The sequence below is a fragment of the Nicotiana tomentosiformis genome, chromosome 8 (assembly GCF_000390325.3).
Source record: "Nicotiana tomentosiformis chromosome 8, ASM39032v3, whole genome shotgun sequence".
Lineage (NCBI taxonomy): Eukaryota > Viridiplantae > Streptophyta > Magnoliopsida > Solanales > Solanaceae > Nicotiana > Nicotiana tomentosiformis.
The window spans coordinates 35,682,651-35,754,739 of NC_090819.1; the positions used below are offsets into that span (position 1 = coordinate 35,682,651).

Consider the following 72,089-nt stretch of genomic DNA (forward strand, 5'->3'; position numbering starts at 1 on the left):
CTTCTTTCCGAACCTCATAGGGAGTAACACTCTCTCTCCGACCATGAATGCAACATCACGAACTCTACGGTCGGCATAACTCTTCTGCCTGGACTGAGTTGTGCGAAGTCGATCCTGAATAATCTTGACCTTATCCAAGGCATCCTGTACTATGTCTGGGCCCAACAACCGAGCCTCTCCCGGCTCAAACCACCCAACTGGCGACCGACACCGCCTACCATATAATGCCTCATAGGGAGCCATCTGAATGCTAGACTGGTAGTTGTTGTTGTAGGCGAACTCTGTAAAGGGCAAGAACTGGTCCCAAGAACCTCCAAAGTCTATGACACAAGCGCGGAGCATATCCTCCATGATCTGAATTGTACGCTCGGACTGCCCGTCCGTCTGAGGATAGAATGTTGTACCCAACTCAACCCACGTACCCAACTCACGCTATACTGCCCTCCAAAAATACGAGGTAAACTGCGTACCTAGATCAGAAATGATAGACACGGGCACACCGTGAAGACGGACGATCTCACGAATGTAAATCTCTACCAACCGCTCCGAGGAATAGGTAACTGCCACAGGAATGAAATGCGCTGACTTAGTGAGCCTGTCCACAATAACCCAAACTGCATCGAACTTTCTCTGAGTCCGTGGGTGTCCAACAACAAAATCTATAGTGATACGCTCCCACTTCCACTCAGGAATATCTAAACCTCTGAAGTAAACCACCAGGTCTATGATGCTCACACTTTACCTGTTGACAATTTAGGCACCGAGCTACATAGGCAACTATGTCCTTCTTCATTCGCCTCCACCAATAATGCTGCCTCAAGTCCTGATACATCTTGGCGGTACCCGGATGAATAAAATATCGGGAACTGTGGGACTCCTCAAGGATCAACTCACGAAGTCCATCCACATTAGGCACACAAATACGACCCTGCATCCTCAAAACTCTGTCATCTCCAATAGTAACCTGCTTGGCACCACGGTTCCGCACTGTGTCTCTAAGGACAAGAAAATGAGGATCGTCATCATGCCGATCTCTGATGCGCTCAAACAAAGAACACCGAGCAACTGTACAAGCTAGAACATGGCTGGGTCAGAAACATTTAACCTCATGAACTGGTTGGCCAAGGCATGAACATCCAATGCAAATGGACTCTCACAAACTAGAATATATGCAAGGCTACCCATACTGACTGACTTTCTACTCAAAGCATCGGCCACCACATTGGCCTTTCCGGGATGATAGAATATGGTGATATCATAGTCTTTCAATAGCTCCAACCATCTTCTCTGCCTCAAATTGAGTTCCTTCTGCTTGAACAAATACTGCAAGCTCCGATGATCAGTGAATACCTCACATGGCACGCCGTAAAGATAGTTCCTCCAAATCTTCAGCGCGTGAACAATGGCTGCCAGTTCTAGATCATGAACATGGTAATTCTTCTCATGAACCTTCAGCTGCCATGAAGCATATGCAATAACCTTTCCACACTGCATCAATACCGCACCCAGACCAATACGAGATGCATCATAATATACTGTATAAGATCCTGAACCTATGGGTAACACCAATACCGGTGCCGTAGTCAAAGATGTCTTGAGCTTCTGAAAGCTCGCTTCATACTCGTCTAACCACCTGAACGGGGCACACTTCTGGGTCAATTTGGTCAACTGGGCTGCTATGGATGAAAACCCCTCCACAAATCGACGGTAATAGCCCGCCAAACCTAGGAAACTACGGATCTTTGTAGCTGATGTGGGTCTGGGCCAGTTCTGAACTGCCTCAACCTTCTTAAGATCCAGCTGAATACCCTCTGCTGATACAACGTGACCAAAGAAAGTAACTGAACTCAACCAAAACTTGCATTTTGAGAACTTAGCATATAACTGGCTGTCTTTCAGAGTCTGAAGAATGATCCGAAGGTGCTGCTCATACTCCTCTCGACTGTGGGAGTAGATCAAGATATCATCAATAAAAACAATCACAAAGGAATCCAAGTAGGGTTTGAACACCCGGTTCATCAAATCCATGAATGCTGCTGGGGAATTTGCTAGCCCAAATGACATCACTAGAAACTTATAATGCCCATACCGAGTCTGAAAAGCTGTCTTAGGAACATCGGAGGCCCTAATCCTCAACTGATTGTAACCAGATCTCAAATCAATATTTGAAAACACCTTGGCACCTGAAGCTGATCAAATAAATCATCAATCCTTGGCAATGGATACTTGTTCTTGATGGTGGCTCTGTTCAACTGTCGATAATCTTTACACATCCTCGTCGATCCATCTTTCTTTTTCACAAACAACACAGGTGCACCCTAGGGCGAGACACTAGGTCTAATGAAGCCCTTATCAAGCAAATCTTGTAACTTCTCCATCAATTCTTTCAACTCTGGCGGGGCCATGCGATATGGGGAAAATAGAAATAGGCTGAGTGCCCGGAGCCAAATCAATGCAGAAATGAATATCCCTGTCGGGTGGCATCCCCGGCAAGTCTGCAGGAAATACCTCTGGAAACTCACGAACAACTGGCACCGAATCTATGGAAGGAACCTCTGTACTAGAATCGCGGACATAAGCCAAATAAGCTAGACACCCCTTCTCGACCATATGCCGAGTCTTCACATAAGAGATAACCATGTTGGCAGAATGGCCAAGATTTCCTCTCCACTCTAATCGAGGCAACCCCTGCAAGGCTAAGGTCACTGTCTTGGCGTGTCAATCTAATATAGCATGATAAGGTGACAGCCAATCCATACCCAATGTGACATCAAAATCAACTATGTGAAGAAGTAAAAGATCTACACGAGTCTCAAGACTCCTAATGGTGACCACACACGAATGATAACACGGTCTACAACAATAGCATCTCCCACTAGTGTGGACACATACACAGGAGCACTCAAAGAATCACGGGGCACAACCAAATAAGAAGCAAAATAGGATGACACATAGGAGTAAGTAGATCCCGGATCAAATAGAACTGAAGCATCTCTAGTACAAACTGAAACAGTACATGTGATAACAGCGTCAGATGACTTAGCCTCAGGTCTGGTTGGGAAAGCATAACACCGGGGCTGGGCCCCACCACCCTGAACTATGTCCCTGGGACGGCCTTTAATTGTCTGGTCTCCACCTCTACCGGCCTGACCTCTACCTCTAACAGTCTGGCCCTACCTCTGGCTGCCTGACCCCTGCCTCTGGCTTGCTGGGCAGGTGGTGCAGAAACTGGTGCCGGAACCATGGCACGAGAACTCTGATGCTGTGAGCTGCCCGTCGCCCGAGGGCAAAATCTAGCAATGTGCCTCGGATCACCACAAGTATAACATAACTTTGGCTGCTGTGACTCCTGACCCTAAAACGGACCCTGTCGACATCGGATCACCACAAGTATAACATAACTTTGGCTGATGACTCTGGAGTGGAGGTGCACTAATAGGAGATGGTAGTGCATTGTAGGCTAGCTGGTTGGAATAATGCATCTGAGGGCCACGACCACCTGAGGCACCGTGGGATGCCTGGAGTGCTGGATGAAACGTCCTGGGAGGATGGCCTCTACCAAAAGTACTCTTGCCTCTATGTGAGGCACCGATAAACTCACCGGAATGACGAGGTCTCTTGTCATACCCCTAACCTCCCTGAGTAAGAACCAGTTTGACTCGTCTAGCGACATTAGCAGCCGCCTGAAAAAAAATCTCACTCCCAGTCTCTTTAGCCATCTGCAATCTGATAGGCTGAGCAAGTCCATCAATAAACCTCCTCACCATCTCTCTCTCGGTGGGAAGCAGGAGAATAGCATGACAGGCCAAATTCACAAAACGGGTCTCATACTGAGTAACAGTCATACTGCCCTGCTGGAGACGCTCGAACTGACGGCGACACTCCTCTCTCAATGTGATAGGCAGAAACTTTTCTATGAAGAGCTGAGAGAACTGGTTCCAAGTAAGAGCAGGCGACCCAGCTGGTCTGGTCAACAAGTAATCTTTCCACCATTTCTTGGCGGAACCAGTCATCTAAAATGCAGCAAAATCGACCACATTGGTCTCCACTATACCCATGTTCCGTAAAACCTCGTAACAGCTGTCAAGATACTCCTGGGGATCCTCTGAAAGGGAACCACTGAAGTGAGCAGGAAAGAGCTTGATAAACCTGTCCAATCTCCATAAAGCCTCAGAAGACATAGCTGGTCCAGAACCTGTGCCGCAATAACCGGCTGAACTAATCTGACTGGCTGAGCTGCTGGAGCCTGATACTGGGGAGCTATCTGCTCTGGAGCGGGAGTGGTAGGAGTGTGGGCTCCTCCTCCAGCCTGAGAGACTGCTAGTGCTATGGGAAATGCGCCAGTTTGGGCCACACTTTGCATAAGGCCCACCAAACGGACCAAAGCGTCCTGAAGTACTGGGGTAGCAATGAACCCCTCCGGAACCTGATTTGGTCCGGCAGGAACAGTCTGGGCTAGAACCTCCTCGTCAATCTCTATCTGAGGCTCCACTGCTGGGGCTGCTGCTCGGGCTCTAGGTTGAGCCCAGTCCCTGCCTCGGCCTTTGGCACGGCCTCGGCCTCGACCTCTGCCCCGCGTAGGAGCTGTCACTAGAGGCTTTGGCTGCTGCTCAGCTGAGGAAGCCGTACGTGTTCTCGCCATCTGCGTGAGGAGAAGAGTTCAATCAGTATTGAGAAAGCAAAATCGCACGACAGAGAAGAATAGAAGTGAAACTTGTTCCTAAACTTCATAGCCTCTGAAAGATAAGTACAGACGTCTCCGTACCGATCCTCCAGACTCTACTAAGCTTGCTCATGAATCGTGAGACGTAGGCAACCTTGTGCTCTAATACCAACTGTCACGACCCGGAATTTCCCACCGACGGGACCGTGATGGAGCCTAACATTTCACTTGTTAGGCAAGCCAACTTTAGAGAATCTTTAAATCAATTCCTTATTTTCATTCAGTAAATAACAATAATTAACTAAGATGAAATATAATACGTGCAAAATATTATAAAAGTGTATTAATTACTACCACCCGGATTTGGAGTTACAATTCACGAGCATTCTAGAATTTACTACAAGTTGTAGTATGAAAGAAATACAACTGTTTGAATGAAAGAAAACAGTACGACATAAAAGATAGACAGGGACTTCAAGGTCTGTGAACGCCGACAGATATACCTTGAGTCTCCGGACAGCGGACCAATAGAAAAATCTCGATCAACCTGAGCCAGTACCAAAATCTGCACAGAAAGTGTAGAGTGCAGCATCAGTATAACCGACCCCATATAATGGTAAGTGTCGAGTCTAACCTTGACGAAGTAGTGACGAGGCTAGGACAAGACACCCACATATAACATGAACAGTATAATCATGCTAGTGGCAACAATAGTAAATAAAGAAATAACGCAGAAATAATGGGAAGGGGACATACAGTGAGGGAATACAATATAAAGAGTGAGAATAATGAAAAGACAGAATTCAACCAAAAATCCTTAAACCAATTGAGAAAATAAAATAGGAAAGTAAAACTGCACGGCATCACCCTTCGTGCTTTTACTCTCAACCTCACCAAATAAATAAATAGAATGGCACGACATCACCCTTCGTGCATTAAACCTCTCATAATATACACGGCATCACCCTTCGTGCTTTACACTCTACCTCACAATATAAATAATGCATGCACGGCATCACCCTTCGTGTTTTACCCTCCTCCTCACAAATCACATAATCAATAACAACGGTTAGATAGGAGTATCACAAAAAAACCAGTATTTTACCCATAATCAATAGCACAATGTAACCTCAACCTTGAATAAATATTCGAAAGTTACCAAATCTCAGTGAAACTAGATATAAGTCACCCAACATTTCAAATAACCCGCTAAGCATGGATAGTAGAATTTAAGACTACAAAATAGACAAGAATAGAATTTCACTCGCATGCTATAACTCTACAGTGACGAATAGATGCTCGTCACCTCACGTATACATCGTATTTAATAATCAAACACGTAGCAAATAAACACATAATATCTATTCCCTCAAGCCAAAGTTAGACACGACACTTACCTCGCTCTGAAGGCCACTTAATTCTCAATCACAGCTTTTCCTTTGGAATTCACCTCCAAACCACTCGTATCTATTCAAAAATGACTCAATAATATAAAACATTGCTAAAGGAATCAACTTTAATGAATAATTACAGATTTCCCAAATTTTCCTCTAAAAAGTCAAAAATTGACCCCGGGCCCGCTTGGTCAAAACCCGAGGTGCGGACTAAAATCTATTTACCCATTCACCCCCGAGCCCGAATATTTAATTAATTTTGTAATTCGACCTTAAATCGAGGTCTAAATCCCCAAATTCCCGAAATCTCTAGTTTCTACCCTAACCCCTAATTCGACCATGAAAACTCTAGATTTTAGGTTGATAATTCAAGAAATGTAATGGGTAATTGAAAGAAAATGGTTTAGAATCACTTACCAACACTTTGGGGAAAGAATGACACTTGAAACATCGCCTCACACCGTTTGGTTTTTGAGAAAAATAATTTTTTGGCAAAATCCCGTGTTTGGATTTTGTTAAGTGCTGGGCGATAGTGTTCATCGCATTCGCGAGAGCACTGTCGCGTTCGCGAAGAGTATAGGCTGCCAAAACTTCGCATTCACGAGACAGTGCTCGTGTTCGCGTAGGCTACCCTTCCCTGGTCTTCGCGTTCTCGAGTCATTGTTCGCATTCGCGATGAAAAAAAGGCTGACTTGACTCCCCCTCCCCAGTTCCTAACACTACGCGTTCGCGATGGTCTTGTCGCGTTCGCGAAGGGTAATGCCCCCATCGCTTCGCGTTCGCGAAGAAGAAATCCATGCCTCAGCAGTTTACTCTTCGCGTTCGCGAGAGGACCTTCGCGAATGCGAAGAAGGACATGCCAGAACCCACACTCTGCAGAAAAAAACCAGATTTCATAAGTCCAAAACATCTCGTGTCCTATCCGAAACTCACCCGAGCCTTCGGGGCTCCAAACCAAACATGCACGTAAGTCTAAAAATATCATACGAACTTGCTCGCACGATCAAATTGCCAAAATAACACCTAGAACTATGAATTTAGCACCAAATCAAATGAAATTCTCAAGAACACTTTAAAATTCATATCTTCTAAACTAGACCTGGACGTCCGAATCATGTCAAATCAACTCCGTTTCTCATCAAATTTCACAGACAAGTCTTAAATATCATAATGAACCTGTACCGGGCTCCGAAACCAGGATACGAACCCGGCACTAACAATGCCAAACATCAAACAATTCTTAAAAATAATTAATTTCCAGACTTTTAATTTTCATTAAAAAAATTCATAACTTGAGTTAGGGACCTCCGAATGTGATTCTGGGCATACGCTCAGGTCCCATAATTCGATACGGGCCCACCGGGACCGTCAAAATACAGATCTGGGCCCGTTTACCAAAAATATTGACCGAAGTCATCTAAAATCAACATTTAAGGCATAAATTCTCATTTTCATCAATTTTCAACATAAAAGCTTTCCGAAAACCTGCTCGGACTGCGCACACAAATCGAGGAGGGTAAAAATGAGGAGGGTAAAAATGAGATTTTTAAGTCTTAAGAGCGCATATTCAAGTTTTAAATTATAAGATGACCTTTTGGGTCATTACACTCCCCATGGTGGGTCATCCACCCCCCAAATAATAGCTGTAAAAACTTAAGAACTTCAACGAATAAAATCTTATGTACCCAAGATAAAAAGTTACTCTTTTAGTGAATATTCAAAACAACTAGAAAATGCATAACCGGAGATAGAACAAAGAGTATTTGAACTCCAAAAAGTTTCAATATATGAGAATCATCTTTCAAGGATTTCAATAAATAAAATTTTTACCATATTCCACCACTAACAAAATTATTCTCCAACAACCAATTGTTAACTGAACCAAATTTTGCACCCAAGAAGACAAGGTGAAAAGCAAGCCCCTCTCAATCTTTGTCTCTGGTTTTGAGCTTCGAAGGTTTAACGTTCCAATGTCATATGCTTGTAACTTCAAAAGTTTCCTTATTTCAACATATAAAGGTTCTAATGACCGCTAACAATTCCCTTCTAGCTTGGAAAAAGAATAGAAATTTGCTACGGCAAAGAAAGAGAATGGATTATACATGGGAGAATTATTTAACAAGCTTACATGTACATATTTCAAAAGCTTTTTATCACTCAAGAGCAGGCATCTTGTGGAAATAAATTTGTTGTGTCCCTCACAAATCTTTTCTTTTTATACTCCTAATATAAGAAGCTATACGTAATGAATAGAAACAGAGAAAAACAAATGCCAGCAGCCCAATTAAAGTCGTCATTTTCCTTCTCTTAAAAACGTAAATATAACCATAAACAGTATAATTTTACACCTGAATCAAGAAAACAACTGTAACACCATGAGAAAGAACCTGTCATGGAGTGTGGAAGACCACCAGATTTTCTTGGCAAATCTAATCCTCCATCACGTTTCCGTAAATTCATAATTTTTGTAATAGCTAAATCTAGTGTTGAATAGGACATCAATCTCATTATGCTGCAGTCACCATTTAAACCACTGAACCAACAAAATGCAAATCACACAACAAGTTTAAGTACAAAACAACAAAACTGCTAAGGTTCTCAATCCACTGCCACAAAAAGGTATGTATCATTTTTCTTTTCTTTTTGAGGATGAATTAAGTACATGAATATTTTTTGATAGAGAATCATTCTGCCTAGCCAAGCCATAGCTAGAAGGAGCCACAAGCAGATGAACTAATTTCATAAAGCAGTCTTGTATCGCTCAAACAAACATAGAGTTTTGCAAGAGTTACCAGATACAGTTTACCTCCTAAACGCTTTGAATCTTAACTCATTATAAGTTCACAAAAAGGGTGGAATCCAAACATTAAAAAAAACTTCAAAAGACCACAACAGAAGAACCAGATCTGGAAAAGTAAGGAAAACACTAGCTTCTATTCGTCGACCCAATATTGGAAGCAAACGATGACAGTTAAACTAAAAACCTATTTCGAATCAAATTGAAAATACTTTATAGATATCCTAAGCCACAAAATGGAGAATTTCACAAAATAAATAAGAACCACTTGAAGCTTCAGTGTAAAATAAAAAAAAAAAAAAGAAAAATAAGTAGATTGAAAGATGATAAAGAACAAAACCTGAGATTTAAGGTTGAGAGAAAATTTCAGAGGGCGAGAGTCATTCTTTTGGAGTTGAATTTGAGAGATTGAGGAGTCACGAGGGTTTTGACCCTTTAGGGATTTCAGAGAGATGAGAAGAGTTTCAGTCAGAGTGTTCTAATAAGTATACTCCATCTCTTATTTAATACAAACTCCGTTCCAGTTTATGTGAACTTATTTTCTTTTTGGTCCGTTCCAAAAAGAATAATCCCTTTCTAAATTTAGAAATAATTTAGCTTAAACTTATAATTTTACCCTTAATGAAAAGCTTTTATAACCACACAAATACTCTAGGGCCCTTTTTGACTTGTTTAGGACCACAAATTCCAAAAGTCTTCATTTTGTTTCTTAAACTCCGTGCCCAGAGAAACAGATTCACATAAATTGGAATGGAAGTAGTATTTTATTTGCATATTTAATTTTTATTAGTAGTTAAATTTTCACAATATGTTTAATGCTGCAAAAAGAGTTTGTAATAAGGTTGCTAATCGGGGTAATCGGAGAAATAGAAAAGGAGGTACTACTTCGACTTCTGGTAGTAATTTAAATGACTTTACACATATTTCTGAAACATCACCTGATAATAATAAAGATTATGAATAATTACAGGAAGATTTCGGTATAGAAGATAATGAATTAGAAATTGAAGATGAGACACCATTTACACCTAGTAGTGTTGGAGTTTGTAGCATGGGTCGTGGTCATGGTACTAGTAGTAGACCACATGTGGCCCCGACTAGTAATCAGAGAAGGAAAAGTAAAGTTTGGAAATATTTTGAGGAAATAGAGACTTCTGATAGAGTTAGATGCAAAATTTGTAAAGAAAATTTTAAACATAAGACTCGAGGAAGTTTAGGGGCGACTGGGACACTTAGTAGACATATGAGAATTACTCACCTTATAGAATGAGGTCCTGAATTAGATGAAAATCAAGGAACTCTAAACCCTAATACTGAAAAACTTATGAACTTGTTCGGTCCGTTTGGTCGGTTTAATTGAGATTTGAGTAGAGTTGATGACTCTCGAGAATGGTTCTGATGGATTCAAGATTAATATGTAGCGATTTGGAATTTTCAAGATTTGTATATGGCTAGAAACTGAGAGTTATATTGGATAATATCGAGACTTGTGGCATTTTTATACCATTGTGGATTATGCATTTCAGCATCAAGAAGGTGAAAGAAACAGTTTGAGGTTCACATAAGGTCTCCTTAGAGTGGGTGTCACAGTTGTGGTGCGTTGGGGTGCTTAAGAGGGAAGTCAGTGGCTTGTGGGCCTTAGGGCGTTGTGATTTTATACTAGGGTCTCTTGTGTGGTGAATTTTGTTTAAGGATCGTGGTGTTCCAGCAAGAAGAAGTATCAATTTGAAGGTAATTTGGAAGGGACTTGGAAAAATAGAACAGCGTGGTAGTTGGTTGGATCAGCACAATAATTGATATAATCGTTCTTTAGGTACCTGCGATGTGGCTAGTCTCCACAGGTGTTTCGTGGAAATGCTCTTGTTTGTTGGCGACCTGCGTGACTGGGTTGAGTTAGAGAGATTCGGTTCTGATAGCTTGGTTATGTACAAATAGATTTCAAAGAGTTCTCAATGGTTTTTACCACGGTTTGAGAAGTATATTTCCTACCGGCGTGAGAAATATGTTGCGGATTGGGATTTTCTCCGGGATGAGATCAAATGGAAGGTTTATGACTGATCGGGTATGTATTATGCGTGGGAATCAGAGTTGATTATCAGATTCTTGTACACTTCACAAGATGGCATGGTAGATGCGGTGTTGTGTGGGATTGAGATTTTCATGTGCAAGGACACGAGTTAGTTTGGAAGGGAAGGGCATAGATTCGTAAGCAACATGGACGGTTTTAGATGACTAGGTAACTGATATTACTAATCGGTATGGCTTGATGAGAGTATACATTTCAGAAGGGGTAATGTGTTTTGATTTATGGTTACTTCACGGGTACTGCGGCACTCTCCTGGTTGATCGACTACTGATATTCAAATTTTTCTAGGTAGCACGGAAGAATTTTAGAAGTATTCCTCTTGGGATGATCGTGTATGAGAGATGTGTTAGACATTCGGGCGGTGGAGATGGAATCATATATGGTGATTCGTGTGTTTTATGGATTTGGAGGCTGGGAGTTCTCAGGAGCAGATTGTTTCATGGTTGTGGACTGTGAAGTCGTGGCCGAAGCTAGCCAAATGATAGTATATGTTATGATTCAGTCATTATGGACATTCGGAGGGTTATTTATCTATTTGTGATTGACCATAGTCTATTTGGGGGTCCATTGGTAGGCCCAATTAGGATGTGTATTCTACACCGAGCCGGATTGGTTGGTTCCATACTGCTATTTGTTGAGGGATGTGCCATTCGGTTGTTGTTGAGCTTATTCGTGTTCTGGAATGATCTGTGAGTTACTCTTCTATGCTACGAGGGGTTGTTATTTGTTGGTTATAAGCACACCCGGTGTTGTTCTATTTGGGCTTTATAGAGGAATTTGAGCAAGATGAGTATTTGAGTATTGCATGAGTGTTTGCGCGTTGGCTATGTTCTTTCTAAATTGTGGTATTGTGTTATTTGCTCTCCGGGGTTACAATAATGTACTTTGGGTACTTGATGTAGAATTTCGCGTGGTTATTAATTTTGAGCATGGTGGCTGAGGTATTTCATATGCACCAGTGTTTGGATGGGGTCACGCATTGCAGCTGAGTTATGTTGAGATATGATCCCTTGTGTTAGATTCGTATGTTTTGGTTCTAAAGTGTGTGATAGGTTCTTAGCATTGCATTGTGGTGGTACTTGTTGAGCTTACGGGACAATTCTCTCGTCTAAGTCATTTTTTCTAGGATTGAGTATCTTTGGAATGTTGCTTATTGGTACACGGATTGCACGGGTTATGGCTTTAGATTGTATTGATGTGTCATGTTATTAGAGTGGTCGTGTTGGATAAGATGAGTTCATTGGACCTAGAATGGATACTATCAGAATAGATTACAGCATGGTTGGAAGGATAATATCAAAATACGGCTTAGAAATTTGTTATAGTTCTTGTCGAAGGAGAGGGAGTTCCATGACTGGTTGATATGATGAATGGTTATGAGTTTCTGCATGTTCCTTTCATCATCGGTAGTGTACAAAGGTTTCAGAATAGAGTCTTGTTTGATACGAGGTTTATTACTGGCATTAGGTTATTTTGAGCAGCTACTATGATTAGAAATCATAGCTTCGAGTATCTGTGTTATGTGATATGTCATGCGATTGTATCTTGGGTTATGGTTGCGGCTTGGTACAACTTGTTCAAACTTATACAGGGTGTAGGTTGCGAGACTCAGATCTTATAAGAAATTCTGGATGTTAGAAGTTAGATTCTAAGGCTTGTGAGCTAGGTTGAATTGAGAAATATAAGTTATGTTGTGTTATCGGACCTGTATAGGATAGGGTGATGTGGTATCACCCCCGAGTATGTGCATGGTTAGGTTATACGGCGGTTTGATGGCTTTGAGAACAATTCTGGACATGTTCGAATATAAATGTATGTTTAAGTAGGGGAGGATGTAATGACCCAACCAGTCGTTTTGAGCATTTGCACTTCGTTCAGTAGTTTACGGGCATAATTAGCTCCGTATGATGTATTTTGATTTGTGTTAATCGTCGATTTTGATTTTCAGGTTATTCGGGACTGATTTGGAAGAATGATTCTCAACTAGGGAGCTTTAAATTTGAAAGAGTTGACCAAGTTTGACTTTTTAGCATTTGACGTCGGATTGGAATTTGGATGGTTCTGTTAGCTCCGTTGGATGATTTTGGACTTAGGAGCGCATTCGGATTGTGATATGGAGGTCTGTGGTTGAATTTGACTCGAAATGGCTAAAGTTAAAATTTTGGAAAGTTTGACCGGGAGTGAACTATTTGATATCGGGGTCGGATTCGGAATTCGAAAGTTGGAGCAGGTCCGTAATGTCGAATGTGACCTGTGTGCAAAATTTGAGGTCAATCGGACGTGATTTGATATGTTTCGGCATCAGTTGTGGAAGTTTGAAGTTTCAAAGTTATTTGATTTCGAGTTGAGGTGTGATTCATTGTTTTGATGTTGTTATGTGTGATTTGAGGCCTCGAGTAGGTCCATATTATGTTATGGGACTTGTTGGTACATTTGGACGGGGTCCCGAGGGGCTCGGGTGAGTTTCGGGCGTAGTTTAGATCATTTCAAATGGTTTTGCATTGCTGGTTTTTCTGCTGTTACCTGTTGCTTCTGACGTTCTTCGCGATCGCGAAAGCATGGCCGTGATCGCGAAGGGTGTTTGGTTAATAGAGCTATTTGTTCTTCGCGTTCGCACTTCTAAGTTCGTGTTTGCACTTGATTGAAGATTGTAGTCTTCGCGTCTGCGTCCATGGCTATGCATTCACGTAGTGTTGAGCGAGGTGGTCAGTCTATATGGATTCTTCATCGCGTTCGCAGTGAGTTGTTTGCGATCACAGAAGCCTGGTAGTGTGTTTCATCGCGTTCGCGAGGGTTTTTCCGCGAACGCATAGTGCAAAGTGAGGCAGTGTGGGTTTGTGCTTCGCAAACGCGAGGCTTCTACCGCGTTCGCGTAAGAGGATGTCTGGGCAAAAGTAAAAAGTACTCTATTTCGAGGGTTTCGGCCATTTATATATTTTGGGAGCTATGGAGCTCGGATTGAGGCGATTCTTGAAGCAATTTTTACCATATGAATAGGGGTAAGTGTTCTCTACTCGGGTTTGGTTATATTTCATGAATCTATCTTCGTTTTAGGTTTGGATTATGAATTTTAAATAGGAAATTGGGGGTTTTGGCCTAAGGTTTCATAATGTGAATTTTTGAGTTTTGAACATCGATTCGAAGTCAAATTTGAGTGAAACTAGTATGGTTGGACTCGTAACTGAATGGGTTGTTGGATTTTGTAAATTTTATTGGGTTCCGAGGTACGGGTCCGGATTGGGCTTTTGGCCGGTTTTGGGCTTTTGATTAAAGATTCGACCTTTTTCATTTGGATTTGTTTCCTTGGGATTTATTTGATGTATTTGAGGTGCTTTTGGATAGTTTTGAGCCGTTCGGAGGTTGGAACGCGCGTGATGGCATCTTTGGAGCATCGCTTGGCTTGCTCGGCATTGGTATTGGCTTGTTCGAGGTAAGTAAGTCTTCTAAACTTAGTGTTGAGGGTATGAAACTCCGAAATACGTGTTATGTGATTGGTATTGAGGTGACGCATATGCTAGGTGACAGGTGTGTGGGCGTGCACCAAGTGAATTGGGACTCTGTTATTTTCATGGCACCGTATAGTAGTCCTATTTTGTTAATATTCATGTTTTCACCATGCGATAAAGTAAATGAGCTGTCAATCATGCTAGATATCATGTTTAGGCTTTATGCCGATACTGTTGGGACCCATAGTGGTCATTTCTTGTTGTCATTTCACTTATTTCATTGATATTTCATACTCAGTCATATTCATGTATTCATATCATATCTCAGTGTCAGTTGTTATTTATTGATACATCATATCAGTATTACCGGGCTAGTTTCATGAAATTGTGAGCCCGTGAATGAGACTGGAGAGATTGATGACTGAGTGAGGCCGAGGGCTTGTTTGTGAGGATATTGATATTATAGCACGTGAGTTATCTATGCGTATCTAAATATTGATATTATAGTACGTGAGTTGTCAGTGCGGATTATAGCGTTTGTGTTGTAGGAGCTACTCCGGAGTCTGTATACCCCCAGTGAGCGTGCTTGATTATATTGATGGATGGATCTTCCCTGGACATGGATCTTGTTCGAAGCATTTATATACCTGGAGATGGACCTTCTCCATGGGGCCGGATTGGCCTTCCTCGGTACTGAGTGACTGATGGTCAGTGATATATATATTCCGGGATGGATCTTCCCTGGGCCGTATGGGCCATATAGAGTACCGGGTGGTTGAGCATGATGAGTGAAAGGTATGATACAATGAGATTGAGTACTCTAAGAGTGTGAGTACATGATTCATGTCTGAGATACATGGCATTGGCATGCACACATGACATACAGGCACAGAGATGCATTTTTCCTCATGTTGTACTGTATCACGTCATTCATGACTTTTTACACACATTGATATGTGGGCATATAGAGGTACTTCACACTTGCTATCTAGAAAGAAAATGAAACATTTTATTTATTGTGGAAAGGATATTTGGAAAAATTACAGTTTTCAAACTTACTCGTATATTTGGGATTTTCAGTAAAAGATTTGGGTTTTCACTAAGATACTGGAAAAACATGACTATTTTCTGGAACTGTGAATGAGCTGAGCATTTTACTTCTGAGATACATCTTTTATTACTTGTATTATGTTGTTATGAACTGTTGTAGGATATTGGTATTGGATCCGACCCTGTGTTAGCTCGTCACTACTTTCAACCTAAGGATAGGTTTGTTACTTACTGAGTACATTGGTCGGTTGTACTCATACTAAACTTCTGCACCTTGCGTGCAGATGTTGGTTGCTGATATTGCTGTGTTCGATGGGAGCTGGATTGAAGATGTACCTGCGTCCTGGTTGTAGCTGCCCCTTGTTCGTGGTAGCTTTAGATCTATAAAACTATATTTATGTACTTTTCAAACAGACGATGTATTTATTTCATTTCAGCTTTGTAAATTCTATTCTTAGAAGCTCATGATTTATACTACCAATCCTTGGGGAATGTATAAGATTCAGATATTTCTTTATTTAATCGCTTTATTAATTGTTATTGGAATTGGTTAGAGGTTAATTGGCTTACCTAACGGGTTAGGTTAGGTGCCATCACGACTAGTGGATTTGGGGTCGTGACAGTCGCGCTCCCCGATTTTGGGGCGTGACATAGATGAGAAGTGATGAGTGAAGGAATGAAGATTGTCAAAAATAAGAAACGAGTAACAAAATTAGGTTGCTACTATGGCTAGCCTAATGTGTTTTGGAGAAGAAGAAAAATGGTGTAGATAAGGTATTTAAGGAGAGTGTTCTTGGTGTTCTCTGGTGGCCAAGATGACAGTGATGGAGAATGTGATGGTAGAGAAGAAAGAAAAATAAAGAAAAAGTTAGAAAAAGAAAAAAGATAGAAGTATTATTTCTTTTTTCATGTAAAATTAAAAAGAAAAGGTGATGTGGCATATTTTATATGACGTGGACTCTAGCATCATGTGATTCAGAAACACGCGACGTCAAAGGGGTTTAAAATACTGACTTTGAACGATTATAAGTATCCGGATAAAACTTTATTGAATATAGGGACCGGGATAATAAATGCAAATAAGTAGAAGTGTCTATTAGGCTATTCTTCCAAAAATAACGGCCTGGACCGGAACCGTCCCGGTTCACATTTTCACCGGCGAGGCACATAACCGGTAAAATCAGTATTTTGAAACTAGTAACCAGACCGATACGGAGATCGGCTGGTCTCCTTTTCTAGTAGCCCGGCCCGGTCCGGCCCCTTGACACCCATAGTTGGCGATGGCCACATGCGAGTTTGCATCAACTGGATCTACAACTGGGACTCCGTTGGGATCAGCAGGGGGCACTTCATTGCTAGACACCATATTGTTGTTTTCGCCATGATGGCTAGACTCACATCAACGTTCATGTGAGCAGATTGAGAGTTTGGCATTTTAAGTTGTCCTGAAATTAAGATCTTAAAGAACAAGTGTAAAATATAGTGTGTTATGAAAATATGTATCAAACCACCACTATTATTCTTAGCCCCATGATGGGCACCAAACTGTTTACCCTTGAAACGGATAATAATTAAATTTATACGCAGTTTTTCAAGGATATGTGAATTGAGTCAATACAAATAATCAAGAAAGTTATATAAACAAATTAAGGATAAAATAGATAACCAAACCAATTGTGACGTTAAGTCCGGACTCAGATTCAAGATGAACAATAGTTTTGCTCCCGACTAGACCCTCGATTCGAAGCCAAATATGTATGAAGAACTATGGTTACGAATATTACGGCCCTCTGTTAGTCGTATGCAATCGTTTTGTAGTGCTTTTCGAGGTCATGAAGTTCGTACCGTTCGCGAGGTGATGTCTTATCGGGCTCGATGGCGAGTACTCCGTTTGGACCTTAGTACGAGAAGTTTCTAGCTTCGATTCCGATCCCATGTAGTCATGTCTTTGCTTCGTTTGCCCCACCGGAAAATCAGTGTGCTCTTTAGCCCCTATTTTACATGCTTATATATATATATATATTTGTTTTTTCTATATATAAATGTCTGAGGGTGTACGAACACAACATCCCACTATTGTACAAAAGGATATATGAATTGTACGGTGAAGTTGACCCAATCTCATTCGTAATCCTTTTATAGTTTACACGCGCCTTATAGTACATTTTCAATCATACCACGTGTGCTCTCACCTACTTCGATCTCTTCCACTTCCTCTCCAGTTTCATTTCAATCTATTTCCCACACGCTTTATTAATTCATGTACCCAGATAGTAAAGTCCAAAATCAACACTCCCTGATTATCATACCTAACATCCTATTCATTTCTTTTGTTCCTCTTTGCGGCTTATCGTGGTTTTTTTTATTTTGTTTTGTTTTCGAGTTGTCTATGGGTTGTGCTTTTTCATTCTTGTGAGTATTCCTCTATTCGTATTTTCGAGTTAGCTTTTTTTGTTGTTTTTTTGGTAGTTTTTATTGTAATTTCTTCGTGCATGTTGGTAATTTTGTCTGATTTACTCATGTGTTTTTTTATCACTCACAATTGAGCAATTTTACTTGCATCCCCCCTGGTATTCTTGAACTGGGTTTTGCTCTTCTTCAAAGTTATTATTTTTTCTTTGTTATTAGTTTTTTTTTTTTTTGGTTGTGATTTTGATTAATTTGAATAGTTTGTTATTGAATTTTATGTTTTCGCACAAATTTTGATTCTAATGAACAGATTTGCTTGAAATTAATTGCTTCTTAAATGAATTCTCAGTTTCGCTCAAGATTTTTATCAGTAAATCTGATATTTTCTTTTAAAAGAACAATATAAATTAATTTCTCGAAACTTAGTTCATTGGAGTTGAACAATTTCGAAGAAATTTTGATTATACGAACAAATTGTTGCTTGAGTTCAATTTTTTCGTTAAATTATTTTGTTTGCACTTGGAGGTGAAAATTCTGCTTTTTGAGTCAATCATTTCTTGTTTCTTAGGAGTGTTCGTGCTATTGAATATTGTTGTTCGTTAAGTTGTTTTTCCTATTCCTTTGTTCCTGTGTATATCAGAAGTATCATACTTTAAGAATATTGATAAGAGTATTGTGAAATTTTAGTCTCATAAGTGCATTTTGGGGATTATATTGAGCTGTAAGGTATAGTTAACCGTGATTGGTTATATAGACTTGCATAGTAGATTGTCTGAAAATACATTTGTCACGAAACAAAACTAAACATGTTGTGATGGCGCCTATCACAGAATTAGGCAAGCCGACAATCATATAACTACGCTTGCGAATTTGAAAACATGATGAAATAAGTTTAACAATGAAATTCTCATAAATAACCGATAAGAAATATCGCGACTCAATACAAAATTCCCAAAATTCGGGTGTCATTGAATACATGAGCTACAAAAATGTCTAACACAGCGAAATAGCTAATACAACTGTCTAGAAAGATAGAACAATGCTAAATAACTGAAAAGAAAGAGAGTCGAGGTCTACGGACGCCAAAAAAGTTACCTCAAAAGTATCCAAGCAGATGAAACTCCAAATCTAGCAACCGCCCTGCCCAAAAGTACCTATATCTGCACACGAAGTGCAGAGTGTAGTATAAGTACAATCGACCCAATGTACTCAATAAGTTATAGGACTAACCTTGGGTTGAAAGTAGTAACGAGCTCAAAAAGGTACAGTTCAAATTTAGATAATAACAACGCAGATATGACAAGAAAATGACAGTAATAACTCAGGAAAAATCTCATAATCAGTTTATAGACAGTTTGAAGATGTAGACATGCTTTACGGTATTTAACAGTTTAAACTCAATACGGATAAAATATGCCAAGTATGACTAATATGAGTATGTTACATCTCGATATCTACTTGTCAAATATGCACGTCAACTGTAATGCAACATAGTGATAAAGCCATATACTCATACTCTCGGAGTATTCAACTTTACTCAGCACGCTCAATCACTCAGTACTCCAAATCACTCAACACTCTAAATTACTCAGCAATCTCAATCACTTGGCACTCACACTTATTGGTACCTGCACTCACAGTTGGTATGTCAGACTCCGGAGGGGGCGGATCTTGCCCAAACGCTAATATAAGCCAATCATGGCATGAATCAATAAAGTTTGCTGCTGCGTGCAACATGATCCCGTAAATATCACTCACAATCAGGCTCTCGGCCTCACTTAGTCATCAGTCTCTCTACTCTCTCGGGCTGACAAAACTCATGCCAATCAGCCCGAACGATGATACATGATGTAACAATAAATGATAACAGAGATAGAGATATGATATACAAGTGATGAATGCGACTGAGTATATAACTGCAATTTAAGAAAATAACTCAACAACAGAAAATGACGGTTGTGGGTCCCAACAATACCAGCATATAGCCTAAACATGATTTCTAACATGAATCACAACTCAATTTCCCTAACACTAACACATGGAGATTACACGAAAATAACAAGATTAGATAACTACATAACTCCTTGGAATCAACCGAGTCGCAATTACTACGATGCACGCCTACACGCTTATACGCCCATCACCTAGCATGTGTGTCACCTCAACACCAACCACATAATACGTAGTTTAAGGATTCATACCCTCAGTACCAAGTTTAGAAGTGTTACTTACCTCAAACCGTGTAAATCTCTACTCCAACAAGCCGTTGCCTTGCGAATCGTCCTCCGAACGACTCGAATCTAGCCACAAACAACTTAATACAATCAACACAAGCTATAGGGATCGATTTCATACGATAGGATAGAGTTAAGTTCTTTAACCAAAGTCAAAATATCATCCCAAAAAGTCAACCACTTGCCCACGTCTCGAAATCTGACAAAATTAACAAAATTCGAACACCTATTCAACAACGAGTCCAACCATACCAAAATTACTCAATTACGATCTCAACTCAACCTTAAAACCCTCAAATTATAGTCTATGAAGTTTCACAATTGTTTTTCAATCTTTTCAACTCAAAACACTAATTAAATGGTAAGAACAATGATTGATTCATGTATAACAACCAAATCTAAGTTAGAACCACTTGCCCTAATCAACTACCGGAAAATCTCTTCAAGTATCGCCCAAATCCGAGGTTTCTAACACAAAATATGAAAAATAGGTCCAAACCCTCGATTTGATATTTAACACTGCTGCCCAGTTGTTCCTCTTCGTGATCACGAAGAACAAAATATGCTGCCCTTAAAATTTATCTTCATGAACACAAACAGACCATCGCGAACGCAGACACATTCATGCGATCGCGTACTCTTCCTTTATCGCGTACGCGATACCTACCATGCGTTCGTGTAGCACTGACTCCCCAAGCTTCACTATCATAGACCTATTCTCGCGAATGCGTAGAATAATTTCACACAACCCTTCGCGATCGCGGACCTCCACTCGCAATCGCGTATGAGGAAACCTGCAACAGACATAACAACAGTCCAACAAGTTCAAAAATGAGCCGAACATGATCTGAATCACACATGAGGCCCCCGGGATCCCATCCAAACATACCAACAAGTCCTAAAACATGATACAAACTTAGTCGAGTCTTCAAATCATATCAAACAACATCAAAAACATGAATACCACCCCAATTCAAGCCTAATGCAACTAATGAATTTCCAACTTCTACAATCGACGCCGAAGCCTATCAAACCAAATCTAATTAACCTCAAATTTTGCACACAAGTCATAAATGACACAACAAACCAATTCCAACTTTTGGAACCAAACATTCGAGCCCGGTAACCATAAAGTCAACTCTCGGCCAAACCCTTCAACTCTCCAAACTTTAAGTTTTCCAACTTTCGCCAATTCAAGTAAACATCACCTACGAACCTCCAAATCAATATCCCGACACACTTCTTAGTCCAAAATCACCGTACGGAGCTATCAGAATCATCAAAACTCAATTCCAGAGTCATTTACATACAAGTTAATATCCGATCAATTCTTTTAACTTAGGCTTCCAACCTTGGGACTAAGTATCCCAACTCAATCTGAAACATCTCGGAACCAAACCAATCACCCCAGCAATTCACGTAACAGAAAATGAGCACAAAATAAGCTATAAATGGGGAAACATGGCTATAATACTCAAAACGACTGGCCGGGTCGTTACATTGTTCCCCTCTTAAACAAAGGTTCGTCCTCGAACGGGTCTAGAATCATATCTGTGGTCTCAAATAGGTGTGGATATCTGCTCCGCATATCCCGCTTGGTCTCCCAAGTAGCCTCCTCGACTAGCTGACCTCTCAACTTTACTTTTACTGAAGTTATATTCTTTGACCTCAACTTCCGATCATGCCGATCAATAATAGCCACCGACTCCACATCATAAGTCAAATCCCTATCTAACTGAACCGTGCTGAAGTCCAAAATATGAGATGGATCACCGAAATACTTCCGAAATATGGAAACATGAAATACTGGATTAACACTCAATAGACTAGGTGGCAATGCAATCTTGTAAGACACCACTCTAATCCTCTCAAGTATCTCAAAAGGGCCAATACACCGAGGGCTCAACTTTCCTTTCTTCCCAAACCTCATAACATCCTTCATGGGTGAAACTTTGATCAATACCTTATCTCCCACCATGTAAGAAACATCACGAACCTTCCGATCGGCGTAACTCTTCTGTCTAGACTGTGCCATGCGAAACTGATCCTGAATCGACTTAACCTTTTCCAAAGCATACTGAACCAAGTCAGTACCCAATAGCCTAGCCTCACCCAACTCAAACCAACCAACTGGAGACCAATATCGCCTCCCATATAAGGCCTTATACGGAGCCATCTGAATACTCGATTGGTAAATGTTGTTGTAGGCAAACTCTACAAGCGGCAGAAACTGATCCCAAGAACCACCGAAATCCATGATGCAAATGCGTAGTATATCTTCCAATATCTTAATAGTGCGCTCGGACTGTCCATTTGTCTGAGGGTGGAATGTTATACTCAACTCAACCCGTGTGCCTAACTCTCGCTACACTGCTCTCCAAAACTGCGATGTGAACTACCTGCCCCGATCTGAAATAATGGACACCGGCACACCGTGAAGGTGAACAATCTCGCGGATATAGATCTTAGCCAACCGCTCCGAAGAATAGATAGTCCCAACTAAAATGAAATGCGCGAACTTAGTCAACCGGTCCACAATCACCCAAATAGCATCAAACTTCCTCAAAGTCCGTGGGAGCCTAACTATGAAATCTATGGTGATACGCTCCCATTTCCACTAAGGAATCTCAAGCCTCTGAATTAGACCGCCCGACCTCTGGTGCTCGTACTTCACCTGCTGACAATTTAAGCACCGAGCTATAAACCCCAATATATCTTTCTTCACCCTCCTCCACCAATAATGCTGAATCAAGTCCTGATACATCTTCGCGGTACCCGGAGGAATGAAATGCCGTGAACTGTGGGCCTCTTCAAGAATCAACTCACGTAACCAATCCACATTGGGCACATAAATATGACCCTGTATCCGCAACACCCCAGAAACTTCCTTGGCATCACCGTGCTGAAACGTGTCCTCAAGGACAAGTAAATGGGGGTCGTCATACTGATGCTCTCTGACGCGATCATATAAAAAATCGAGAAACCACACAAGCTAGAACCCAGCTGGTCTCCGAAATATCTAACCTCACGAACAGATTTTCCAAGGCCTGAACATCTGATGCAAGCGATCTCTTACTAATAGGAATGTATGCAAGGTTTCCCATACTCACCGCCTTTTTACTCAAGACATCGGCCACCACATTGTCCTTCCCGGGATGATACAAAATGATAATATCATAGTCTTTTAGCAGTTCCAACCATCTCCGATGCCTCAAATTTAGATCCTTTTGCTTGAACAAATGCTGAAGACTCCGATGATCCGTAAATACCTCACATGACACACCGTAGAGATAATACCTCCAAATCTTCAATGCATGGAGGATGACTGCCAACTCCAAATCATGAACATGGTAGTTCCTCTCATGAGGCTTCAACTGGCGTGAAGCATAAGCAATCACTCTACCCTCCTGCATCAAGACACACCCAATACTAATCCAGGAAGCATCACAATACAATGTATAAGAACCTGATGCTGAAGGCAAAACTAGAACTCGAGTTGTGGTCAAGGCAGTCTTGAGCTTCTGAAAGCTCTCTTCACACTCATCCGATCACCTGAATGAAGCATCCTTCTGGGTCAACCTGGTCAAAGGCGCTGCAATGGACGAGGAATCCTCCATGAAGCGATGATAATATCAGGCCAAGCCGAGAAAACTCCGAATCTCAATAGCTGAAGACGGTCTGGACCAACTCTAAACCTATTCGATATTCTTCGGATCCACCTTAATCCCCTCACTGGACACCACGTTCCCCAAGAACGCTACCGAACTGAGCCAAAACTCACACTTGGAGAACTTGGCATAAAGCTTCTCCTCCTTCAACGTTCGTAGTACAAACCTCAGATAGTGTGCATGATCATTATGGCTACGTGAGTACACCAGAATATCATAAATAAATACTATGACAAACGAATCAAGATATGGACGGAATATACCGTTCATCAGATACATAAATGTTGTTGGGGCATTGGTCAGCCCAAAAGTCATTACAAGGAACTCATAATGACCATAGCGGGCCTTGAGTGCCATCTTCAGAATATCCGAGTCCCGAATCTTCAACTGGTGATACCCATACCTCAAATCAATCTTAGAGAACACTATAGCTCCCTGAAGCTGGTCAAATAAATCATCAATGCTTGACAAAAGATACTTATTCTTAATTGTAACTTTTTTCAATTGCCTATAGTCAATGAACATCCGCATAGTACCAACCTTCTTCTTCACAAACAGAACCGGTGCACCCTAAGGTGACACACTAGGCCTAATGAACCCCTTATCAAGAAGCTCCTGAAGCCGCTCATTCAATTCTTTTAACTCTGCTTATACCATACATTATGGAGGAATAGAAATGGGTTAGGTGCCCGACACCAAGTCAATACCAAAATCAATGTTCATGTTGGGTGGCATTACCGGTAGGTCTATAGAAAACACATCCGAAAAATCTCACACTACTAGCATAGAATCAATGGTAGGAGTATCAGTACCCACATCCCTCACAAAGGCCAAATATGAAAAACACCCATTCCTAACCATCCGTTGGGCCTTTAGATATGAAATCATCCTATTGGGAACATAGTCTAGAGAACTTAGCGTCGCCAACGTCAACGTCACGATCTTAGCATGACAATCAATAATAGAATGACATGGGGACAGCTAATCCATGCCCAGAATCACGTCAAAATCAACTATACTAAGCAATAAGAGATCAACTCTAGTCTCCGACCTCCCAATGGTCAGCACACACTATTGATACACACGGTCCACAATAATAGAATCGCCCACCGGCGTAGGTACATGAACATGCAAACATAAGGAATCACGGGACATATCCAGTTACCGATAAAAATATCATGACACATACGAATAAGGGGAACCAGAGTCAAATAATATAGAAGCATCCCTCTGGCATACTGAGACAATAATTGTGATCACTGCATCCAAAGAAACATCCTCTGGTGTGGCAGGGAAATCATAGTATCGAGCCTGACCGCCACCCTCTAGGTAAACCTCTAGGGCAACCTCTAGCTTCTTAAGCCCCACCTCGAGCTGGCTGGGCGGGTGATGAAGTAACTGGTGCGGAAGTCATAACATGACCCCTCTACTGAACTGGACCTCTAAAATGACGGGGAAACTGCCTCCACACATGTCCAAACTCTCAACACTCGAAGAAACTCCCCGATAGTGGTGGAGATTGAATCGAACCTCGAGAGTCAGAATAACTACAAAAAGGACCTGGTATAGATGATCCCTGAACTGATGGAGCATGAGATGAATTGTGAGCTGGGAGGGCATCGGGAGATAACTGACCCGGATGAGCACTGTATGAACCATGGTTATCTGATGCACCACGATGAAACATGCGAGTCATCTGAGTGGGCCTATAAGGATGACCCCTGCTGTGGTACGACTGCCCTCCAGAAGAAGCACTGCTGAAATCACCCAAACCATGAGGCCTCTTGGCCTCCCTCTCCTCATATTCCTGACTACGGACCTGCTCTTGCCGCCTAGCAATATTAACCACCTCGTCGAACCTAGAACCTGATGCAATCTCCCGAGTTGTGACAAAGTGCAGTCCATAGTTGGGTCTATCAATGAACCTCCTAATCCTCTCCCTCTCTATGGGAACCAACCAAATCGCGGGACGAGCCAACTCTAAAAATCTTATCTCATACTGGATCACGGACATACCCTCATGGTGTAGCTGCTCAAACTGCCTACGGAACTCCTCCATACAGGTCTCAAGAACAAACTTCTCCAAGAAGATAACGAAGAATTCGTGCCACATAAGTGGTGCATCATCGACTGGACTGCTCAACTCATAAGCTTACCATCATCTGAAGGCTACTCCCCACAGTTACAAAGTAGTAAATGGGACTCCACTAGTCTCCAAAATACCTACCGTGCGAAGGATCCACTGGGATCGGTTTATGAAATCCTGAGCATCCTTTGTCTCAGTCGCCCGAGCCTCCCAAACCGCTCAAGCCTCTTCTGCTCTTCGTCACTCATCGGTGGACCACCTTGGCCTAAGAAACTACAACTGGATGGGCTGGTAGTACCCCCAATTTCTGAAGTCTCTGATGAACTACCTGCTCTGTAATATGGGCGGAGGGTGTCTGAGCACCTCCCCCGGTCTAAGATGTGATTGGCGCGGCCGGAACTGAAACTGCCTGAGCAAGGCTAGTGCATAAAGTTAATATCTGGGCCAAAGCCTCCTGAAGGTTGGAATCACAATGGGCACAGCTGGTGCCTGAGCTAGTCCCACCAGCTCAACCACATCTGGTGTCTGCTCCTGAGCTGGAGCAACTGGTGGATCTACATATGCGCTCTAGCTGCTGTACGAGCTTCAGCTCGGCCTCCACCACGGCCCGGCCTCTCGCAGCCCTAACTGGTGGTACTGGTGGCCGTCCGTCCGATCTGGTAGCACATGTCCTCACCCTCTGTGAGAGAATAGTATAGTAGAGAGTACAAAAAAATAGCATTTCGCGACGGACGTATTCCGTCACTAAACATGTTATTTCCGTCGCTAAACCAGTTTAGCGATGAATTAGCGACATATTCAAGTTGGTCTCTAAAGTGCTCGTAGCTAAACTCATAGCGACGAAAAATACAAACCGTCGCAGATCTAGCGACGGATTAGCGAGGCAATATATCTATAGCAAAAGATTAGCTACCGAAAAACCATCGCTATTTTGCTTGGTTTTGTCGCTATTTTGACTAATTTTGTTGCTACAATTCATAATAAAATTAGTCGTTTGTTCTGATTAGCAACGAAAGAATCTGTCACTAGTTCTTCCTGCTTTTAGCGATAAAAATTGTTTGTCGCCAATTCGTTGCAAGATTTAATTTTATGCGTTAATTTTAGCTACGAAAAATATCCGTCGCTAATTTTTTTAAATTTTTAATTTATTTATTATTTAAAATGTACCCTGTTCAAGCATATTACAAAAATACTATTAAATATAATTAATTAAAAGTGATTGATATTAATATAAATTAACATTCAACAAGGTCCAAAATATATATCATAACTGTATCGTTAAGTATAAAACATCCATAAGCACCAACAATAAAGTCTAAACAAAATAGGCTAACTATGTGAAGCTGGAGAGTCATGGTCATCATCAGAACCCAATGCATGAACCTCATCAATGTTAGTAGCAGTAGAAGAGGTAGGAACTGTAGGTGCCACATCTGATGGGTGGTTGGTAAGATTAATATTTGGCTGATGCGAGGGTAAAGAAACTAATTCGCGTACCCGCTCAACGATTATAGGAACTATATGATCTGTCAGTACATGAATCAATCGTGTCACTAAGTCATCCAGATTCCCTATCGGTGTTGATTGAGCATTTGAAGGTGCTGCTGAGGAAGTTGCATCAGATCCAAAAGAGTCACGAAGATTTGGCCCGTAGTAGCATTTTTCTTGGGATCCAAGACTATATACTCTTCTTTTCTTTTCTCCTCCCGCAGCTTCATAATATGCTTTACACTGATCAATATCAGATTGACTCTGTGTTTGTTGTTGTAATATTTCCTGATACTTTTCCTACAGAAGAGTTAATAATTAGTGAAATTGAAACATTAAAAAATATTGAGTATACAATTTACAAAATAAAAAAAGATATGAAAGTAAAGTCAATAAAATTATTTAAAAAGTTTACTTACATGTACGATTCGAGATTTCTCACCATCAAAATTTTTTGTATTATTACCATGTGTATGGACGTGCAAATATATCTCACTTGGTGTTGGATCTCGACCCTTTTTAATAGGCTATACAAAATATATTAAATTCAAAAGATTGGCAAAAAGACGTTTATATAAAAATGAGATTGAAAAATAATATAGAGAAAAAGAAGCAACTTAAGTAGAATAGAGAAACTAAAAACTAAATAAGTTCCACTTTTAAAATCTTGTTAGTTTAAGGCCTAAGAACTTTTTTCTTTGGTGCCAAAATCTGTCTACTAGCTTAGTACTAGCTTATGATAAGTCAAACTTCCAATAGTGTCACAAGGATGCATGTTTCGTGAAATAAACCTTACTACTGTTTTTTATTTCATATCATTCGCCATGAAATCAAAAACAGAAAAATTGAATGGCTGTAACGGATGTACACATTCATTTAATAGTTAATAGTACTATTTGGCCAATTCCTTTAACAAACATTTTTTCAATTGTTAAGAAAGGTGCACTAATTGTTAAGAAAGGTTCACTCTTGTAAATAGAAAGGTCAACAACTAGCAATAAATAAATCAACACCTAAAATCCCTTCATCGAGCTGCTAACTTCAATTTAGGCACACACTGACAACCCATATTTTTCAAAAAGAAATTTTTAAACAATAATTTCAAGCACAGAATATTAAAAACAGAACAAGAGGCAATCCACAACTCACAACTTCAGGCAACCGAACTTAAATAAGATTTTCAGATTCTAATTAGTGCAAACTTAAATGATATTTTCAGATATTTTATATACACTTACAAGTATCTTGCGATGCTCTCCAACACTGATAAAGCCACCCGTGTAAGTCCCAGTGGTAACTCCACTCCCACCACCACAATGATTGTTTGCATTTATTACTGACTTTTCAACACACTTAGGATCTTTCCAAAGTCTAATCCAACTTTGCCACACATCATTTGGAATAGATTTCCGTTGCACCCCATTTTATTTTAGTTTGCTAATAAAATATCTGTATTGTTTTGCTGCCCTATGATCCCATTGGTTCCACACAACAATATCAATTGAAGAATCCCAGTAGAATACCTTCTGAAATAATTTTGTAAAGTAATAACATTAATAAGTTACATATAAAAGTTAATATACTTTTTAAATTCAATTATGATGGATTATACTTTGAATTCTCCAAAATAAAATCTTTTTGTCTCATCCAAGATGTTTTTCCAATTGATTCCATTAGGATCAAGTTCATGCTTGAAAGAATTAGTTATACACTCAGAGCATTCTCTTGAAGGTTCTAACCTGAACAAATTAGAAGACATTATTCCAAGGCATACCATATATCAATAACAATATATCAAAAATAATAGTACAAGGATGGACTAACCTAGTGGGAGAAATAGTAAGAAGCGTCCATGGCCCACGGGTACTGCTACATTCAACTTCGCCTATTAGGTTGCTTTGAGAAGATGTACCCTAGCCTATTGTGTTGCTCAGATTAGGTACAATTGGAGATGATTCCAAATTAATGGGTGGGATACTACCATGGCCTGATGTTTGAACTTGATTGATGTGATCTGGTCCACCAGAGGAACTGGTTCCACCTTCTTGAGGACTAGTTGTGGGAATGAGAATAGTAGGCATGTTTTAACGAGTAGCACCATTACTCCTAACTGTAGATTTGCTTACACGACCTGCACTGCCTCGGCCTCTCCCTCGAGGCATGTCCACAAAATATATGAAAATAAAGAAGGATATGATACAATGCATATCTAACTGTATTATTAATCTAAACTTTATTAACAAACAACATCTTATACCACTTATAATCACTCTTATACCACTTATTAGTAAACTATATACTCACTCTTATACAACTAATATCATTTATTAGCAAACAACAACTTACTTTATTAGCAAACATCAGCTTTCTAATTCCTGTTTTCTTAACTTTTTTCTTTTTGGAAGACTAATACCAATCATGTTAGAAAGAAGGGAATCTAGCCTATACCATTTATGGTAGTTTAAATGAACATACATATACAATAAGAAGGCTTTGATTGTTTAAATTGAGACTTAAAAATATACTTATCTGAATCCTTGCCATAAATGGTGGAAACCAAAATACGGTCTCAAGTAGCTTATCCAATCACATCAGGCATGAACATCATTATTTAGTATCAATTTAAATAATTTCATGGCCCACAAAAGCAAACTGGAATGATGAAAGAGAATTAATCAATGTCTCTATTGAAATACTTGCCGTCACAAGCTTTTCTAATGCGACTGGCAGCCAAATATAAACCTACTATCTTAGCCCTCTCTATCCTTATATATGAGTGTATGGATAATTTAGCAAGTCAAATTACATTAGTAAATTCCAATCTATGGCAGCCAAATATAAACCTACTGTCTTAGCCCTCTCTATCCTTATATATGAGCGCATGGATAATTTAGCAAGTTAGATTACATTAGTAAATTCCAATCTATAGAAATCAAGAAATAAATTAGCAAAGAATATCAATGTCTGAGAACAACAATTATGCATTTCCTATTGAATTTTGACAACCGGAGACTTTCCAACTGGGGATGATAAATGCCACGACCCAAAATCTAACCCGTCGTGATAGCGCCTATCGTGATACTAGGCAAGCCGACATCTCCAAATATTTTCAACATTTAACAGAAACGAATTAATATATTTAAAATAACCAGAGTCTTTCATAAAAATGGGGTAAAACCCAAAGCATAAGTGCGAAAAAATAGCCCGACATCGGGGTGTCACTGAGTCATGAGCATCTAGATATCCAGTCTAATACAAACAATGTCTAAGTATCGGTACAGAAAAGAAAGAAACATAGAAGGAGAGACAAGGTCTGCGGATGCCGACAACTACCTCGTAGTCTCCGGTACTCGATCGCGCACGAACTCAACGACCTCCCTGATCAACCACACTTGGATCTGCACATGAAGTGTAGGGTGTAGCATGAGTACAACCAACTCAGCAAGTAACAGAAATAAATAAGGAACTGAGAAGGTGGTGACGAGCTATACAAATACAATTCATTTTCAATAATTCCAACAAGGAATAGACATTCTTTCAAATCTGGCAGTTCAAATCAAATCAGTTTTATACAGTTAAAGTGCGGGGTAAATTCGGATATAGAGTCTTTCAGAAATTTCACGATAATGACAGATAGCAACTAAGTGTATCAACAAATGAAAAAGTAAGTACGGTCTCTCAGGGCAGCAGTCACTCAACTCGTCACAACAACTCAATCACTCGGCTCTCAGCCCTCAGTACTCACACTCAATAGGTACCTGCGCTCATTCGGGGTGTGCAGACTCCGGAGGGGCTCCTTTCTGCCCAAGCGCTATATCGCTGCAGCGTGCAGCCTGACTAAATCATATAAGTAACCATAAGGCTCGTTGCGGCGTGCATCCCGATCCACATTTCATAAATAGTCATAAGGCTCATTGCGGCATGCAACCCAATCCATATACCCTCACATAGCTCACAACTCGGAACTCAGGCCCTATCTCAGTCACTAGCCTCTCCAGCTCTCACGGGCTTCCAGAGAATCATACAAATCAGCCAAAAGAGATAATAACAAGTGTCAACAAAAAACAAAAGGAAACAGAGATATGATTTGCAAGTAGCACTGTGACTGAGTTCAAGACAACAAATAGAAGTTAATTCAACAAGTACTCGACTGCTACGGGTCCCAACAATGATAACATATGGCCTATGCATGGTTTCTAACATGAATGGCAGTCAAATTTCTATAAGACGGAGAGAACATGTAATTAACAATAAGCTATTCGACTTTACAGTCTCGCGGGATGGACCAAGTCACAATCCCCCAAGGTGCACGCCCACACGCCCGTCACCTAGCATGTGCGTCACCTCCAAAACAATCACATCATACCAAAATTCGGGGTTTCATACCCTCAGGACAAGATTTAAAACTGTTACTTACCTCAAACCGCGCAAAATCCTACTCCGCAATGCCCTTGCCCCTCGAATCAATCACCAAACGCCCAGAATCTAGCCACAAGTAGTACAATGTAATTAATATAAGCTAAAAGAATCAATTCTACAAGAAAACACGAAATTATAAGCCAAAAATCCGAAATCGGCCCAAACCCGGCCCCCGGGCCCATGTCTCGAAATACAGCAAAAGTGACAAAACCCGAAAGACCATTAACTGACGAGCCTAACCATACCAAAATTACTCAAATCCGATAACAGAATCCCATTCAAAACCTCAAAATTCTAACTCAAGAGTTCTTCCTCTTTTTCCCCAATTTCTCACACCAAATCACAAATTAGATGATAAAATTAAAGATGAAATCATGGGATTTAACCAAAACCAAGTAGGAATCACTTACCCCAATCGACTCCACAAAACTCCCTTCAAGAATCGCCCAATTCCGTGTTCTCTAGCTCAAAATATGAAAAATGGGTTCAAACCCTTATTTTTGAAATTAATACTGTCTGCCCAGATTTCTTTCTTCGCGAACGCGACCATCCTCTCGCGTACGCGTAGGCCAACTCATACTGCCTCCCAGTTTACTCTTCGCGAACGTGATCAATGCTTTGCGAATGCGAAGCTTTACAAGCTCAACACATCGCGAACGCGACCTATACCTCGCGAATGCGTAGACCAAAGACCTGGGGTCCCCAGCTGCCTCACTTCTCTTCGCGAACGCGAAGAACAAAATCTTCCCAGCTCACATTCACCCTTCGCGAATGCGAGGCTCCTCTCGCGAACGCGTAAGAGGAAACCAGAAAATATACACCAACAGATATCAGCCATCAACCAAAGTCCAAAAATGATCCGTTAACCACCCAAAATTTAACCGGGCCCCCCGGGACCTCAACCAAACATACCATCAAGTCCCAAAACACTATACAAACTTAGTCGAATCCTCAAACCACCTCAAATAATATCAAAAATACGAATCACTCTTCAATCCAAACTAAATGAACTTAGAAATTTCCAAATTCTACAAACGATGCCGAATCATACCAAACCAGGTCCGATTGACCTCAAACTTTGCACACAAGTCATATTCAACATTACAGACCTACTCCAAATTCCGGAATCAAAATCCAACCCCGGTATCAAAAATTTAACCCCCCGGTCAAACTTCCCAAAAATTTAACTTTCTCTATTTCAAGCCTAAATTAGCTACAGACCTCAAATTCACATTCCGGACACGCTCCTAAGTCCAAAATCACCCAACGGATCTAACGAAACCGACTAAACTCCATTCCAGAGTCGTCTTCACACACTTCCGACTACGGTCAAAAATTCTGAGACTTAAGCTTCCGAAACCAAAAACAAGACCTACCGACAAGTCACATAAGCATAAATAGATACGGAAAAAATAGTAAATAGGGGATCGGGACGAATACACTCAAAACGACCGGTCGGGTCATTACAATAAACCACAAACATATACATGATACAAGTTAACCTACAAAATTTATTTTTAAGAATCTAGCGATGGAATTTCTGTCGCAAATAACTTTGGAATATTTTGCTAAGTAAAATAAAGGCAGCGACAAATTTTTGTCGCTATATTTTAATAATATTTGTCTCCCCATTTTTGTCGCTAAATTTGTAGGTAAAATAAAGGCGCTAATTTTTAGCGACGGATATAAATATATGTCGTTAATCCATCACTATATTTGATACTAAATATTTTGTAGCTTATTTGGCGACAAAATATAAAATTCGTCGCTAAGCCGTCGGTATTTAGCTAAAATTCGTCGCTAAACGCTGTTTTTTTTTATAGTGAGAAGTTTAGTTTCCAGAATCAAAAAATCCGCATGACAAGAATACAAGAAAGTGAAGTTTTCCTAAGGGTTAGGTAGCCTCTCGAAGATAAGTACAGATGTCTATGTACCGATCAGCAAGACTCTACTAAACCTGCTCATGACTCGTGAGACCTATGTAACCTAGGCTCTAATACTAACTTCTCACGACCCAAAAAATAACATTTCGTGCTCTATCACATAACTAGGGAAGGCGACAATCATAAATAACTATGCTTACGAATTTGAAAACATGATGAAATAACTTTAACAGTGAAATTCTCATAAATAACAGATAAAAAATACCACGACTCAATACAAAAATCTCAAAATTCGGGTGTCACTAAGTACATGAGCTACTAAAATGTCAACACAGTGGAACTGCTAATATAACTGTCTAGGAAGATAGAACAATGCTAAATAACTGAAAAGGAGAGTCGAGATTTGCAGACGCCAAAGCAGCTACCTCAAAAGTCTCCAAGTAGATAAAGCTCCAAATCCGTCGTGCCTAGAAGTACTTGGATCTACACACGAAGTATAGAGTGTAGTATGAATACAACTGATCCAATGTACTCAATAAGTAATAGTACTAACCTTGGGCTGAAAACAGTGACGAGCTCATAAGATTCAATCCAAATTATACATATTTACCGGATGGGCTGGTTTGGGCTAGACACAAAAATAAATAGCCCGTCCGATTAGTGGTCCAGGATGGATAGTGGGCTGACTAACCGGGCTGCTAGTGGGTTGGGAATTTTCGGGTTAATTAGGGTTCGTCTGGGTTCGGGCTTAGCGGGATCGGACCGGGCCGAGTTATTGTTTTTTAGTGTATTATATTTTTCTTATTCAATGTAATTTATACTTAAGTGGTTTCAAACTTTTAATTAAGGAAATAAGTATTTTAAGGCATAAAATTAGACTTTTAAACTTTAAAGTTTAAAGTTTTAAATTTGAAATATTTTAAAATTTTAAAATTAAAAGTTAGTGGCTACAAAAAAATATTTAATAAGACCAATATGTAAGGATCAAACTCCGAAGGCTTTGGTTTTATATTTTCATTGAATAATAAATAGTACTTCAAATTAATTTGTAAGTTCTATTTTAATTCTTTTATTTTTGAACTTGAAAATTAAAAGTTTATAACAATTATAAAAAATAAGAAAGAATGCATCACATGCTTTGCATCATTTTTTGTAAGTTCATCCATGTCAATATGAGGTTCTTGGTTTCCGGCATTACTTGAATCGGAACCATAAACCATTATATCTCTAATTTTTTTGTCCTTCTTTTCACCTACCTCTTCACGCCCTTGATTTCGCCGTTCTGATCTTATCCAATCTCTGTAGCACACTAGAACTTTTAAAGCGTTGCTACCCAATGAATGATGGGTATCTTCTAGCTGCTGCCTTGCTTGGCAAAATGCGCTCTCTGATACGACCGTTGAAATTAGCACATTTAGCACGTCTCGTGCCATGACTGAAAGAACAGAAAATTGATTTGAGTTGCTCCTCCACCAACCGAGCAATAGAAATTCCTTTGTGCGCGGCTCTGGTGACTTTTGCATGTAGAATTGGAGTTCATCAATATTCCTGCTACTGGTTTGTTGATGCTCTCCTAGTGTAGACCAAATCAAATAATCTTCAACTCCATCATTATCCTCCAAAGAGCCGGATGTAGATGTATAAACTGAACTTGAAGGAATATTTGCATCTACAGCAGTAGAAGCATTAACAATGTTAGCATAATAATTATATAAAGTTTGTAAATATTTGTGTAGATCAGAAACACAAGTTTCAACATCAGGGGTTTTAGTTGGTCCAATAGCCATATAAACATATAAAGCAGTGGTTAATTGGCGATAAGTGGCCATTTTGGTAGAAGAGTTTAAAATAGCACCAATTAGATAAATATGGGGAATTCGATAGAAATATTTCCTAAATTTATCTAGCATAGATTCAATAACAAAAATGTATCCTTCTTTCTTCTTGAAATTATGGAGTAAAAGAGAAATTTCAGTAATATGTACTAAACCATTTGTAATAGTAGAATAATAAGCTCCAGAAAACTCAAGTGTAGCTACATAAAAGTTTTGTAAATTTTTTATAACATCTTCAATGACATCCCAAGTTTTAGATCTAACAAACGGTTAGGATCGGTAAAATAAGAATTAGTAACTTTAGTTATAGGCATTTTATATTTATAACATCATCTTAAGAATAAATAAGTATAATTCCACCTAGTAGCTATTTCTTCAGGCATGAGTCTAGGTTTTAGTCCATATTGTACACATTTATCCTTAGATGCATTTAATCTAACACTTCTATTCTTTTCTTGAATTACACCAATAACTCTTCTAACTAAAGTGATCTCATTTCTAAATAATTCAAGGTCACTCTTAACAACTAAATTATAAATATGACATGCACACCTCACATGAATATTTCAGGAAGTGGTAGGTGTAGATGCAATTTTAATAGTGTAATAGTATAATTGTTGTTAGAGGCATTATCAAATGACATACACAAAACTTTTTTCTGAAAGATTGTAAAATATAGCAACTTCATTGGTAGTATTACTTATAAATGCATAAGTATGACTTTGATCTTCATCATATTTAAAAGCAATAATATGTTTTTGCATAAAATAATTATCATCTATCCAATGGCATGTAACAGTCAAATAATCATTTTCATTTACAGCACGATCAATATCAGAAGTAAGAGAAACTCTACAAGAAAGACTAGCGAACAAATAACGGATATATATCTGATATTGTCCAAAAAGCCTAAAGATATCAGCTCTACAAGTATTTCCTGGAATACTTTTAAACAAAGAGTTATAAATTCTTTGAATATAAGTAACAAGATATGGTGAAGCAGCAAAACTAAAAGGTAAACAACCTAAAACAATCATTTTAGCTAATTCTTCCCGAACCTTCACTATATCGTATTTACTTATTAAACCGCCAGTAACCGGGTTAAGTTTTTGTTGGTCACCTTCCGCATCAGCACCCCATGCAATAAGGTGGTTATTTACCATGTGCCTACGAAGTTGACTCGTTCCTCCTTGCTTACCTCTGGTCTGATGTTTATAAACTTTCTTACAAATTTGACATCTTACATAATTTTTATCTTCTTCTAGTCTTTTAAAAATATTCCAACACTTACTTCTTCGATTCTTCTTAATAGGGAGGTGAGGCCTACCTGTATTACCACAACCTCCACCCCTAGTATTTTGACTAGCAGTACCAAGTGTAGGTGGTGGTGTTTCAAGATTATCAGGTGATTGAATATCATCTAAATTGTCATCTATACCATAATCTTGTTGAAGTTGCTCATAATCTACATTTAAATTTTCAGGTGAACTTTCAGAAATATGTGTAAAGCTACTAGAAGAACCAGTACCACCTCTTGATCTTTTAGGATTTTTACTCTTACTAGTACCACCCCTACTAGTACACTCTTTTTTTGTTGCTCTAAATATATCCATTATGTAAATTAAATTAAAACTGTAAATTAATAATTCTAAATAATAAAACAAAAATATACACCAAAGAAGAGAAAGAGATGGAACGAGTGTACCGGGAGTCCGGATAGCCCACTAAATTTGATATCACACTTCAATTGATATTTGATGATATTGATACCACACTTCACTTGAATACTTGATATTTAATAATTATAATTTTGTAGTACCTAAAGTAAATATTTGATGAAACTTGAAATAATAAGTAATTGAGAACTTGAGAGCAATAAGCAATATTATCAAGAGGGAATTGAGAAAGAATTAGAGTAGTAAGAGAGAAAATTGTGAGAAAAAACAAAAAAGATGGGAGGCTATTTATAATTTTTAAAAGGTTAAAATTATAATTTATCAATTATTAGGGGTGGGAGGGCTATTTTCTTAAGGGGGTAGGCTGAAATAGCCAAAAATACAAAAAATGGTCGTTGCCCAACGGTCAATTTTGAATTTGACCGTTGTCAACAGTTAATAAAAAAAAATTGTATAACGGTAACCGGGCTATAGCCAGGTAAAAACCCGGTAGTGGGTAACCAGGTTTGGGTGCACGGGTTACCAAAAGAGGCCCGCCCTCGTACGGCTACACACCTAACCCTCCCCAACCCGTCCCACTGCCCTAGCGGACTGGGCTGACCCGGGTGAAACTGGGTTATTAGTGTGCTGGCCCGACCCGTTTAACAGGTTTAGTCCAAATCAAGATAATAACGACGCAGATATAACAAGGAAATGACAATAATAACTCAGGGAAAATCTCATAATTAGTTTGTAGGTAGTTTAGAGATGTAGACATTCTTTCAAGTATTTAATAGTTTGAGCTTAACACGGATAAAATATGCCAAGTATGACTAATATGAGGTATGTTACATCTCGATATCTACTTATCATATATGCATGTCAACAGTAATGCAACACAGTGATAAAGCCATATACTCATAATCTCGAAGTATGCAACCTCACTCAGCACGCTCAATCACTTAGTACTCCCAATCACTCAGCACTCTCAATTACTCGGCACTCGCACTCATCGGTACATGCGCTCACTGCTGGTATGTCAGATTCCGGAGGGGCAGATCTTGCCCAAGCGCTAATATAAGCCAATCATAGCATGAATCAATAAAGCCTGCTATTGCGTGCAACCCGATCACATAAATATCACTCACAATCAGGCTCTCGGCCTCACTCGGTCATCAATCTATCTAGTCTCTCGGGCTCACAAAACTCATGCCAATAAACTCGAACAATGATACATGATATAACAATAAATGATAATAGAGTCGGAGATATTATATGCAAGTGATGAATGCGACTGAGTAGATAACTGCAATTTAAGTAAATAACTCAACAACAGAAAACGACTTTTGTGGGTCCCAACAGTACCAGCATATAGTCTAAACATGGTTTCTAACATGAATCACAACTCAATTTCTCTAACACATGGAGATTACACGAAAATAACAAGATTAGATAACTACACAGCTCCTCGAAATTAATCGAGTCATAATTATTACGGTGCACGCCCACACGCCCGTCACCTAGTATGTGAGTCACCTCTACACCAAACACATAACATGTAGTTCATGGATTCATACCCTAAATATCAAGTTTAGAAGTGTTACTTACCTCAAGCCGTGCAAATTTCTACTCTAACAAGCCATAGCCTCGCGAATCGGTCTCCGCACGACTCAAATCTAGCCACAAATAACCTAATACAATTAACACAAGCTATAGGAATCGATTCCATACGATAAAGCTAAGTTTTTTTTTACCAAAGTCAAAAAGTCAACCCCGGGCTCAAGTCTTAGAATCCGAAAAAATTAACAAAATCCGAACACCCATTCCACAACGAGTCCAACCATACCAAAATTACTCAATTCTAATCTCAACTCAAATCCTCAAATTATAGTCTATGAGGTTTCACAAATTTTTCCAAACTTTTTCAACCCAAAACACTAATTAAATGGTAAGAACAATGATTGATTCATGTATAACAACCAAATCCGAGTTAGAATCAGTTACCCTAATCAACTCCTTGTAAATCCCTTCAAGAATCGCCCAAATTCGAGATCTCTAGCTCAAAATATGAAAAATGGCTTCAAACCCTCGATTTGATAGTTAAGACTGTTGCCCAGTTATTCCTCTTTGCGATCGCGGAAAGTCCCTCCCGATCACGAAAAAGAAAATATGTTGCCCTCAACATTACTCTTCGCGAACGCGGTGAATAGTTCCCCCAAAGGTACGCGATTGTGGACACATTCATGCTATCGTGTAGAGCAACGCTCCTAGCTTCCCAGGCCTCCTCTTCCTTCATCGCGAACATGGAACCTACCACATGTTCGCGTAGCACTAAATTCCCAAGCTTCATAATCGCAGACCTATCCTCGCGAACGCATAGCAAAATTTCACCAGTTGCCAAAACAACCCTTCGCGATCGCGGATCACCACTCGTGATCGCGTATAAGGAAACCAGTAACTGACATAACAAGTCCTAAAACATGATATGAACTTAGTCGAGGCCTAAAATCACATCAAATAACATCAAGAACACGAATCACACCCCAATTCAAGCCTAATGCAACTAATGAATTTTTAACTTCTACAATCGACGCCGAAACCTATCAAACCAACTCCGACTGACCTCAAAATTTGCACACAAGTCATAACTAACACAACAGATCTATTCCAACTTCCGAAACCAAAAATTCGAGCCAGATAACTACAAAGTCAACTCTCGGTCAAACCTCTCAACTCTCCAAACTTTAACTTTTCGAACTTTCGCCAATTCAAACCAAAATCATCTACGGACCTCCAAATCAATATCCGAACATACTCCTAAGTCTAAAATTACCGTACGGAGCTATCAGAACCATCAAAACTCCATTCTGGAGTCATTTATATATAAGTCAACATTCGATTTACTCTTTCAACTTAGGCTTTCAACCTTGGGACTAAGTGTCCCAACTCATTCCGAAACATCCTGGAATCAAACCAACCACCCCGACAAGTCACATAATAACAAATGAACACAGAATAAGCAATAAATTGGAGAAAATGGCTATAATACTCAAAACGACCGGCCTAGTCGTTAATATTTTTTTTTCTTACCCCTTCTCTTCTTGCCTTTCGGTTCTGATAGATTGTGGCTTACTAGCTTATATTGTTTTTGGTGGTAAATTTTTCACACACATGCGCTAGCACTTTGTGATTTTGAGAGTGCTAAGATATTAGTATGTGTTATTAAATATTTTTGTTCCTCCTCAATTAGCAAATTCTTGAGTTTTTTGCTTCTTTCTCTACCTGTCTGGCTAACCCTAACATGTCATGCATTATTCTTGCAGGGCCACTGAGGTAATTTCAGGACTCTGGACTATACAAATGTAGGTGACATATGCATTGTCAGTTGCGTTATTCATAAATTGCATCGCGCGAGGTTGGTATATGTAACCTTTATATATGTCTCTTATCTCTAGGAGGTCTTCCTCCACTAGCAATTATTTTTCGAAAACTCTATTTATTCTGGTATGGATGATTTCTTGTTGGTTTGAGCTTTGGAAGCTTGGCATTTGATCTTACTTTTCTGAAGCTTCTGTTGATAGTGTTGAGATACTTTCCATCTGATCAGTCCAAGAAAAAAAAATTAAAAAAAACTAAACTAGCAAACAAATAGAAGTTAATAAATATATTAATGCTAGGAAAAGTTTTGGGAAGTGGGAGAAATTAACAAGATGTCAAGGAAATGGGAGAGCTCTATAGGACTCTATTTGGTACGAACTCTTTCCTTTAACTTTGAATTTATTGCTCAAGAGTATCTCATAACTATTTGTATATCATATATGAAACAGGAGGACTAATGAGATTTTGTAATATTATATTATTGCTTTTGAACTGTTTCGATATGCTTAATTATATTATGTATAATGTTTCTACTCCACAAGTTTCTTGTCTCCTTTAGTATTCATGTATTTTATTTCTTTTATTTGTAGCATGATATTTTTTTATATTGTGGCATGGTCAGTAGTTCATCTTGGACTAAGCAGTATACTTTCTAGTGTAAACAAACTAATTGTTGAAAAGTGGAGATGTCTATAACCTAATTTAATCTTACATCCATTTACTGAATAGTTTTACTCTTTGCACGTCCCTCAACCAGAAGTGAAACAAATGTTTATTTTGCATTTCACAAGAGACAAATTTTGCATGTCCTTTTCCCCCCTTTTCTTTTAGTTCTCATATTACTTTATTTCTTTTGACTCATGAGTCTGGTTGTGAACGTATGAAATATGAGATGTAAGTAAGACGAAGAATATACCGACACTGTTAATGTTCGCTCTTTCAATAACTCCCAGAATAAGAAGTAGAATGATAGGCGGAGCAAGAGCTATTGAAATCTCCTTGGGCGCACCATTTAGGCCAGACTAGGAACATGTTTCCAGCTGGGAACATGGCTTCCTTGCTAGTCGCTCTCTATTTCCGTGATATAAAACTATAAATCAAATATGTTAATGCCGGAGATGAATTCGTTGAGCGATTTATGCAACACCAATGTCATTCAGACGCATGGTCTGGTTGATTGTGAATTGTGGATAACTCATATTAAGAGGAAAGAAATTAACTTTCCGTTTCCTCAGTAAACTATTAGAAGTTTTTTTTTCTGTTACTTTAAATTTTCATATAGTTGGTCATGATATTTTATTAACTGGGTTTTAGTGTATATTGTATTGTATACGGTCAAAATAGATTTTGGCTTTCGTACGTTTGATCGAGTTCGAATGGTAAGCGACCGAAGTGAGACTTCGAGACGAGTTCCGAAGATAGTACAAACAAGCTTCGAGCTCCAAGACCGATCGAGGAATCGGCTCGGTATATTATCGAGCCCATGACCAAATCGAAACGCAAGGCAACGTGAAGGTTGTCGGAGACACACAGACCGATTGACACTCACCCCGAATGTCAAACTCGAACCAAGGCCGAGGGCTCGACCCAATACCGAGCTCGAGGCAGTATCGAGCTCGCAGACAAGAGCCGTTGCAACCGCACTAGGGGAGAGAATCTTGGCGAGAATCGAGGAAGAGACAATTCATCATAGGTTCTCCACTATATATTTTTTATTATAAATAAAGTAAGATCCCTCTACTATAAAGGGGAAAATCCTTGTAAGCACAGGGCAGGTTCACACATTGTAAGAAAAGACTACTTCTCTTATTGAAGAATAAATCTCTTGAGCTTGTTTTACTCAGCATACTCACTCTTATTGTTCAATAATTTATCTCTCATTTTTATAGCCAAGAATCTAAACATTTTCACTTCTATGTATGATTTATGTCAAGTTATATCATATATCCTTAGAACTACTTATAAATTTAACTATATCCGATTTTTCGGGTAAACATGTATATAAATATGAAAGAAGTGGATGGTTTTAAGGGCGGTACTCGATCCATAGCTCGAGACACCCATAACATGGAGGAGATCGGAGTCAGCTTACGGATGATCTTCGAGATGCTACAAGCCCAACAAATAGCGATAGCTCAGTTGCAGAGCCAAACTCAGGTACAAAGCAGGTCGGAGCCCAATCCGCTTCGAGAAATCACCCACAGAATGGAGCCAGCCATAGTGGAGTCAAACGAGCAAGAATCAGAGACTACTCCCAAAATTACTAAATTGCTCGAGGAACTCACAAAACGAGTCGAAGCCAACGATAAAAAAGTAGAAACATATAATTCTAGGGTCGATCAGATCCGGGGAGCTCCACCAATAATAAAAAGGCTGGATTCAAAAAAATTCATTCATAAGCCTTTTCCCCCGAGTGCAATCCCAAAACCAATACCCAAAAAATTTCGTATGCCCGAAATTCCCAAATATAACGGTACGACTGATCCCAACGAACATGTCATCTTTTACACGTATGCCATCAAGGGTAACGATTTGGAAGACGATGAGATCGAAGCAGTGTTATTGAAAAAATTCATAGAAACCCTCTCGAAGGGAGCGATGATTTGGTATCATAATCTGCCACCAAATTCCATCGATTCTTTTACCATGTTAGCGGATTCGTTTGTAAAGGCTCATGCTGGTGCCATAAAGGTTGCAACAAGGAAATCGGACCTCTTCAAATTAAAACAAAGGGGTAATGAAATGCTAAGGGAGTTCGTGTCCCAATTTCAAATGGAACATGTGGAATTGCCATCGGTGACAAACGACTGGGCCGTCCAAGCTTTCACCCGAGGGTTGAACGCGCAAAGTTTAATAGCATCACGTCGGCTGAAGAAAAATTTGATCGAGTATCCAGCAATAACTTGGGCGGATGTACACAACCGATATTAGTCAAAAATTAGGGTCGAAGATGACCAGTTGGGAGCTCCTTCCGGATCCATGCATCAGAACAGGACAGCTATTAAAATTCAGAGGGACATCGACAGAGAGAAAAGGCCGAACAGAGACCGATATCAACCGTACTGGCAGATCAAATGAACAACGGTTCAACGCATAATGTCGCTCGGAACAATCGAAGGACTTAGCGAGGAAAAAATTCTCGGGGGCTTAGGAGCAAGAGTGACTTTGATAAATATGCTGATCCTATAGAGGCACCTCATCTATCAGAGTACAATTTCAGCGTCGACGCATCGGGTATTGTATTGGCGATCAAAAGAATCAAAGATACTAGGTGGCCCAGACCCATGCAAATCGACCCTTCCCAAAGGAACCCGAATTCAATGTGCAAGTATCATGGTACGCATGGCCACCGGACCGAGGATTGTAGATAATTAAGAGAAGAGGTAGCCTGTCTATTCAATGAGGGCCACCTTCGAGAGTTCCTCAGTCACCGAGCCAAGAATCACTTCAGAGAAAGGAAAGCCATCAAAAAAGATAAAGAAGAGGAACCTCTGCATATCATTCATATGATCATCGTTAGGGTCGATACTCCACAGGGACCCGTGCTCAAATACGGCAAGATACCGGCCACAGGGGAAAAATGAACTCGAGGCTATGTACCTGAGGGCAATTTATCATTCGGAATTGAAGAAGCCTAGGGCATCTCAACCTCACAATGACGCTCTGGTAATTTCTATCCTATTAAAGAAAGTTCAAGTTAAGCGTGTCTTAGTGGATCCAGGTAGCTCTACGAATATCATCCGATCTTGGGTAGTGGAGAAGCGCAGTTTACAGAATCAAGTGGTGCCCGCAGCTCGGGACTTAAACGGCTTCAATATGGCTAGTGAAACAACTATAGGAGAAATTATTCTGCCCGTAAATGTGGCTGGAACCATCCAAAACACCATGTTCCACGTAATTGAAGGCGATATGAGGTATAATGCCCTACTCGGAAGACCATGGATCCACAATATGAGGGCAGTGCCTTCGACTCTACACCAAGTGATGAAATTTCGTACGTCGTACGACGTGAAGACAGTATACGGGGAGCATCATTCTGCGAAGGAAATGTTTGCGGTCGATGAGATAACACTGATACCAACGTTATCGGCCTCAGAAAGGTTGAGCACAAAAGATAGGCGAGAAATCAAATAGCAATCACAACAACCATTCTCGACCGAATCGGTGAAGCAGGAAAAAGACGATGACGAGGAAGAGTTTCCGACACCTCGAGCTCTCATCGTTCCTGACGACTCCGATGACACCAAGTCAACGATCGAAGAACTGGAGCAGGTTATATTAATCGAACGTCTGCCCGAGAGAAAGGTATACCTGGGAACGGGGTTGACCCCCGAACTCAGGAAAAACTTATTCAATTTCTTATTGATAACATAGATTGTTTTGCTTGGTCCCATTTAGACATGACAGGGATCCCACTATCGATAACAACGCACCAACTGAGTTTGGACCCTAGGTTAAAACCGGTGAAGCAAAAAAGAAGATCTCAATCCGAGGTAAAACACGCATTTGTAAGAGATGAGGTAACTAAACTTCTCAAAATAGGGTCAATTCGGGAAGTAAAATATCCCGAATGGTTAGCCAATGTGGTTGTAGTCCCCAAAAAAGGGAACAAACTTAGAATGTGTGTAGATTATAAAGATCTAAACAAAGCATGCCCCAAAGAATTTTTTCCACTGCCTAGCATCGATCGCTTGATCGATGCCACAGTCGGCCACGAGATCCTCACTTTTCTCGATGCCTATTCGGGTACAATAAAATTATCATGAACCCGGAGGACCAAGAAAAAACTTCATTTGTCACTAAGTATGGAACCTATTGCTATAATGTAATGCCATTCGGGCTAAAAACGCAGGGGCTACGTACCAACGCCTAGTGAATAAAATATTCGAAGAACAAATAGGTAAATCGATGGAAGTTTACCTTGATGACATGCTAGTTAAGTCCCTGCACGCAGAGGACCATTTGACTCATTTGCAAGAAACGTTCAAAATTTTAAGGAAATATAACATGAAGCTCAACCCCGAGAAATGTGCTTTCGGGGTTGGATTGGGCAAGTTCCTCGGGTTCATGGTGTCGTATCGGGGGATCGAGATCAACCCCGACAAAATCAAAGCCATCGAAGACATCACCGTCGTGGATAGTGTGAAAGTCGTGCAAAGGCTAGAAAGTTAAGACCATACTTTTAATATCACCCCGTATGCGTTTTAATAACTTGCCCACTTTGAAATATTTTGCACAAGCCCGAACTATCGGGCCGACTGGCCAAATGGGCCGTCGAACTCAATGGGTACGATATTGAATATCAGCCTCGAACGGCCATCAAGTCCCAAATTTTAGCAGACTTCGTGGCCGATTTCACACCAACCCTCGCACCCGAAGTTGAAAAGGAACTCTTATTAAAATCAGGTACATCATCGGGGGTTTGGACCCTCTACACAGATGGTGCTTCAAATGTGAAGGGATCCGGGCTTGGCATCATATTAAAACCTCCCACAGGTGGCATTATTAGGCAATCCATCAAAATTAATAGATTAACTAAGAATGAGGCCGAGTACGAGGCCATTATTGCAGGTCTCGAGCTAGCTAAGAGCTTGTGAGCAGAAGTCATTGAAGCCAAATGTGACTCTTTGCTAGTGGTGAACCAAGTGAACAAAACTTTTGAAGTTCGAGAAGATAGGATGCAGAGGTATTTGGACAAACTACAGGTAACTCTACACCGTTTCAAAGAATAGACCATACAACATGTTCCTCGAGAACAAAACAGTGAGGCCGACGCACTCGCAAATCTGGGGTCGTCGGTCGAAGAAGATAAGATCGACTTGGGGACTGTCGTTCAACGTTCGACATCTATAATCGAGGGAGGGAATGCTGAGATAAATTCCACAAGCTTAACCTGGGATTGGAGGAATAAGTATATTGAATACTTAAAGGACGGAAAACTCCCATCGAACTCTAAAGAATCGAGGGTTCTACGGACCAAGGCTGCTCGATTCACGTTGGTTAAAGATGGAACATTGTACAGAAGGACGTTCGACGGACCACTAGCAGTATGCTTGGGACCAGGGGACACCGATTATGTTTTACGGGAGGTCCATGAAGGCACCTGTAGAAACCACTCCGGTGCCGAACCACTAATTCACAAAATCATCAGAGGAGGATACTACTGGGATAGCATGGAAAAGGACACTAAGGAGTTCGTTCAAAAATGTGATAAATGTCAAAGGTTTGCACCAATGATCCATCAACCCGGAGAGTAGCTTCATTCAGTCATTTCTCCATGGCCATTCATGAAATGGGGAATGGATATCGCCGGCCCTCTACCATCGGCCCCAGGTAAAGCTAAATTCATTTTGTTTATGACTGACTATTTCTCTAAATGGGTTGAAGCACAGGAGTTTGAAAAAGTAAGAGAGAAAAAGGTTATAGATTTCATCTAGGATCACATCGTGTGTAGATTTGGTATACCAGCAGAAATAACATGTGACAATGGTAAGCAATTTATCGGCGGTAAAGTGACAAAATTTCTCGAAGATCATAAAATAAAAAGGATACTATCAACAACATATCATCCTAGTGGGAACGGACAGGCCGAATCAACGAACACGATTATCATCCAAAACATAAAGAAAAGATTGAATGAAGCTAAAGGAAAATGGAGAGAAATTCTGCCCGAAGTCCTTTGGGCATATCGGACAACATCTAAATCCAGTACAAGAGCGACTCCATTTTCCTTAGTGTATGGCTCCGAAGCTTTAATTTCGGTCGAAGTCGGGGAACCAAGCACAAGGTTCCGACATACATCGGAAGAATCGAACTGCGTGGCAATGAATACTAGCCTCAAATTATTAGATGAAAAATGAGAAGCGGCACTGGTTCGAATCGCTGCACAAAAACAACGAATCAAAAGGTACTACAACAGAACAACCAACCTCCGCCATTTCAGGACCGGGGACTTGGTTCTAAGGAAGGTCACCGTCAACACTCGAGATCCTAATGAAGGGAAGCTCGACCCAAATTGGGAAGGACCCTATCAAGTCCTCGATATAGTCGGGAAAGGGTCTTATAAACTTGGAGCAATGGATGGAAAACCATTACCAAACAATTGGAACATATCGTTTCTCAAACGATATTATTGTTAAGGTATGATTTTCTCTTCTCTATCGTCTATATAAATATATTCGACACTAACTCATTGCAGGAATTCGACAAAAAACATCAAGACCTCTAGTTTCAAAGCACGCATTGTACTCTTTTTTCCCTTAGTTTGGCTTTTTATCCCAAATGGGTTTTTCCGGCAAGGTTTTTAACGAGGCAACAACTATGTGCTACCCGGGGACAAATCAATAGTATCTGAGGCTCCTTCGTAATCAACCTCGAATACTAGGGGGATACCAATCGTATAAATCAAGTTTGACACAAGAAAGTTGTTTCATATCAAATTCATGTCGAACAGGGTCTCGATAAAGAAAGGTGTAAGGACCAAATGGTCAAAACGAACCATGCCCACGTAGTTTTGCTCGAACTCTGGCACAAGATACAAACACATATATAATGACTTATAAAGAAGAACTTCTTCTTTTTTCAGATATCTCACACTTTGAAAAGATCTTCCTGCTTCATGGTTCAAACAGGCTTAAAGGCCAACCACCATCAAAAGAATTTTTGATACAAGCGATCATAAAAAGCCTACGGGCTAAGATACTTTGAGTTCGAGTTAGAAAAGATCACTCACTCAAATTATTAAAGCCTAAGGGCTATCTTACTTCGAGTTCGAGCAATCACTCACTCGGTCATAAAAAGGCTACGTGCTAAGATATTTTGAGTTCGAGTTCGAAACGATCACTCACTCAATTATTAAAGCCTAAGGGCTATCTTACTTCGAGTTTGAGCAATCACTCACTCGATCATAAAAGACCTACGGGCTACGATACTTTGAGTTCGAGTTCGAAACAATCACTCACTCAATTATTAAAGCCTAAGGGCTATCTTACTTTGAGTTCCAGCAATCACTCACTCGGTCATAAAAGGCCTACGGGTTAAGATACTTTGCGTTCGAGTTCGAAACAATCACTCACTCAATTATTAAAGCCTAAGGGCTATCTTACTTCGAGTTCGAGAAATCACTCACTCAATTATAAAAATCCTACGGGCTAAGATACTTTGAGTTCGAGTTCGAAACAATCACTCACTTAATTATTAAAGCCTAAGGGCTATCTTACTTCGAGTTTGAGCAATCACTCACTCGGTCATAAAAAGCCTACGGGTAAGATATTTTGAGTTCGAGTTTGAAACAATCAATCACTCAATTATTAAAGCCTAAGGGCTATCTTACTTCGAGTTCGAGCAATCACTCACTCGATCATAAAAGTCCTAGGGCTACAATACTTCGAGTTCGAGTTCGAGTTCGAAGCAATTACTCACTCAATTATTAAAGCCTAAGGCCTATCTTACTTCGAGTTCGAGCAATAATGCACTCGATCATAAAAAGCCTATGAGCTACAATACTTTAAGTTCGAGTTCGAATCATTCACTCGACTGCTAAGCCTATGGGCAACTTTTATTTCGAGTTCGAGCAAGCACCCACTCGACCATTACGCCTATGGGCAACTTTACTTCGAGTTCGAAACGTTCACTCAACTACTAAGCCTGTGGGCTACTTTTATTTCGAGTTCGAGCAAACACTCACTCGGTCATAAAGGCTACGAAGGCCGAATTCGATGAAATCGCCTAAATCTTTATGAAAACATTCGCAAGGCATGAATGAAATCTTCAAAAGGCAAGAAAGCAGAAGCAAGTCAGTAAAAGAAAAAGATATTTGTATAAATATACAAATATTGTTTACATGAATAAATGCAACATAGAAGCTAAGGGCTAAGCTTCCGGGTTATCATCGAGAGTGGTCTCTTCTCCACCGGGATCCCCCCCGTAATCGGACCCACTCTTGCTACCATCATCATCATCATCATTGTCGCCATCAGAAGCCAATGCTTCAGCATTAGCTTCGAGTTCTTTGGCCCTTTTTATCTCTTCAGCAAGATCGAAACCTCGAGTGTGTATCTCTTCGAGGGTCTCCCTCCGAGATCGACACTTAGCAAGTTCGGCAACCCAATGTGCTCGAGTGTCGGCAGTATCCGCTGCCTCTCTTGCCTCAATTTGAGTAGCCTCGGCATCGGCCCGATACACAGCAATAGACTTGTCTGCCATGACTTTTGACGACTCAATCTCCGCCTTGGCCTCAGCAAGAGTTGTTTCAAGCTCCTCGATCCTCTTGGCCTAAGCCGAACCTTTTTGCTTGACGCTTCGAAGCTGAACATCGGTCGATGATAATTTGGCCATGATAGTTTCATTTTCTGCAGCCAGGCGGTCGATAGTCTCCTTCCACCGATCACATTCGGCCTTGATTTGATCGACTTCTTCCCGAAGCAACCCGATCTTTTCAACCTTTTGCTGCAGATGAGATAACGAAGGATTAGCTTCCACAGTTGGGTCAAACCCATACTCTAATAGAACGAGGCTTACCTGCTTATCTAGTTCGGCCTTTTCTTACGAGCCTTAGCCAAATCTGCTTGGAGGTCCTTTATAACGTCGTCCTTTTGGCCGCAAAGAAGCCGCACAACATCTCTCTCCCCCGAGACCTTATAAAGATCGACCTCACACTGGCTGAGGTCGGCTCGAAACTTGCTAATGGCCTACACAGAAGGAAAATAAACACAAGTCAGGTTTAGAAAAGAACGAAAAAACCAAGCGCAATAAATTCATTACCCGAGAAACAAAACGTTGGGCCTCTTCTAGGAGAAGAGAAGCGTCACTAATATCGGAGGCATCACCGACTCCAGTAAAGCAATCCCGAAAAGGATCCCCTACACTAGAGCCTCCGCCCATATCGGGGGGTCTTCAATTCTCGAGCTTCCTGTAACGCCTCTTCAGAAAAGGTCGAAAAAAAAGGCAAATGACCAACTATAATGGTCCCGAGCGAATCGCTCGGGACACTCTGATCGAGACTCGGGGTATCGGAACCGGCCCTGACTGGTGTAGCCGTTATTGGCTCAAAAGTTCTGGCGACCTCGATAGCTTTAGCGGATTGGACCACCAAAGCCAAAGCATCTTGTTGTTGTTGTTATTGTTCTTCTTCTTCTTCTTCTTCTTCTTCTTCTTCTTCTTCTCTCAATCATTGGATCGAGTTCATCGAAAGAGAGATTGCCTTAATACTCACCCTTCGAGTTTTGGGCTTGAGGTTCTCTGACCGAGAGACAACCTTTCGCTTTTTATCTTTCCCCAGTTTCAGGACTGGGGACTTGGTTCCTTCCTCACCACTCGAAGTCCTCAAAACGGCATCCTTGGTTACGCCTGCATGAAAGGAAGTCAGTAACAAATGGAGCATAAAAAACATTTCGAAAAACATGAGAAGTGACCCTTACCGTGATTCTTGGCCTCCCACCTACCTTTCGCCAAATTATGCCAAGCGCGTTCAGCATAAGAGAAAGTCGAGGCTAACTTCCGAACCCAATCCTCGAGGTCGGGTACCCCTTGTGGCATCCAAGGGGCAGCTGTATATCGGAGGGAGATATCATATAGAATCGGAGAAAGATACGAAAAGCAACGCCTTATGAAAATCACTTACGGTCAAAATTCATTCCTCGGGGAATGACATCTTCTCTTCCGGGATAAGCTCACGGGTCCTCACCCGAATATAACGACCCATCAGACCCCGATCTTTGTCTTCGTCAATGCTCGACATTAAAGCTTTCATTGCCCAACGATGGAGCCTGATTAGTCCTCGAAAGATTTGAGGTCGATACAATCGTATGAGGTGATTTAGGGTAAAATCCATCCCCCCGACCTAGTTGGAGAAGAAGCGAAGTAAGATTACTATGCGCCATAGAGAAGGATGAATTTGACTGAGGGTGACCTGATATCTTTTGCAAAAATCAATGATCACTGGGTCGACGGGACCCAACATGAAGGGGTAAGTATAAACACTTAAAAATCCCTCCACATGAGTGATGATGTTCTCTTTGGGAGAGGGAATTTGCAACACAACCTCGGGACCCCAGTTGTAGTCTTTTCTCACAGCCTCGAGATTGCCCTCTGTTATCGAGCACATGTACATCAAAACATGCTCACATCGACCCTAAACCGACGAAGGATTTTCAAAATTAAAATCGATCTTTAGAGTACACGGGCCAGGAATATACTCGTGGGGAGGCGGCTCCACCGGCGCCTTGTAGCCGACGGCCGTAAAGAGGAAGCTTTCTCCTTATGAGGTACGATTTTTGAAGTTTTAGCCTTTGGTATAAGAAAAAGAAAAGCAAAGGAAGATGAAAGGTTGATGGTGCCAAACGCTGGTGAAGGTGGATCTACAAGCGGCGAAATGAAGGCAGAAAGAGTAAGAAAATTTGGGAGATTGAAGATGTAAAAGTTGTAAATGATAAATGGAAGGGTTATTTATAGGTCTATACCGTGGCGGTTCAATATCAGCGGTGGCCGACCACCGTCTGACATGCATTAAATACCTTGAAAGACTAAATCAACGGGACATCTATCACGTACGTTATGATCGAGCCCAGTGAAAACGTCAGCTTATAATTCGATTAAGCCGTTGAAAATCATATCGCTTCTCACCACATTCTTCCTGAGAAACGAGGGGACTATCTGTATACGGTCGAAATAGATTTCGGCCTTTGTACGTTTGATCGAGTTTGAATGGTAAGCGACCGAAGTGAGACTTCGAGACGAGTTCCGAAGATAGTACAAACAAGCTTCGAGCTCTAAGACCGATCGAGGAATCGACTCGGTATCATTATCGAGCCCATGACCAAATCGAACCGCAAGGCAACGTGAAGGTTGTCAGAGACGCACAGGCCGATTGAAACTCACCCCGAATGTCGAACTCGAACCAAGGTCGAAGGCTCGACCCAATACCGAGCTCGAGACAGTAACGAGCTCGCAGAGAAGAGTCGTTGCAACCGCACTAGGGGAGAGAATCTTGGCGGGAATCGAGGAAGAGACAATTCATCATGAGTTCTCCACTATATATTTTTTATTATAAATAAAGTAAGATCCTTCTACTATTAATGGGGGAATCCTTGTAAGCACATGGCAGGTTCACACATAGTAAAAAAAGACTACTTCTCTTATTGAAGAATAAATCTCTTAGAGCTTGTTTTACTCGGCATACTCACTCTTCTTGTTCAATAATTTGTCTCCCGTTTTTATAGCGAAGAATCTAAACATTTTCACTTCTACGTATGATTTATGTCAAGCTATATCACATATCTTTAGAACTACTTATAAATTTAACTATATCCGATTTTTTGGGTAAATATGTATATAAATATGAAAGAAGTGGATGGTTCCTATTGGTTTCGGACACATTATTATATTACTCATGAAGAAATGGCTGCAAGAAAAAATAATATAACTTGAGAGATCTTCGTTAGACAATTATCTTTCTTCATGTTTAATGATATGTTCTTCTCTTTGTTTCTCTCCCATTCTGAAAAAATCAATGTGCGCAAGATGGAAGATATGATCTTCATTTAGTTTCATGTCTTAATTTGTATTAACATGTTTTGGTTAATGTAAAGAGTGATTCTATGGTTGAGAGCTAAAGTCTTTCTCACCCCACAAACCATTTACTTTTCAAAAGAAAAGAAAAAATGCTTCTATTCTGGTTATATCTGAGCATCTGTTTTTCAGGTGTTTAATTTAGTTAAGAACATCATGTATGACAAGTCGAGCAAATATAGATGGAAGTCGACTTTGAAAACAACTACTTAACTTCCATATTTGGATTGGTGGCGGTCATTAAAAAGATATAGGTAGAGTGCTTATATCCTTATGGTGGACTAGAACTAAGAAATTTGGGTTTGATGTATTTTCAGCAACAACAAATTGTAGTGCATGTGCATCAGAAATCAAATAGGAGCAACTGGTTTGACGGATCTAATAGGAGCAATTGGTTCGAGGACTGAATTTCTTGGAAGTTGCCATCATATTCAATATTTGATACATTCACACACAGCTGCAGGCCTTCAACATAAGAACTAGAAATTTCTTCTCTATCATCAAAGGTTTCAAACCAGAGATCAATAATGATACAACCTTTTGCTAGAACAAAGATGCTGTAAATGAGGCTCTGAATTGGTTGTTGGAACGACACCACTTTTATATATTTGATTTTGCATATATTGGGTGTGTTTGGTATAACGGAAGATGTTTTCCAAGAAAATGTTTTTTTGGAAAACAAACAGTAATCTTATTCATTTTCGGTACGTTTGGTACGCAAATTAAGGAAAATAACTTCTCAAGAGTATTCATAAACTATAATTTAGATACAATAAACATGAAGCCATAAACTTTCGAACCAATAACCTTCCGAACCCATAAATTTCATAAACTTCTGAACCGCTAAACTTTCGAACCCGCAAACTCTATAATTTCTAAACTCACAAACTTCCAAACACATAAACCTCCGAACTCATAACTTTGGAACTCGTAAAATTTCGAACATGTAAACTGAAAAATAAAAAAACCAGAACTGAAAATATAAAAAAAAAAATTAAAAAAAATTACGAAGGTTTGGGGGGGGAGGGTGAGGGGTGAGGGGTTGGGTGGTGTAGAAAAACGAAAAAACAGAAAATCGAAAATACAAAAAAAAAGTAAAAAAAATAGGGTGAGAGGTGAGGGGGTTGGGTGGTGTAGAAAAAGTGGGTGGTGCAGCAAAACGAAAAAACAGAAAATCAAAAATACAAAAAACAAAAGTAAATTTTTTTTTGCGAGGGTGGGGATAGGGTGGTGGTTCAGAAAAACGAAAAAACATAAAATTGAAAATATAATATTTTTTTAAGTAGAAGGGGGTTTTGGGGGGGGGGGGGGTAGCGTAAAAAAACGGAAAAAAACAGAAAATTAAAGTTGGAAGGGCTGAGGGTAGATGTGAGGGTAGGTAGAGTTTTTGGAAAATATTTTTCTAACTTTTTCTAGGAAAGTCATTTTTCTCCAATTTCAAGAAAACGTGATATCTAGGAAAATATTTTTCAAACTATTTTGTGCAATCATACACTGAAAAATAGAAACACACCCATTGTAAAGAAAAAGTCATTAAATTTTTGCTCGGGTTCTTCATTTGTTCTTTTCGCTATAATTTTCGGGAATAACTTAGTGTGAAGGAGCTCTTGAAATTCTTGGAGTAGATTGGAAGTAGCCGAATCTAAAGGTAATTGTGGACTTAGAGGATTTATTTTTCGAGGTATACTCTAAATGATTCATGCCCATTGTATTGGAAGATATGATTTCTCTTTTTTGATTGATGTTGGCTTTTCTCCTATAGAAATATAAAGTTTTTAATGGATAAATTTTGGATTGGAAAGCCAAAAAATAGAAATAAGTACTTACTTGGTTTGGATGAATTTTTAGAGTTCGTATTTAAGAATTCGGCTGCTGGAGATACAATATGATGTTTATGTCTTAAATGTGATTTAGGTAAGTGGAAAACTAGAAATATAGTGCATGAGAATTTGATTTGAAAGCAATTTTCTCAAAATTATATTATTTGAAATCTTCATGGTGAGAAACGGATTTCAAAGGTGGCAAAATCTTCTGGAAATGTAGATGTAATGCAAGAGACATTTCACTCAGAAGATCCATGGGGTTCTATTGTCCACCATTTTTGATAGAGAATATCAATTTATTGCACGCCCTTGAATATTGTTTTAAGAAGCATTGAGTACACGAGTAGATCTTAGTACTGCATTTCATCCATAGACAGATGGATAGTCTGAAAGTACTATAAAGATCTTGGAAGATATGCTGAGAGCATGTATTCTTGAATTTGGAGGTAATTGGGATGCTTATCTACCTTTAGCTGAATTTGTCTACAATAATAGTTTTCAGTCCAGCACTAAGCTGGCACAGTACGAAGCATTGTATGGTAGGAGATGTCGTTCTCCTATCAGATGGTTTGAAGTTGGTGAAACTAAATTTTCGGGACCCGACTTAGTACAAGAAGATATTGACAAGGTCCAATTGATGAGGTAGAGATTACTCACAACTCAAAGCAGATAAAAGTTTTATGTTGTCACAATTCAAATTCAACTCGTGATGGCGCCTATCACAGAATTAGGAAAGCCGATAATCACAAATAACTACATATTTTAAATTGAAAACATGATGAAATAAGTCTAACAATGAAAAATCTCATAAATAACCGATAAGAAATACCGCGACTCAATACAAAATCCCCCAAAATTCGGGTGTCACTGAGTACATAAGTTACTAAATATCAACATAGTCAAAACCTCTAATACAACTATCTGGAAAGATAGAACAACGCTAAATAAACTGAAAAGAAGGAGAGTCGAGGTCTGCGAATCCCAAAGCAGTTACCTCAAAAGTATCCAAGCAGGAAATGCTCCAAGCCTAGCAGCCACAGTGCCCAGAAGTACCTAGATCTGTACACGAAGTGTAAAATATAGTATGAGTACAACCGACCCAATATACTCAATGAGTAACAGGATTAACCTTGGGCTGAAAGCAGTGACGAGCTCAGATAGGTACAGTCTGATTCCAGGTAATAACGATACAGATATGACAGTAATAACTTAGAGAAAATCTCATAATCTGTTGTACACTATACAGGGAAGTAGACATGCTTTCAAGTTTGATAGTTTAGGCTCAATACTGATAAATATGCCAAGTATAGCTAACATGAGGAATATTACATCTCTATATCTACATGTCAAATATGTATGTCACCGGTAATGCAACACAGTGATAAACCCATATACTCATGCTCTCGGAGTATGCAACCTCACTTATCACGCTCAATCACTCAGCATTCCCAATCACTCGGCACTTGCACTCTGCACTCAATGGAACCTGCGCTCACTACTGGTATGTCAGACTCCGGAGGGACGGATCCTGCCCAAGCGCTAATATAAGCCAACGTGTCATGCTGTGGTGTGCAGCCCGATCCCATCATAAATCAATAAAGTCTGCTGCGGTGTGCAGCCTGATCCCATCATAAATCAATAAAGTCTGCTGCGGTGTGCAACCCGATCCTATAAATATCATTCGCAATCAGGCCCTCGGCCTCACTCAGCCATCAATCTCTCCAATCTCTCGGGCTCACAAATCTCATGCCAATCAGCCCAAACAATGATACATGATGTAACAATAAATGATAACAGAGATTGAGATATAATATGCAAATGATGAATGCGATTGAGTACATAACTGTAATTTAAGCAAATAACTTGTCATGACCCATACTGGAGAGTCTTGACTAGCACCCAGGCCATACTTGCCAAGCACCAACATACATTTTACCTAACTTTTCTTATTATCTATAAGGGCCGACGAGATCAACATGAATGGTAGACATGAATCATGAAATACTAACAATGACGGATAATGGAATGAACATACATAACATGGGCCGACAAGGCTGTCATGAAGCTATATATAAGGTACGAGCTGCCATGCTGCCATGAGAGACTATACAACAAAAATCAGTCGACAAGGCAATCCAAACTATACATGAGTCGATGCCTGTCTATGAGCCTCTAAAGGAACATAAGTGCTGCAACATTACCGGAACAGGGCCCCGACATACCCATAATGTCTATAACCAAAAGTGCATACCAAGACCACGGCAAGTCCGGAGAAGGGATCTCGCCAATAACCGCTGAACTGGGCAGCCTACTATGGTGGGGGAACTTCGCCTACCTGTTTATCAGAACCTGCAGCATGACATGCAACATCCACAAATAAAAGGGGCATCAGTACGAATAAAATACTAAGTATGTAAGACATGAAAGCATAAATAAGAACAATAATATAAATAGGGATAGAGAATATACAACCTGTAACATCTGAGTACCTTTGAGGGCTACTGACATGAAATGCATGATATATATATATATATATATATATATATACATTAATTTTTAAAAATGTATGCCTTTGTAGGCATCATCATCATCATATCGTACCCGGCCTAATAGGCTCGGTAAAAATATACCCTGCCATCATAAGGCTCGGTAGAATTGTACCCGGCCATGTGGAGCTCGGTAAAACCCAACTGATCAGTGGTTGCACAATAGGTGTCGTACCCGGCCGACTATAGCGCGGCTCGATAGAGTAAAATAGGTGTATATATATATATATATATATATATATATATATATATATATATATATATATATATATATATAATGCATGTTGGACTCATTGGAATCACATTCTGAACCTTTCGGAGTGATGTAAGATCGGTAACCTCCGTACACGTTATTAGGACTAACTCTTCATCAAGAATCTTATAAGAATCAGGAAGTACCAACAACATTGATTACATAAGAATAAGAGAAGTAACATCAACATCAATCGTTCCATAAGAAGGGAAATAATGTAAGTACTGCTAGCTTCTAAGAGTGGGATATCTTTGGAAGCTCGTTCATTACATTATGTACAATTAGAGCCGTGCAAAAGAAGGAAACAGATAGCCTCACATACCTTGTATATACTGCCCAACCTCAAGTTATGCAAATGTCACGACTTCTTAGTCTACAATAAGAGAAATGATACTATCATTATCGTTTAAGTGTCGTAACTATTATACATCGACCGTAACCTATTCTATGATGAAATGGACAGCACCTCCCCTATTTATATGAATTCCCACAAGTTAAAACAATCACGAAACAGACCAAACAACATCAATAATAATCATATTAAGCCTCCCAAAACAGTCAACCAACCAACAACATTACTAACAAGCCTTTCGATAGATAACTTACAAGTTCTAGCTTCAACGAGTTAGCCGCAGCTTGGGTAATCTTAAATACATGTAGAGTAAGAGGTTCCCTACCTTGAAACAGATATAACAAATCCAATTTGACATTAATTCACCACGAAATATCCTTTTAATGCTGCCACAGGAACAAGGGAGCTAAACTAGCAATCAATTAGGGTTTTTCGGCACTAGAATCACTTTAGAAAACTTGAAATCACCTAGGGTTGATATTATAAACTTGAGGGAGTATTTTAAAGAATAAAAACCACTTAAAACAACCTCCCACACGAGCTGGAACAACACAAAAATCAGCAACAACAAGAAGAACAAGAAACTTACTAGCGCCACGGGATTCCTGACACTTGATTTGTGTTGTTTGCCCTTTGTTTTGGGTCTTGGATTATGAGAGAACCTTGAGAGAGTGTTTTTAGGTGTTTAGGGTCTGAAGAGAATGAAAAATAATGAGTTGAAACGGGTTTAAGGGTTTTGATATATATCAATATATCTCAACCGCCTATGTGGTCCCCATAGAGAGCTGCTTGCGCAGTCTCGTGAAAATATGAATATCTCTCTACTCCAATATCGTATCGATGAACGGTTTAATGTGTTGGAAACTAGAATCATAGATCTTCAATTTGGTGGGTATATCACCCTATAATTCCAAGTAAATTGGAAAAATGCTTAGTAACATTTGACCTAAAGTTTAAGTAAATTTATGAACGTAAGTTGCAACAACATTTGTCGACTTTTGTTTCATAACTCATTTGACTTAAAGACTTATGATATGGATATTATATGATTCAAATACCTTAAAACACGACCTCTTGATAATATTAAGCACCTCGAGTTTTACCCGAAAATATGGGTTACAACTGTCTTGATTCGTTTAACTTCTAATACTTGTTAACCACTCTTATACACCTCTGTATCGTTTAAGACCGATAAGATTAACTTCTTATCATATTAAAGATAGTCTCTTCTCGATTTTATGTCGACTATCTTACGGCGTGATCTAACGTACGCGAATATGGGTTCTAACACCCTCTCCTCCTTAGGAACATTCGTCCTCGAATGTAAGGGTTTATGGGGAGTCTAACTCCCCGTTAATTCAAATGGAAACTTTCCCCTATAAAATGGATACTAGCCAAACTTGAAAGAAGTTAAATCCAACCTATGGCCTCACAAGGCTATTCAAAGCATTATGGATATGTATATTATCGACATATCACCATTTTGTATTTAAGGAAAGTATTCTCAAGATATTGCTTACCTCATAGAGCCGTTTTTGCTTTCATTGCATCCTGCGTTCTCCCAGCATCCTCGTTATATTCAATCTAGAATAGGCAAATGTATTTAGACTTCATCTCTTCTTCTGCTTCCCATGTTATTTCTTCTGTATTCTTGTTCCTCCACAATACTTTGACAGAAGCTACGTCCTTTATTCTCAGCTTGCGAACTTGTCGATCTATTAAAGTCACTGGCACTTCTTCATATGATAGATCCTCCATAACTTGTACATATTTGATAGGGATGACCCAAGAAGGATCTCCAATACATCTCCTCAACATAGATTCATGAAATACTAGATGGACAAATTCAAATTCGGATGGCAATTCTAACTCATAAGCAACCTGGCCAATTTGTCGAAGAATCTTGTACGACCCGATATACCGCGAACTCAGCTTACCTTTCTTCCCAAAATGCATAACACCTTTTATCGGTGAGATCCTCAGGAAAACCCAATCACCAACCTCAAACTCCATATCATGATGTCAGATATCAGAATAAGACTTTTGCCTGCTTTGCGCCAGCCTCAGTCGTTCTTGTATCACTTTCACCTTCTCAATGGCTTGGTGAATCAAATATGGCCCATATAATTCTGTTTCACTAACTTCAAACCATCCAATTGGTGATCTACATCTCCTCCCGTAAAGTGTCTCGTACGGGGCCATTTTTATACTTGAATGGTAGCTATTATTGTAGGAGAATTATATGAGTGGAAAATGGTCATCTCAATTCCCCTTGAAATATAGAACACATGCTCGTAGCCTATCTTCAAGTGTCTGAATGGTACGTTCAGCCTGTCCGTCAGTCTGCGGATGGAATGCAGTGCTTAGATTCACTTGTATGCCTAAACCCTTCTGAAAAGACCTCCAAAATTTAGCCGTAAATTGAGCTCCTCGGTCTGATATAATAGATACAGGTACACCATGAAGTCTAACAATCTCCTTGATATACAACTTAGCATAATCTTCAGCCGTGTAAGTTGTCTTAGCAGGCAGAAAATAGGCAGATTTTGTAAGTCGATCAACTATCACCCAGATGGAGTCAAACTTATGATAAGAGCGAGGTAATCCAATAATGAAGTCCATATTGATCACCTCCCATTTCTAGGTCGGAATCTCTATATTCTGAATCAATCCACCGTGTTTCTAATGTCGATCTTTACTTGTTGACAATTAGGACACTGGCTACAAATTCTGCAATAGACTTCTTCATGTTATCCCACCAATACTGCTCCTTAATGTCATGATACATATTTGTCGAGACGATATGGATGGAATATCGGGACTGATGAATCTCAATCATAATCTTCTCTCGCAACCTTGTCACATTAGGCATACATAATCGGCCCTAGTATCTCAATGCACATCTCCTCCGATCTCGAAACCCGTAATCTTATGCTGCTGAATGCCCTCTCTCAATCGTACTAAGGTAGGATCTTCATATTGTCGTGCTTTTACCTCGGCTACCAAAGATGATTCTGTTGTATTCTGTACAGTAACACCTCTGTCAGCAGAGTCTAACAATCTAATTTTCATATTGGCTAGCTGATAAAGCTCTTTAGTTAACCCTTGTCTACCTGCGTCAATATGTACTAAGCTTCCCATTGACTTACGGCTGAGAGCGTCTGCCACAACATTGGCTTTACCGGGATGGTACAATATATCGACATCGTAGTCCTTCAGTAATTCAAGCCACCTACGCTGGCTCAAATTCAACTCCTTCTGCTTGAAGATGTATTGTAAACTCTTGTGATCTGTGTATATATCGCCAGAGCTGTCACACCTCCTTTTTCCCGAGGGGATAGGGAGTTTTTCTAATTTAAAGTAATATTAATCGAAATGAGATTATTTATTTAATCAGAATCGCCACTTGGGATAATTATATGGTATCCCAAGTCACCAGTTTATTTTAAATCCCAAATCGAGAAAATTTGATTCGGTTTTAAAGTCTGCGAAATCAGAAGACCGGGTAAGGAATTCTGTTAACCCGGGAGAAGGTGTTAAACATTCCCGGATTTTGCAGTTTTAGCACGATCGCTTTAATCATACCTGGCTTAAATAAATTATTTAAATTACGTATTTTAGAACCTATGTGCGTTTTTATCTTTTATCGCTTTTAATCATGGCGTTATGGATTTATCTTTGAAACGGATCACATATGCGTAAATCATTTTATTTGGGGTGCTTAAAATCATGTCACGCGTACGTTTACCCAATTAATCACACTTTATTAATTTCTTAAGGTTGTTTCGCCTAAAGTTGCGCAAACGCATACCTTGATTTTAATTTTGGAAATCGTAATTATGTCATGCAGACGTATACATAATCACGACGATTCAATTAATTAAGAGCACGCTTAAAACATTCTAACGTATTCATGGATTATTTTTCCTACTTTAAAATTATTGTGGGGCGTACATTATGGAATTTATGGTGGAGGGAATAATGTAAGTTTTTTTATGAAAGGTGGATTAGCCTTGTTATTAAAGAATGAGCCTGACAGATGATTTATTTCAGTCCAAAATATCAAAGGTCTGATTTCTTTTGTTTCCACCCATCGGACAGCTGGCCGCAACTTAAATTGCCTCTAACCCATAATTGTCTTATTAAAGTAGTCCTCAAACCATTTTCTTCAGCCCAATTACTTATGAAAAGTGTAGCCAAGACCAATCCCTCGTATATGAATCAACCGAACGGCTCAAATCCTTTTATTTCTTATTATTTAAAACCAAAATCCTTTTTATATTAAAAATAAAATTCCAAAATCCAAACATCTATATCTAATGAAGCCTTTCAACCGATCATGAACTCAACTTAACAATTAAAACTTCCAAACATTGGTCAAGCTAAGTAATTTAAGAATCAAATCTATTTTTCCAAACAACACTTCAAAATTAAAGCTTTAAATTTATCTCTTATATACCCATATTTAGACACAGCTTTAGGCATGAACAAAATAGATGCGCATAGCAGGTTCAATCACCAGAAAAAATAGCTAAATAATAAGATAAAATAAAATCAACTACGTGATGAAGACATATAGCATTCCAATAACAAACCAACATTAATATTGTAAGCTTTAATGACAGTGAAAGCAAATAAATAAGATAGAGATAGACCTTTTGTATAAATAAACTGGGGTGAGTTACAAAGGGGATAAGCAAACTCGAGAACTCATGGCAAAGATTTCATCAGCGACCACAAACAGAACCGGCGGTGTAAGACCTCAACGAAGACCTCGAGACTCCCCTTTCGACGCTGCTGATTTTGTTTGTGCAAAAGGGCTGCATTTTGTTGCTTGTTTGGACTGATTTTCAACATGTTTTCATGGAGTTTTTGGCTGGAATTTTGATGGTATTTTTGTGTTGTTTCATGGCTATGTTGCTGAGCTTAAGGATTGGTGAAGACGACAAATTGGTGGTTGGATTTCGCTAGGTTTAAGTGACGTTTATTCTACTGATTTTTTGGGTGGAGTCTCGATGAGGAAGAAGGATGATTTTTGGTGCTATTTTCAGCTGGGTTTGGAGTGATTCAACAGGAGAACAATGGTACTTTGGGTGAAGTTTCAACTGGGTTTTCTACAGGCAGAAGCTATGGTGTATTCAAGGTATTGAATTGCAACGTTTTTTAGTTTTGGAGTTTTCTTTCGAGCCTTTTTGTTTCTCGTTCTTCTCCTCTCTCAAAATGTCGCCCCTGGGTATAGGTCTTTATGTATTTATAGTTGTTAGATGATTGCTTGGAGTGAAAGAATAAAAAAAGATCTGGATATATTGTTGAGAGCATATTTCTCAAAATGTCAGGAGTATCTTGTGTGGAGTGTGCAGGTGAGAAGCTACCAAGAAAAGAGGGAATTTGTTAGGAAGAATTTTTTACAAGTGGCCAATTGTGATTAGTTCTTTTTTTTTTTTATAAATATTTTCTTTTCTTGATAATAAATAAGCAAAATAATCTACTTCTACTTAAATAAGTAAACAAAAAGCAAGGTAAAATTACTACACTCAATATTTAAATTCTTAAAGACTCTTACTTAAAGAATTGTACTAAACTAGATAAAACTATATTTTTCTTTTTTGGAAACTCTTCTTTCTTTGTAAATAAAAATAAAACTAATATTCTAAAAAATGTAACTCTTTTTGTAGTTTTTAATTTTCTTCGGAAAAACCTATAAAAGGGTAAAACAAAAGCTAAAACATGTAAATTAAACTTTAAATTATTTACATTCTAAAAAATAGTAAAAAAATCTAAATATGGTCAAAAATTAGGTGCTCATCCATGGATGCCATATAAGTAGTGCTGCCATATCTTCAAAGCATATACTACTGCAGCCAATTTTAAATCATGAGTCGGGTAATTCTTTTCATGTTTCTTCAATTGTCTCGATGCATAATGTCACGACCTAAAATCCACTATAGGTCGTGATGGCACCTAACGCCGCCGCCAGACAAGCCAGCAGTGATTGATCAATTTAATTACTCATTTTATTAATTTAAAATCATAATTTTTATTAATTAAATAAAATTGAATTTACAGGATAAATAATAATATTTACACGAACTACAATAATGAACAACCCATATGAATCCCAAAATCTGGTATCACAAGTGCATTAGCAATAACTAGAAAATATAATAAAATACAACATTTGTCTGGAATACAAATTAGATAGAGAATATAAATAACTCTGATGGAGACTCTGCAGGCTGCGGATCGTAACATGGAATGCAGCTCACGGTGAAGTCCCCGCAATAGCCGCGCCTTTGCGCCCAAAAGACCACCAGACATATATGTACCTGCACAATAAGTGCAACAAGTGTAACATGAGTACGTAAATCAACGCGTACCCAGTAAGTATCTAGCTTAACCCCAGAGAAGTAGTGACGAGGGATCGACATTAACACTTACTAGTGGTCTAATAAGACAGATACAATAGAAGTAAACAGACGTGAGTCAGAGTAAATAAATAAAATAACAAGTATAAATACGTGTTACAATTCTCCTCTCAGCAATAACTCAAGCTCTCAGCTAGTAGTTACCTCTCAATCAGAGTATATATATAATGGACCTCACCAGATAGGTTGTCACAGTTCAAATTCGGAAAACTCATAGTTATATTGGCTTCTTGTCAATTATTACGCACGATTTCATAAGAGTATTTTATAAAAATACCGAGGTGTACGATCTAATCCCGTCATAATATGTGCACTGCCGAGGGTCGAACGGAACAAATCATAGATACATCTATTATATTTTTGAGGCGAACAACTCGCTCCCATGAGAGTGTGATACATAATCATGCCTAGGAGAATGACACGATCCCATTATAATGTGTGCACTGCTGAGGGTCGAACGACATGAACCATAGATGTATCTATTATACTGCCGAGGCGAGCGGCCGGATCCCATTAGAATAAGAAGCTTTAACGGGCCCTTGACCCCACTCACAAATAGATGTGTTAGTTATAAATTTTAAGGGAAACCTTGCGATGCAAACACATAACGTGGGAGAAATTTATAAGAGGAGTACAATTATTTCGCGGATAATGATGAAGCTCGTCGAATATCTACAATAGCAAGTCTATCACTCTACACAAGCCTAGTCTCAAGTCGCAATATAAAATAAAGGAATTTAATAGGCAAGAGACAGCTCAAACAGTACAGTTATAGCATGTCGGAAACCTAAGTCTACCCGGACATAACATGAATCTAGCTACGTACGGACTCTCGTCCCCTCGTGCTTACGTAGTCCCCTCAACAAGTAGCACATAACAAATACATCACCATTGGGTAGTTTCCCCCTCACAGAGTTTGACAGGAGACTTACTTCGCTCCGAAGTTCCATAACAGGCTTTAACGCCACTCAAACACCTCAAACCGATGCCCGTCTCTCCAAAACTAGTCAAACAAATGTACAAATCCATAAATATATACTCTATTACCTATAATTAATCAATTTATAACAATTTCCAACTTCGCTCGAAAAGTCAATAAAGTCAACATTCAGGCCCACGTGCCCGAATTTTGAAACTTTTTGAAGATAATCATTACCCATAACATTACGAACTCAAATATATAATTTATTCCTAATTTCATGTCCAATTTCGGGGTTAAAATATAAAAAATACCATTTCTAGATTTTCTTCCAAAAATCCCATAATTTTTACTAATTTCCATATTTAAATCCATATATAAGCCTTGTATTTAACTCACAAGGTATATAAATCACTTACCTAAAGTTTGATGATGAAAATGGCACTCCAAAATCGCCCCAAAGTCGGCTCCCATAGAAGGAATGAGGTAAAAATGAGCCAAACTCCCAAAATATAGCTTCTGCCCATGTATTTACCCTTTGCAATCTGGGAAAATGCTTTGTGATCGTGAAGCACAACTTTTCTCAGCTCAAAATTGCCCTTCGCGATCGCAAAAAACCAATCGCGATCGGGAAGAACAAGCTGCACAACTCCTCCAGATAACCTCTAATATACTGATCATATCTTTCTGTATAAAACTCCAAATAACAAATGGTTTGACTTTCCAAAACCTAGACACCAAGGGCTACACATTTATTTTTGGGTCATCTAAAAATTCCTTATAGATTGCAAGTTATACGCTCCCAAAATCAGACCACTGATAGCAAAAAATCCTTCTACGCGATCGCGAATTTCCTACCGCGATTGCGATTCACAAGGCCTGGAACAACACTTTGCTCTTCGTGATCGCGGCCCTTTCTTGACGATCGCGGAGAAGGATGCACCAGATCTTATATGTAGCAGCTCAAACATGGCAAAATAACCCGTAGCCCATCCGAAACACACCCGAGGCTCCCGGGACCCCATCCAATCATACCAACCATTCCCAAAACATGATGCAAACTTGCTCGAGGCCTCAAATCACACCAAAAAATATCCAAACTACAAATCGACGATCAAAACACCTATTTCAACTTTCAAACTTTCAAACTTCGCCGAATGCATCCAAATTACGCTTAAACATTCTGGAATGATGTCAAACTTTACGTGCAAGTCACAAATCACGATACAAACATATTCCAAGGCTCGGAATCCCAGACGAACATCAATAAAATCAAAGTTCACTTCAAATTAATTTTTGAAAATTCTAAAACCTTCAAAATGCCAACGTTCCACAATAAGCACCGAAATGCCTTCGGACGACTCGATACTCAACCCAAACATACATCCAAGTCAAACATTGGTCAATTCTTCCAACTTAAAGCTTCCGAATTGAGAATATTCCTTCCGAATAAACTCTGAACTTCCCGAAATTCAACCCCGACCATGCGTACAAGTCATAATACATGAAGTGTTGCTACTAAAGGCCTCAAACCTCCGAACGACGTGCTAGAGCTCAAAACGACCGATCGGGTCGTTACATTCTCCCCACTTTAACATACGTTCGTCCTCAAACGTGTTAAGAACTGCTCCGGAGTTGCCCCAAAATCATTGTTCAACACCTTGTGTACCTAGCCGTGACACCACAACCCAGTTGAGCACATTAGCTCGAGCCAGTCTGAAGATCCTCCCTTTTGTTTTGTCAATAAGATTAGCACGAAATTCCAACCTCCGAATTCTTCTACAAGATCTGATTGTAACATACGAACACCGTATCAATCACTACACACTGTACCAAAACATGATCATACACCTTTTCTGAATTCACACCATGCACCGCATGATTCACATGCCCATAATAACATCCTCCAACAATAATAACTGTAATTTCACGAATCTGATGCCCACAGTACGCCTCATAACATATGCGAGCCATGTTCCAACTCTCGCAATACCGCCATGACAAAAGAGATGTATAGAAACTCATAACCACCTGCCAAAACAATAAATCATGGGTCTCTTCACCTGATAAGCACCATTACCTCATTCTGAATTAAATAACGATATATGCTCTTTAATACACCCTACATAAATCCGATCGTACTGATCCCGGGTCTAGTAACCTCGTCTCACCCAGTATAAGTTGCTCATGCAATAAGCCATCTTAAACACTGCCAAAATCTCATATGAAGCCAACAATGCGCCAACAAGCTACAAAATCGAATGCGATACATAAGGAAAAACGAACTCTGGAAAGGAACTATCCAGCCCGCGTAACGAATAAGACAATCGAACAGACGCTATGAACCCTTATCAGAGAATGAGAAACAAAATACACAAGAATAGATATAGGGAACCGTACTCAACATATCACTGTTACGGCGTGGTCAAAATAAAAAAAAAAATACTATTTCTAGTTTTTCTTCCAAAAATCCCATACTTTTTCATAATTTCCATGTTTAAATCCATGTATAAGCTTTGTATTTAACTCACAAGGTGTATAAATCACTTACCTAAAGTTTGATGATGAAAATCGCACTCCAAAATCGCCCCAAAGTCGGCTACCATGGAAGGAATGAGGTAAAAATGAGCCAAACCCCCGAAATATAGCTTCTGCCTAGGTATTTACCCTTTGCGATCGTGAATTATAACTTTTATTAGCTCAATATTGCCCTTCGCGATCGCGGAAAGCCAATCACGATTGCAAAGAACAAACTGCCCAACTCCTCCAAACAGCCTCTAGTTTAATGGTCATAACATTATGTATAAAACTTTAAATGATAAATGGTTTGACTTTCTGAATATCAGACACCAAGGGCTACAACTTGTATTTTTGGATCATCTCCAAATTCCTTATAGATTGCAAGATATAAGCTCCCGAAGTCAGACCACTGACAGTAGAAAATCCTTCTACGTGATCACAAATTTCCTTCCGCGATCGCGATTTACAAGGCCTGGAACAACATTTTGCTCTTTGCGATCACGACCCTTTCTTCTCAATCGGGAAGAAGGATTCACCAGATCTTAAAAACAACATGTTTGCATGGCTAAATGACATAGCCCATCCGAAACATACCCGAGGCCTCCGGGACCACGTCCAATCATACCATCCATTCCCAACATGATGCAAACTTGATCGAGGCCTCAAATCACACCAAACAATATCCAAACTACGAATCGACGATCAAAACACCTATTTCAACTTTCAAACTTTCAAACTTCGTCGAATGCGTACGAACTACGCTTAAACATTCCGGAATGACGCTAAACTTTACGTGCAAGTCACAAATCATGGTACAAACCTATTCCAAGGCTCAGAATCCCAAACGGACATTAATAAAATCAAAGTTCACTTCAAATCAATTTTAGGAAATTCTAAAACCTTCAAAATGCCAACTTTCCACAATAAGCGCCGAAATGCTTCTGGACCACCTGATACTCAACCCGAACATATGCCCAAGTCTAAAATCATTATACGAACCTATTGGAACATTCAAATCCTGATTCCTAGGTCGTTTACTCAAAAGACAAACCTTGGTCAACCCTTCCAACTTAAAGCTTCTAAGTTGAGAATTTTCCTTCTGAATCAACTCTAAACTTCCCGAAATTCAACCCCGACCACACGTACAAGTCAAAATACATGAAGGGAAGCTACTCAAGGCCTCAAAAAGCCGAATGATGCACTAGATCTCAAAATGACCTGTCGGGTCGCTACACATAAGCATTCACCTTCCCACGTTACATCAATACGCACCCCAAACATATACCTGAGGCATCACAATATACCACATAACCTTCTGTTCCTTATGGGGGAGTGAGCACTGGCGCGGATGTCAATCGATTTTTTAGCTCCTGAAAACTACGTTCACAAGCGTCAGACCGCTGGAACTTGGTAGCTTTCTGTGTTAACTTAGTCAATAGTGTTGATATAGAGGAAAACCCTTCTACAAACCGCCTATAATATCTTGCCAGTCTCAGGAAGCTGCGAACTTCTGACGGTGTTGTAGGTCTCGGCCAATTTTTCACTGCATCTATCTTCTGAGTGTCAACACTAATACCCTCGCCAGATATCACATGGCTAAGGAATGCTACTGATTTCAGCCAGAATTCACATTTGGAGAGCTTAGCATATAACTTACTATCCCAAAGGGTCTGTAATACAATCCGTAAGTGGTCCGCATGTTCCGCCTCTGAACGAGAATATACCATAATGTCATCATTGAATACTCTCACGAACACATCAATATAAGGCATGGATACACTATTAATGTGATCCATAAAAGCTGCTGGGGCATTTGTTAGCCTGAACGACATCACCAAGAACTCAAAATGCCCATATCTGGTTCGGAAGGCCGTCTTCGGGATATATTTTTCCTTAACCCTCACCTGATGATACCCGGAACGTAAGTCAATCTTGGAGAAATACTTGGCACCCTAGAGTTGGTCAAATATGTCGTCAATCCTTGGAAGTGGATACTTGTTCTTTATAGTAACGTTATTCAACTGTCGATAATCGATACACATACTTAATGACCCGTCTTTCTTCTGCATGAACAAGACTATCACACCCCATGTTGAAGTGCTAGGCCTAAATGGTGTAACGTATGATAATATAGATCTCGGATCAATCAGTACATATACATCATAAGAAAACACAGATAATATACCTGTAACAACATCTGGAGATGACTGGAGATCTTGTTGACCTACTAGAGCATAGGCTCAATTTTGAGTACCACTCGAACTCGGCACTGCACCTATACCTCTACCACGACCTTTCGACTGTTGAAAACTCCGTGCTGGAGGTCGAACTGATGAGGAAGAACCAGACACAGATCCAGTCGGTAGAGCCATACCACCACCTCCTCTTTTAGGAAAATCCTGTATCATATGGCTAGGCTGTCTGCAAGAATAGCACGCATCGGAACCTCGACGTCACAGTCCAAAGTGGGCCTTTTTGCACTGATCACAACAGGTGTTGGGGGTCTTGTCTGACTAGTATCTCTATGATATTGTGAGCTTGATGCCTGCGAACTCTGACCTGGACCAAAATAGTTAAATTGATCATACCAAGACCACTAAAATTGTGGAGGAGAACTAGCTACAGGTGGCGCCGAACTCCTCTAAGACCGGGGCCTGATACTACCTATCAAGTCATCAAAATACCCTACAAATATTGCCCTCTTATGATAGCCCCTATCCTGCTCCTTATCTGCTATTTGCTGGCGCTTATGATCCTCTAGTGTTTGCGCATAATCCTGAATATGGTAAATATCCATGCCCTCCACCAAGGAGGCTGTCGTGCACTTATTTTTTAGATGTCGTGCACTCATCTCTTCCACTATATGGGGAGCATACCTTGCTAAAGAATCAAACTGTATACTATACTCTCGCACACTCATATTACCTTGTTGAAGGTTCAAAAACTTATCAGCTCTAGCTCGTCGTATCTCGACTGGCATGTAGTGACGAAGAAAGGCCTTAGAAAATTTCTTCCATACAACTGGAGGAGCGTTCGGACCCCTGAATCTCTCCCAACTATCATACAAGAAAACCGCTAAATCACGTAACCGATAAGAAGCCAACTCTAATGCCTCAATATCACTAACGTGTATAACCCGCAGTGTATGATGAACATGATCAACAAACGTCTGTGGGTCCTCCTTAGGGTCTGATCCGGTTAACACTTAAGGGTCTAGATTAATAAAATCATTAACTCTCGCACTAACCTGCTTATCAACAACACTGGTATTCTGCCTCTAAGCCTGAGCAACTACCAAGCTAGTCAACAATTGCACCGCACTCCGCATATCCTGGTATGTAGTGCCAAACAGAGGAATTGGAGGTGTTCGGTCCCTCCTAATATCCTTTGGAGGAGACGGAGTAGAGGAGGTATGAGACGGTATCTCACTCTGAGCCTCACTTTGTCCTTCTCTGGCTAGAGGCACCTGACTGGTACCCTTTCCCGCAGCTGTATCTAGCCGTCTACTAATTGCTTGCTTCCTAGTCGAAGGCATCGCTAAAAGAAAACAAGGTGAATATTAGAGATGAACACTTACGACTCAACTCTACGCACGATCTAGATTTAGGAATAAAGTAACAACCCAAGATGTCATGTAGCCTGTTGATTATAAATGTGGCATGCTATACATCCATAATTAAAACTCTACTAGACACGACTCATAGACAATCCCTAGGAAAGACTTGCTCTGATATCAAGTTTGTCACGAACCAAACTGGAGGGTCATGATTAGCACCCGGGCCATACCTATCGAGCACCAACGTACATTTTATCTAACCTTTCTTGTTATCTATAAGGGCCGACGAGATCAACATGAATGGTAGACATGAATCATGAACAACCAACAATGACGAATAATGGCATGAACATACATAACATGGGTCGACAAGGCTATCATGAAGCTATATATAAGGACATGAATCAACTCATGTAGCCCATCCACATTGGGCACACAAATCCGACCCTACATTCGCAACACCCAATCACCCCCAATAGAAACCTCATTGGCATCACCGTGCTGAACCGTGTCCTTAAAGATAAGAAAATGAGGGTCGTCATACTGACGCTCTCTAATGCGATCATATAAAGAAGACTGAGAAACCACGCAAGCTAGAACCCGACTAGGCCCCGAAACATCTAACCTCAAGAACTGA

At 39.8% G+C, this 72,089-nt stretch overlaps 2 protein-coding genes across 2 annotated transcripts; both read right to left on the bottom strand.

Annotated features, from left to right (window-relative positions):
• Nucleotides 1-27,038: 27,038 nt before the first annotated feature.
• Nucleotides 27,039-28,241, bottom strand: LOC138896771 (uncharacterized). The gene is made up of 3 exons (XM_070182077.1): nt 28,215-28,241; nt 27,741-27,848; nt 27,039-27,621 (listed from the first exon to the last, which is right to left on the bottom strand). Exons 1-3 carry the CDS (start codon nt 28,239-28,241, stop codon nt 27,163-27,165), a joined length of 594 nt encoding a protein of 197 aa, XP_070038178.1. The 3' UTR covers nt 27,039-27,162.
• A 31,375-nt stretch (nt 28,242-59,616) lies between these two features.
• Nucleotides 59,617-60,045, bottom strand: LOC104084735 (uncharacterized). The gene has a single exon (XM_009588683.2). The coding sequence runs from the start codon at nt 60,043-60,045 to the stop codon at nt 59,617-59,619; it is 429 nt and encodes a 142-aa protein (XP_009586978.2).
• Nucleotides 60,046-72,089: the final 12,044 nt, after the last annotated feature.

Coding starts and splice junctions, on each gene's coding strand:
- LOC138896771 (XM_070182077.1), bottom strand. CDS start 28,241: ATGTTTGTTAAAGGAATTGGCCAAATA. Junction 27,849..28,214: donor TTAAAGGAATTGGCCAAATA/GTACTATTAACT, acceptor TATTTTGTATAG/CCTATTAAAAAGGGTCGAGA. Junction 27,622..27,740: donor AGAAATCTCGAATCGTACAT/GTAAGTAAACTT, acceptor ACTCTTCTGTAG/GAAAAGTATCAGGAAATATT.
- LOC104084735 (XM_009588683.2), bottom strand. CDS start 60,045: ATGGAGTTTGAGGTTGGTGATTGGGTTTTCCTGAGGATCTCACCGATA.